At 47.2% G+C, this 72,089-nt stretch overlaps 3 pseudogenes; 1 reads left to right on the forward strand and 2 right to left on the reverse strand.

Moving 5' to 3' along the window:
* Positions 1 to 22,520: 22,520 nt before the first annotated feature.
* Positions 22,521 to 28,209, reverse strand: LOC107529168 (cytochrome b5 pseudogene; annotated as a pseudogene).
* Positions 28,210 to 38,011: 9,802 nt separating this feature from the next.
* Positions 38,012 to 42,278, forward strand: LOC148091754 (annexin A2 pseudogene; annotated as a pseudogene).
* Positions 42,279 to 49,155: 6,877 nt separating this feature from the next.
* LOC107544211 (methylmalonic aciduria and homocystinuria type D homolog, mitochondrial pseudogene) lies at positions 49,156 to 54,708 on the reverse strand (annotated as a pseudogene).
* Between the last annotated feature and the right edge of the window lie 17,381 nt (positions 54,709 to 72,089).

Raw genomic sequence — 72,089 nt, forward strand, 5'->3', positions numbered from 1 at the left:
CTGGTAAAAAATATGAGCAGAGGACTGGGCTGCTCTGAATTTCCCTTTCAAGGCTTATCATGCTTTATATCCAGCCCTTAGGCATGCCTCAAACAAAATACTTTGTGGGGTAAAATAAAAGTGCTGAGAAAGATGTGGAAGAAATATCATAATGTCGTCATCCCATGGTCAAAACAAATGAAATATATATAAGCATTTGCACCAAGCTCACCAGATGGAGTTCTCCAGTTAGAGAGATAAAGCAGCAACCAGGGTTTTGGTGATGATTTTTTTTCTTTCTCTGGGCCATGCTGGTCCAAACTGGATGGTTGATTTCTAGGTTTGGGTCTCTGCTGCTGTCTGGGGGGTCCCTTCCCATCATCTTGGGGGTTACCTTGTCCATTGTTGTACCCCTGGCTTCCTGCATCCCATTTCTTTTCTGGTTGACACTCGCATTTTAATTGAGCATATTCCAGCTGGCCCTGGAGGAAGGCTGCGTGGCACCTTGTGTGTATGGAAATGTTTTGTCCTTGCTCTGGCCAGCGTGGTTCAGTGGTTGAGTGTGGTCCCATGCACCAAGAGGTGTAGGTTCAATTTCCGGCACATGTTTGGGTTACAGGCTTGATACCCAGCAGGGGGCATACAAGAGACAGCCAATGGATGTTTCTCTCTCTCTCTCTCTCTCTCTCTCTCTCTCTCTCTCTCTCTCTCTCTCTCTCTCTCTCTCCCCCTCTTCCTCTCTATCTAAAATCATTAAAAACATAATAAAAAAAAATATTCTGTCCTTATATGTGCTTGATAGTTTGGCTGGATATAGAAGTCTGGGGTGTCATATTCATACGGTTTTGGAGGCATGGCACCATTGTCTTACAGCTACTGATAAATGTGGTGCTGCTCTGACTCATATCTTGTGTGAGTGGCCTGTCTTTTCTTCCCAAAAGCTTGTGGAATCTGCTCTTCGCCCCTGGTTTGTGGAATTTTCAGTGCAGTGCTCTGATGTGGGACTACTTTCATTCATTGTGCTAGGTACTTTTTCAATCTGGAAACTCATGTTCTTCTGTGAGAGACATTTTTTAAAAATTAGGAATAAAATTCTATGTTTTTGAAGATGCTGTTGTTTTGAGAGTAAACTGATATTTTATTTTTATATCTTATTCCTTTGTTATCTGTATAATATTGTTGCTGTCTCATGACTATTTTTCAGATTATTAAAATAATGCCTATTTGTTATAAAAATTGAAGTATACGGGAGCCCTCCGTGTTATAGTTTTTTGTGTGTGTGTTTTTTGTTAATCCTCACTTGAACATATTTTTTCCATTGCTTTTCAGAGAGAGTGGAAGGGAGGGAGGTGGGGAGAGAGAGAGAGATGAGAGAGACACATTGATTGGTTGCCTCCCCCAAGCACCCTGACCAGGGCCAGGGATTGAACCTGCAACCCAGGTACGTGCCCTAGACTGGGAATCGAACCTGAGACCTTTTGGTGTGTGGGCCGACTCCCTAACCACTGAGCAACACTGGCCAGGGCTCCATTACAGTTTTGGTTTTCTTTTGATTACAGCTTTTTCCTGTTCTCACCCTTACCTTGAGCAGAGTCTCCCTGGCGCTCAGCGTAAGTCCCTGGATGCGTGATGAAACACAGATGAAGTGCACACTCCACCTGTGTGGTGTCGTGCAGGAGTCAGAATACAGGGCAGGTGCCACAATGAGAACATCTTGTAAACTGGCTCGTTTGTCTTACTTGTCACTGGCACCAGGCTCTGAATGCCAGCCCCTGCTGATGTCTGGAGCTCTGATGAACTGCTGTCCTGTGAACAGCTCTGACTGGAATGGCGACAGGCCTGCAGAGAACACAGGCACTCGGCCTACTTGACACTCACATACTGGAAAATGAAACACACTCTCTATTCCACCCTGTACATCCCAACACAAGCTGGTCATGAGGCGGTTCTTGCTAAGGACTGATCACCTCCTAATACACAATCATCTAAAGCTTTTGCTAGGGATGTGTCACCAGCGGAGGTGGCCCTTGCAAAACAGTAAGAAGTTGAATATACATATGTATTTTTTTCCCTTGAGAATTAATATTTGTCTTTAGCATGTGTGTCCATTGAGTATGTTGTAACTGAACTCAGTTGGGAGATTCTGAAGGGCTCATCCTCTAGCAAGTTCTGTGACGTGCGTGCCCAGGATGGCGGTCCTGACCCACACCTCCGTCCCTGGTCGGGGAGAGCAGGTGGGTCTGAGGAGGAGGAACTCCTACAGGTGGAAGTGGCGTTTTCGGGGAAAAAGCCTGTGCGTGGAGGTGGAAGAAGGAAGTGCTTCTGTGGATATGCACAGACCCAGGGTGGTGTGTTTAATTTCTCAAGTACTTTTTGTTAAACTATGGGGGAAGTCACATTTGGCCCACTGTTTAAACCTCTTCTGTGTTGCACTTCCTCTTAGCCTCTCGTCAGTCACACCCTCTAGGTTTATTAGCCTGTGATAGCAAAGGGGGGACGTGTCCCAGAGGAGCCTGAGGGACACTGGGGCAGCCTCTGACAGGGCTGAGCCTGCTCTGGGTGACCAAGGAGCTCATCCCCAGGCCTGGGCTGGACACCAGGCGCCCTCTAGAGGACGGATCCACAGAAGGGGATCTTGGGTGCATTCTGCAGTCAGGCGAATGGGCCTGGTAAGTCCTTGGTAAAAACAAAGTTGTCACTCAGGGAGGGACTGCTGAAAATTGCAGCAGCCACCGTGTTTGGGCTCTATTAGAAAATCTGAGGTATTATGTAGGCATTATCTGTGTCCCACTGTAAACACGGGCTTTCTTGTGCCGGGACCATCCCAGTCTGGGGGGCTGCAGAACCAGTGATCACTTTCTCAGACCCGCAGCCCCTCGGTGTGGCCTGACATGCAGGTGGGGCTGAAATGCAGCCTGCTCTGCTTGCCAATATGAACGGAACAGGGGCTTGTTCACACTGACCAGCTCCGGGGGCACTTGGCAGGCCTGACAAGCTCAGTGACTGAAAGTACCCACAGTGTGCTTGACTCACAAATGCCTAACCAGGCATGGCAGGTAGTCACTCTGCTGGCCTATAGCTTCCTTAGCAAAAATCAGCCTTTATCTTAATTGAGCACGGTCCACTGTCCTCAGCCTCTGACATACCTTTGAGATGTGAGTCATCAGGGCAGCGGAGTGGTGGTGGCCTGCCCTGCACCGGTCTGCGCCGTGTGGACAGCCAGCAGTGCTCAGGGCTGTGGTGCAACCAGAGGTAGGTCTGGTCTGGGTCCCTAGTCCCTGGCGCAGAGTTCCTACAACGCTAGTGTGTCCCCAGTGATGGCAGCGTCTTGTTATTTATGAGGAGCCCCTTTCCATTGTGAGAGCAAGATAATGAAGTGACTCTGGGTGGGGCTGGTCACTAGAAAGACCAAGCTGGGCCCTTCAGTCCCACCCACTGATGTCTGGGGAGAGGAGAGCGGCTGGAAGTTGGGTTATAAAAACTCTTGAACTAGATCAGAGGGCCTCAGGGTTGACAAGCACAGCCGCATTCAGGGTGGGTGGTGCACCCAACTCCACAGGGACAGAGGCTCCTGTGCCAGGAGCCCCTCTGGATGTGCCACATGTACCTTTTCATCCAGCTGTTTCTGAGTTGTAACCTTTAGAATAAAGTGGTAAATGGAAGTAAAGTGCTTTTCTGAGTTCTGTGAGCCATTCTAGCAAATTTTCAAACCTGAGGAGGGGATCCTGGTGTGGCAGGACAGTAAGAAGCTAGGAAAATCCCTGGGCGAGTGGAAGGGGAAACTGAGACAAGAAAATGAAAGAAGGCCAAACAGTTTGGCCACCTTGCAGCCTGCTTGTGAATTACAGACTTTATCTTCCCCAACCAAGGACACCTGAGAGCAAATGGTTTCTAGCCTCCTCCCTAACCAGAGAATGCGTAGCTCAAATCACCCTGACCCGGGAAATAGGGAACAGAGACCCAATTAATGCCATTCATGCCATTAAACCCAAGGACAGATGAAGTTGGGGAACAAATAGCAAAACCCCATTAATGCCAGACAGACCCAAGATAAAAGCGAAACAGTAAAACAGACCAAAGAATAGTCCCAAACTCCCCCATACACTCATTTGGATGCATCAGCACATTAAAAATGCACCTGGAAAGCTGATGAATATTCTGCTGAAACCCTCCCCTAAGATTCTGGCCTACAGAGAAAAAAAATGGATAAAAAGCCCTCAGGACAAAGACTCAGTGAGGGCTCACTATAGAGCAAGCCCATGCCCCTTCCCGGGCATGAACTGTTTATTTCTTCCTAATTTCTAAGGGTGCCCACGGGACTTGCAGCCAGGGGAGCAGTGGGCAGCGGCAGCTCGACCCAGGCTCAGCCCCTGATCCTGTCTCCAAGGCCCCTTTTCCTCTGACTTCCCAGGGAGCTAAAGCAGCCCCGCCTGGCTCACTTCTTTCCTGTAACATTTCTAGGGAGCCAAAGCAGAGCACTGCCTAGGCTCTCCCGTTGTTTCCTCTGCCCAGTTCCTTCCTTTGTTTCACTGTCCCCAGGGTTAATAAACACACCCTCAAAGCCTTCTGGACTCGTGCTCTGAAATCTTTCCTACAGGAACTCAAGGACCCACACAGCACAGGCGGCCTGAGGCAGACCTGCTCTGGCCTGGCACCTTTCCAGTAACACTGGGAACCCCTGAATTTATGGCTGGTTGAACAGAAGTATGGGTGGCCCTTGGAACTTGTAGCTGGTGTAGGAGTAGGGGATAGCCTCGTGGGACTAAGCCCTTAACTTGAGAGATCTGGCACAAGCTCCGGGGAGATGGTGTCAGAACTTATTCAAAGGGCTAGAACCCAGCTGGTGTCAGGTAATCAGAGGGCTGCCCCTGGAGAGGAAAGCAGAGGGGAGGGACCCCCGAGGGGAGTGAGGAGCGCAGTGTGGGGGGATAGCACCAGGAGTCCCTGCCAGGGGACAACTCTGAAGAACAAGCTGTAGCCTGCAGGGCAACCCCCTCTCTGAGGCCTGAGAGAGTTAGAAACGGTGCACTGACTGATAGTTGTCAGAGTTTAGAAAGGTAGTGGGGGGACAATCTGTATTATAAGCCACCTCTGGCAGGGACTGGGTAGCATCCAAATCAAACATATTAATATATTGTGCCATGAACCATATGAATATTCATGAGATGAATAAAGAATGTAAGAAAACTCAGGCCAGGCTTTGGTGCCTCCAACTCAGGCAAGCACGTGGTTTTGAGAGTGGTCTGGGTTTCAGAACTGCTGGTGAGGACTGTGGACGTCAGGCAGCTGAGGCAGGTAAAGGCTGTGTCTGGCCCAGGACAAGGCTGACCAGCAGGGTCCGCCTGGAGGGGCGGAGTTCAGGGCAAAGCTGGAGCCAGGGGTGGCGTGCCCAGCCCAAGAATCTTAGCCTGTGCACATTTGTGGATTTTGTAGACACGGTCACTAAGCAATTCTGCTTCACATCACTGCAATGTTTGTTTTGATTCCTTTTGTTTTATTCTCACATCTCACCACAAAACACACTTGCTTTGACCCCAAAGAGAAATCCAGAGTCACACAGCGCTCTCCAGGGAACGGGTGTCTCTGTTGTGTAATATTTCAGAGCATTTATTAGTGCAACTCCCTTGATTCATGGCTGTCACTGTTTTCAAGGGTTTTTATTTACCAGCTGAGAAATTCATACCGCATGCTGAGGAACAGAAGGTACAGGTTTGTATATTCGGAATGTCTTGTGCTAGAATGGTGTGCATCCACTTGGGTTAGGAAAAGCGAAAATGTTATACTCCTGTCCGAAACGTGTGAGCTGTGACAGTTTTATTTTATGAATGTGACATCTGAAAAAAATGATTTATCAGGGAAGACAGGGCTGAGTGACTTGTCACAGAAGTTATATTACTATAACTATTCGTGTTTGGGGAGTTTCGTTTACAGAGTGGTGTCCTATTAATCATGTAAGTATGTGAGAATACAAACTAAGAAATGTCAGTGAGCAGCAAAGGGCAAGTCAGAGGTTCTGAGCCAGCTTTGTAGCATCTTAGCTTGTAAACTACTAAGGTGAGGACCTCTGGCTACACCTCCTGCTGTGCCTGATGGCAATTAGTACTTTCAGTGACAAGACTCTCTCTTCAAACTAATTATGGAAACATGTTGTAACCATGAAGCCTGGAGGGTCTGCAAGAGGACAAGCATTTTTCAGAACTTGAATGAAGGCAGGAAGGAGCCGAGCACTTTAAGAAGACTCAGCGCTAGGCCATGCCAGCGCCTCTCTCTTGAGGATCCCTGTGAAGTGGGAATTTATTGGCCCAGGCTCCAGAAATAGAGGTGCAGTTCAGGTCCTCGAAATGCTTGTTGGTTTCTCTTCCTTAAAATCACATGTTTCTTTTTCCATCTGTACAGGGCCTTCTTCCTATAATGAGAGTTCAGGTTAGACCCTGGGCTGCGATCACCACAGGGAGATGCTCTGGCCTCCTCTATGACCATTCTCCTTCTCACATCTGTCTGGGAAGAGATTCAAAATTGGGCAGACGCTTCAGGAAACCTAAGACCTACGGCCACCTGGGTGGGGACTGCAGGTGATTGGTTCTCTGACCCACATGGCCTCCCTGGTCACCTCTGTCCATCATGGGAATGCACCACTGTGCTCAGGAGAAAGCGGGAACAGACCTGGGGTGGGGCTGATATGTTGCTGCTGCAGTGTAGATTTGGACTAAAGAGTGAAAATAGTTAACAGTCAGGACAGCATAGTAATGACACCAGAATGGACAGAGAGAGCAGTAAGGCTGCTGTGCTGATGGTCACTGGTAGCTGCCATGTCACAGGTGGCCATGCTTTAGAGGAGGGCCACCTGCTTAATAAATGGTGTGGGCCCCAAAGCCGTTTACCTGAGAGCACAAAGTTGCACCCTATTCATATCATGCCCACAGTTACAGGTGCAGAAAGAAAGAGGTAAACAGCAAAACGCATGACGATTAGGAAACTCGTGTCAACCCAGGGGTCAGCCAGACCTTTAATCCCGCACTAAAGACCAGAAATTACAGAGACATAGCTGCCTTCATATGATTTCAAATGATATACACCGGCTTTATACACACGCATGGGTACCAACAGATACCACAGAAGCCAAGAGACCAATGCTAAGCTGAAAAAATATTTGCAATTCATACAAAAGATAAATTATTAATGCTATAATATATAAACAGCACTTAGGAATAAGAAAAATGAGAGATATAGCTATTAAATAGAAAACAGATTATTGTCAAGGTTATGTTAAAATTAGCGTATGAGAATTTACAAAATGATGTAAAATTATAACCTCTATTGATGGTAGAAATGTGTAGAAAAGTATATTCGTTCATTGCTGGTGGGGCTGTGAATGGCTCTTTCACTTTGGAGAGTAATCTGACAGTGTATAAAAATAAGACCTGCATATTCCTGTAGCTAGACCACAGTTGAGCTTTCAGGTGATAAAATTAAAAACACCGAGATTAAAGATGGCGGTGGACTGAGTGGAAGCTACACTGACACTCTCCTGGGACCAAACTGAAATTACAAATAAAATATAGGAAAACCATCCTGAATAATCAACTGCAACTGAAGACAAGCTGGAGAGAACCCTCATAACCAAGGAGGAAAAGGGGAGACCTCATAGAGACTGGTAGGAAGTGCAGAGGTGTGAGAGGGCTGGGTAGGCTCCCACAGGCAGCAGCTGAAGGTCCAGAGGGATATCTCAGCTGTAGGGGGTTCCCACTGAGGACTCTGGGGTCTAAAACCCAAGCCGGGCTTCCCAGCCCAGAGCACCAGAACTGAGAAAGGTGCCCACATAACATCTGACTGTGAAAATCAGCAGGGTATCTGTCTGCCAGGGAGAGATGGCTGGAAATGCAGGCACCCGCTTAAAGGGACAAAGCACAAAGTTTCCTGTACAGCCACTCACCTTGGGCTCTAGCAGAGGGAGGGCAGAGTGGACTGGAGCTGTGTGAGGAGAATCTAGGGTTGTGGGCTCTGGAGATTGAGATCAGAAGGCACCCCTCTGGATTCCTGTACTGAGTCATTCCGTCATACTGCATAAGACATTTTCCTCAGGCAGACAGTTTGCTACATTTGCATGAACGGGAGGGGTAAGCAATTACCCTATCCTGTTGGAAAACCTCTTGCCCTACCCAGAAGAGTTTCTATAGCCTGAGGCTCATTAAGAGAATCAGATTAATTAGCCTGTAGCCAGAGGCAGACCTCAGGGTGCTTTGAGTCTTTGCCTGATCTGATTCTGGACCTGGGCCTTGGAAAAGCAGACTTTGCTGTGCATCTTGGTCCTGTCCAATCGCACCCAGCCCCAGCAGAGGAGACCTCAAGATAAAGGTTGTTGAAAACTCCAAACAGTATACTCAGGGCCAGTCACAAACAGCATCTTACATTGAATTGCACAGAACCCTCCAAAAAGACTGAGAGTCCTAGAAGATTTACCTAATACATAGAAACAAACCCAAATAGGCAGCCAAACTGGGGAGACAAAAAAACAAGCCTCAAATGAAAGAACAAGAGAAGTCTCCAGAAAAAGAGCTAAGTGAAGTGGAGATAAGCAATCTATCAGATATAGAGTTCAGAATACTGATTGTAAGGATGCTCAACAGCATGAAAACTGATATGGAAACTATGAAGGAAATTAGGAATGGTATAATAGAAATGAAGAATACATTGGAAGGAATAAACAGCAGATTAGAGGAAGCTGAGGATCAGATCAGTGAATATGAAGACAGAGTAGAAAAAATCACTCAATCAAAGAGCCAAAAAGAAAAAACAATTAAAAAATAGTTCAATCTAAGGGAGCTGTGGGAAAACATGAAACAAAACAATGTTTGCATCATAGGAGTGCCAGAAGGGGAAGAGAATAAGCAAGGATAGAGAATCTGTTTGAAGAAATAATCGCAGAAAACTTCCTTAACCTGGTGAAGGAAAAAGATACACAAGTTCAGGAGGCACAGAGCGTCCCAAGCAAGAACACAAAGAGGCCCACACCCAGACACATCATAATTAAAATGCCAAGAATTCAAGACAAAGAGAGAATCTTAAAGGCAGCTACAGAAAAGCAATCTGTTACCTACAAAGGAGCTCCCATAAGGCTGTCAGCTGACTTCTCATCAGAAAGTCTACAGGCCAGAAGGGAATGGCATGAAGTATTGAAGGTAATGAAAAGTAAGGATCTGAAATCAAGACTACTCTATCTAGCAAGGCTATCATTCGAAATAGATGTTGAAATAAAGAGCTCCCCAGACAAAACAAGGCTAAGGGAGTTTATCACCACCAAAAGAGCATTGCAAGAAATGTTAAAGGAACTGCTGTAATTAGAAGTACACACACACACACAGAGAAATATAGGCATAAAGAATTAAAATGGCAATACATAAGTATCTATCAATAATAACTTTAAATGTAAATGGATTAAATGCTCCAATCAAAAGACATAAGGCAGCTGAATGGAAAGACATAAGGTGGTTGAATGGATGACCCAAATATATGTTGTCTACAAGAGACCCACCTCAAAAAAAAAAAGACTCACACAGAATGAGACTGAAGGGTTGGAAAAAAATTTCCATGCAAATGGAAATGAAAAAAAGCTGAGGTAGCAATACTCATATCTCACAGAAAAGACTTCAAACCGTAGGCCCTAACGAGAGACAAGAAAGATCACTACATAACACTAAAGGGATTGATCCAACAAGAGGATATATGCACCCAATTTAGAAGCACCTACATTTATAAAAAAACTTCTAGAGGACTTTAAGGGAGAGATCGACAGCAATACAGTCACCCTAGGGGTCTTTAACACCCCACTGACTTCACTGGATAGGTCTCCCAATAAAAAAAATCAGCAAGGAAACAGTGATCCTAAATGACACACTGGATCAGATGGATTTAAATTAACTGACATTTACAGAACATTCCACCCCAAAGCTGTAGAATATACATTCTTCTCAAGTGCACATGGGACATTCTCAAAGATAGACCATATGTTAGGACATAAAACAAGTCTTTACAAGTTCAAGAAGATTGAAATCATATCAAGCATCTTCTTGGACCACAATGGCATGAAATTAGAAATCAACTACAAAACAAACACTAAAAACATTCAAACACATGGATGTTCATAGCAGGGCAATTTACAATAGCTAAGATCTGGAAGCAGCTCAACTACCCATCAGTAGCTGAGTGGATAAAAAAGCTGTGGAAAAGTTACACCATGGAATACTATGCAGCTGTAAAAAAGAAGGATCTCTTATCCTTTGGGACAGCATGCAGGGAACTGGAGAGTATTATGCTAAGTGAAATAGGCCAGTCAGAGAAAGACAAATACCACATGATCTCACTCATATGTGGAATGTAATAAACAAAATAAACTGATGAACAAAATAGATCCAGAGACACAGAAGCATGGAATGGACTGAGGGATCTCAGAAGGAAGTTGGGGGTGGGGGAGTGGGCAGTCACAGAACTTATATGTCTGTAATCGTAACCCATGGACACAGACATTGTTATGGGGAAGACCTGGGAGTGGGATGGATGCAGGGTGGAGGGGATCAATGGGGGAAAAAAGGGGATATCTGTAATACTTTCAACAATAAAGATAAATAAAAAAATTAAAAGCACCAACATATACAGAACCATAAGGATGTTCATGGCAGCATTGTTCTACAAACACCATGTGACAAAATTCCTGAAAAGGAAGTGACTGTTCATCAGTTGGGTGGAGCTCAACTAAGTTGTGGGATACACTGTCCATGAAATATAGAATAATCTTCACAAGGAAAGTTTGAGGCCTGCTTAATCTGGGGAGGAGGTATCTCTAAACTGTGAGTGAGAAAAGCAAGATACAAAAAAGGTGGTAAAATTTTAATCTTTTCAGCAAAATAAAAAATAGGAATACAGAATTGTTTTAATATATTAGCATGAGATTTATATGCATATGAAAAAGAAATGGGCTTACTTGGTGGGGAGTAGGGCCAAAATGAGTTCAAAGGACAGGCCCCCAAAATGGCCGGTAAAAGAAGAGTTGTCTGTGACAGAACAGCTATGATGGTATGACCCATTTTTGTCACGTGAAGAATGTGTGTACATACATGGGGATCTATTCTGAGGGCGGGACCAACAAGTTCATGGGGTTATTTCAGTTTGGTAGGATTTCAGGGTTTTTTTCTTATGCCTTTAAAAATTGTTTGAAAAATTCTTAATGAGCATATATTAGTTGTGCAATCAGAAAACATTTTTTAGAAGAAAAGATAAAAATGTGATACTTCACGAATAGTGCATAATGGGTCTGTGAGAAGCCTCCAGGCTGCAGGTCCCTCTGTCTGCCTGGTCTTTGCTGCTCTGAGGAGCACCCCTCAAATCTGCAGCCAGCGCTCTGAGACTAACTGCTCTCCTGCTGTGCCCCATCCCCCATTCATCCCCTCCACCCCCATCCACCCGGCCATGGCAGGAAGCCCCAGCGCAGACTAGGGGCCCCAGATGTGGAATCTACTAGTGGCGAGCTCTTAAAATAGTGCTCTTCTGGTAAATATCTACATGGTGGGAAACAAGCATCTTGAACTTTTGAGTTCGTTTCTCACTTATGGCTTCGGGTTTATCCCCAACTCCTGCCTGCAGGAGGGCTTGCTGTCTGGGGCAGTGCCCGATGGGCTGCTTGAGAAGCACCAAGTAGAATAAACTCACCTGACCAGGTAGGGTCCTCACTTAGCACCTGCCCAGCCTTGTCATTTAACACTGTATCCATATGGCGAATTCGGGTGGCTGTAGACACTGCACCATGCCCCTGTGGAGAGGTGGGTTTGTTTCTTGACATCTGGGGCCTTCGCGAGCTCTGGCAATGAAGAGTGAGAATCAGCACTGTGCCAGTGAGAGAGCTGGCAGGGCCCCTTGCACCACGTGTCCTCGGGGAGATGGGTGCGGCAGGAGGCCAGTGAGGGAAGCCGTTTCCACCACGGGACTCCACCGTCGGGCCTGTCCACACCCAAGGCAGGACGGACTGCTGAGCCCTGTCCCAGACCGGCCTCCAAATCTCACTGTAATAGACTGACGGGTTTTTAAGCCTCTGAGTTTCAGCAGTTTCCTGCACAGCAACAGGTGACCAGAGTCCCTCGTAAGGTGGTTTCCTGTGGCTCCCTGCCCTCCTCTGGCAGCTGTGGGCCCTGCCTGGCTGGGTGCACTGTACGACAGTGACAGTCGCCACCCAAGCTCCATGCTCTGTCCAGTACCCTCGTTCAAGGTGCCCAGCTGCTGAACCTGGGCAGGCTCCGTGGCAAGGGGAACTTGGTGGGAGTCCGCTGCAAAACTTCCTTGACCAATTTGGAAAGTGCTGGATGCTTTACCCTGTCCTCCGCCTTAGGATGCTGGCTGCGGGCCCTGAGACGTCCATCCACCCTGGGGGCTCTCACTGCTGGAGGGACCATAGAGCAAGGAGGACACCAGGAGCCTGGCTTCAGAGTCTTCCCTGCTCAGCGGGAGGTGAGCGGTGGAGAGACCCACCGTCTGACTGTGGCTACCTCGCAGGGCCTGGAGCCATGAGCATGATAATAAAGTGGCTCTTGTGGTTTGAGGCCCCCAAGTTTGGACGGTTTGTGTGTAGCAACCAATAAGGGAAACACCTGTGTTGTTATCCGTGTCTTGCCAAATTGTCTCACCTGGAACATCGCTAGTGTGCGGGCGTGAGTGGCGTGGGCCCCTGTTTCTCTAACTGCTCTCCCGGTTAGTTAGCAGTTAGTCTCTGGACTCAGAAGCACTGGCATGGCACCAGATGCCTTTTGTATCTGCTCAAAGGTTACACTGGGCAAGTGGAAAGGAAGGGAAGTGAGGGGGAAGAGAAGGGAAACCCTGGGAAGGTAGGGAGCTCGGGGAGTGCAGGAGGATCGCTAGCAGCAAGCACCCGGATTCGGAATCGGATGCTCCCGGGGAGCACCTGAGCCCCCGGCACGGAGACGGAGCAAGCAGGCCTGGGGGGCTCTTGTTTGGGATGGTGTTCAGATGTGACAGTGCCTGGGGTTCTAATGGTTGAGGGTCATCAAGGACCGGTCTCAAGGCCAGCAGCTGGGCCCCCCTCCAGTGTGGATCCACGTGGGACTCTATTTTTGTCTTCTTGACCCTGCCAACGCATCTGCCCCAACCCCAAAGGTGACAACATGTTCAGTGGGCTCCGGGAAGGCTGCAGGGGAGAGCCTTGTCCCTAATCCTTCTGTGGCTGTTGCCACCTGAACACACAGCAGTTCGAGAGAAACAGTGTGCCTTAGGTTTGGTGTGTTTGCTTTTACTTTTTAATGTTCTGTAGAAACCAAGAAAAGAAAGTCACTAGACACAGTGGCAAGTGGACAGAGTTGCTAGACTCTGGCAGAAGCTCCCACCTCCAATGTACTTGGTAAACCTAAAGATTAGAGAATTGTTCACTGGGAGACATGGGAATTTCTGTGAAGAAAGCAGACTACCCACGTCCTCCTATGGAGACTTCCGAGCCAGTTTCAGAAGTCGAAGTTTATTTTATTATTATTATTTTTTAAAATATATCTTTGTTGATTTCAGAGAGAGGAAAGGAGAGGGAGAGAGAGAGACAGAAACATCAATGATGAGAGAGTCATTGATCAAGCCCACAACCCGGGCATGTGCCCTGACCGGGAATCGAACCCTGGTGGCCTGGATCCCAGGTCAACGCTCAACCTCTGAGCCACGCCCGGCAGGCAGAAGTTTAAAGGAAACCAGGGGTGGCCACCTGAGCAGTCAGTTCCAGGCCCCAGGGCAGGACGTGGGTGAGGGGAGAGGCTCCCCCCCCCTCGCCCCCCGCCCTGGCTTCTCTAAAAGAGACCACGCCCACTCTTTCTGAGACACCACGGCCTACCATTGTCTCCAACGGGAAGAAACTCACATTTGCTCCAGGGCACGTTAGAATTCCTCCCTCAGCTGGCTTTCAGTTTTCTTATTTCAAATAAAGCTTTCAATTCTTTAAAGTAACAATAAAACCCTAGGTTTTGAACTTTTATTTTTATGACCAGATGGGAGTTATAGATCTCTCAGATGTACACCAGAGACCGAAGAGGGGAAATCTGGGTAATCTCTTAGGTAGATTTTATAAATCTGTTTTTCTCATGAATCAAAAAAGGAATAAGTTGGATTAGACCCAGTCACATGTTGTAATGTTAGCATTTTTACCTTAAGCTCTAAAATGTATGGGTGTTCTTAATAGGCAAAATTAATTTTTTGAGAAATTGAAGCTTCAGTATCAGAAAACTAATGGATTGGGTTTTTGTTTTGTTTTGTTTTTTAAAGAAAAGAACGTGGGTATGTGGCTTTGGGGAATGACTTTATCTTGATTTCCTTCTCTGAGAAGCGGACAGTAGTCACAGGTGAGCTGAGCAGCCTTCATTGATCCCCATAGCACTTGGTCCCAATCTCATGGCTGCCATATCGGCCAAACTCACCTTCATTGGTCTTGACCAGAATTTACTGCTCTAGTTTAAATACCATAAAATTACTTGGTCAAAAGTTCATTATGTAGGAGTGGAAACATTTCAAAATAACTCCTATTATTATTATTATTTTAAATATATCTATTGATTTCAGAGAGATGAAGGGAGAGGGAGAAAGATAATTGAAACATCAATGATGAGAGAGTCATTGATCGGCTGCCTCCTGCACGCCCCCTACTGGGGGTCAAGCCCACAACCCAGGCATGTGCCCTGACTGGGAATCGAACTGTGATCTCCTGGAGCCTAGGTCAATGCTCAACTGCTGAGCCACGCCCAGCTGTGCTCCAATTATTTTTAATAAGAGTTGGGGTTATGAAGAACTATAACATGATTCAGTGTTGTGTTTTTCCCCTCACATTCCTTGTACTGAAGTGACCTCATCCCCCACCCCCCCCACCCCCCACCCCCCTGCCCCCGGCCTCCTGGAAGCAGATCCTCATGAAATGAAGGTTTCCACATAGCTTGTCTGGTTTAGTAAAAAAAAACCCCAAAAACAAAAAAAAACCACCAAATTTGCCAGTTTCTCCAAAGTGACTGGCAGTACCAAAATGGAGTTCTGATTAAGTAAATGTTTCTCCAAAACCTTGTTAGAATCCAGGTTATTTTTGAAACAGTCATGTCAAATCCTGGGATATTTACTTTTTAAGAGATGCTTGAATGGCTGGGACACCAGGCTACAGAGCCAGGTCAGGAGCCCGAGGGGTGTGTCTCGGGCCTCTGATTTCCATCCCGGGGCCCCACCATGCGTGGGTGACCTCAGAGGCTCTGCCCCCCTTCCCACGGCCAGGGCTAGTGTGTTCTACACCAGTGCCTGGGATGGACTGGCCACCTCTCAGTGTTGAGTATCTTAATAAAGTTATATCTGGTTTTACCTAAGAAATTATGGAAATTCCTGTCACAGGGAAACAAGGTTATGAGCACCATCGTCAACTTCAGTCCCTCTTTTTATTTTCCAGAAGAGGAATCAGCCCAGGGGCTTCAGGGGTTTTCTGCCTGAGCCTCTTTTCCAAGATGTGCCTGTCTCCTGAAGCAGAGAGTGAAGACTCTTCCACCCGCCTCAGGGTAACTACTCCCTCCCCCCCTGGGTCAGAGGCTCCCGTTCTAGTGACAGCACCTCCTGGTGAGCTCCCGAAGGCGTCCTGAAAACCATTACTCTAAATTGTGTGCACCACTGCCCCGGGGCCTTTTGGCTAAGATCAGCTGCAGCAAGGTTCTGCCCGGCCGGTTGGGCTCGGTGGTTGGAGCGTCGGCCGTGGCCTGAAGGGTCCCGGGTTTGACTCCCGGCCAAGGGCACACACCTCGGTTGCAGCCTGATCCTCCGCATGCGGGGGGCAACCAGTCCATGTGTCTCTCTCACATCCATGTCTCTCTCGCTCTCCCTTCCACTCTCTCTGAAAAGCAGTGGAAAAAATATCCTCTGGTAAGGATTAGAAAAAAAGTAGTGTGTTTTTCCATCTGTTGAAATGTGATTTTCTCTAGTCTCGTGGGGTGGGGCAATGCATGCATTAAAGGGCAGGTGGTACTAAGGAGAAACAGCATCGTACTTACTTGGAGTTGCTGAAAAATCTTTTGTTGTAATATTTCATTTCCATGTAATAAAAGAATGTTGATTATTTTATAGTGAAAGAATGATTTTTATCTCAAATTTGCATGAGTCAATTGTGCTTTCACAATGACAAGTGACGTTATTCATTCGTCCAAACCCATAGAATGTGCACCAGCAAGAGTGACCCCAAGGCAAACTCTGGGCTCTGGGTGGTGATGTGTCAGTGCAGCTTCATCAGCCGCAACAACTGCACTGCCTGGAGGGGGTGTTGATAGTGAGGGAGCTGCGCATGGGGGGGGGGGGGGGCAGGAGGTGTGTGGGAAATCTCTATAATTTCTGCTCAGTTTTGCTGTAAAGTCTCTTTAAAAATATTATCAACCTGGTTCTTCACTTCAATTATTGTTAACATTTTAACATCACAATTCACAGAAACCCCTTTTCCAAGATAAAATGTATTCCTCTGGGTTTTTGTCATTCTTCCTCAGCTCTGGTCTTTTTATTCTAACACTATGCACATTTATTTGTTTACTGATCTTGAAAAGTTCCTAAGTGGGCACAGTTTTCCTAGGCTGCATAATTTAGGTCTTCAATAAACTCGACAAAAGAAAAAAGGGACGTTAGATGAAAATATGATCATCCATCAAACCAATACATTAGCACTGTCATCTGTTAGTGCTGCAGGATAACGCTTTCTGTTTTAAAACTTTCTGTTGAGAACAGTTGAAGAGACACCAGACTGCGCAAACAGCTTTTGAGGCACCCCAAGTCCCCTGAGACTCGGAGCGGACATCCTTTCCGTGTCTGTGCCTCAGGGCAATCCTGGGTCCTCCCTGGCTGAGATCCAGCCTGTCCCGAGTCCTACTGCCTCTCCTTCCGAGTGTCCTCAGACATGGAGCATCCTCCCATGTCCACTCCTACCCCCATCTCAGCCACCCCATCTCTCCCCAGACGCTAGGAGCTTCCCAACTGGGGTCCCCATAGCCTAGCCACAGTCCAAGGGGTCCTGTCAATGCCGGAATCAGAGTGTTCCATTCCTCAGGGGTCCCAATCTCCTATGCCCTTCGAGGGCCCACAGTCTGGCCACTGCCTCCCTGGCAGGGAACGCAAGCAGGACTTGGGCTAGAAATCCCTCAGACACTCTTCGACTCCCAGGCTGAGATAAAGTGCACAGTCACTCCCCGCCCCCTCTCTGTGCCCAGCCAGCCAAGCAAACTGAGGCGGGCTCGGGGGTGGAGAGCCGGGGCGCGGGTGGCTGGTTCCTCAGGTGGCCCCTGAGGAACTGGCGGCTCCACTCACTGCCTTGCTGTGCTGAACTGGACAGGCCTTGTTTTGCCTGCATGCTACCCATCCCTCCTGCACGGTCCGCATCCTGGTTCCCGTTTGGGGGATTCCTCTGCACCTCTGGATAAGCCTCGGTGGGACTGTAAATCACAATGCTCTGCTCTCCCACTTCAGAGGCCACTGGGCTCTTCTAGCCGAGCAATCACAGGTGGGCCTGTACCGTGGTGGTGGCCCCTCAGACCCTCCCCTAGGACTCTGCCTCCCCTGACTAGTGCAAAGACAGGGAGAGGGGTCCATCCTTCCAACAGGTGCCCTGGTTCCCAAGGTTTCTTTGCTTTTTGAATTAAATGTATTGGGGAAACATTGGGTAATACATTTACACAGGTTTCAAGTGTACTGCCCGGCCAGACTGGCTCAGTTGGTTGAGCTTCGCTGTGTGCACCTAAAGGTCGCCAGTTTGATTCCTGGTCAGGACACATACCTGGATTTCGGGTTTGATCCCTGGTCGGGGCGCGTACAAAAGCAACTGATAGATGTTTCTCTCTCACGTTGCTCCCCCCACCCTCCCTCCCTCCCTGTCCCTGTCCCTGTCCCTGTCCCTGTCCCTGTCCCTGTCCCTGTCCCTGTCCCTGTCCCCGTCCCTCTCCCCCCTCCCTCTCCCCCTCCCTCTCCCCCTCCCTCTCCCCCTCCCTCTTCCCCTCCCTCTCCCCCTCCCTCTCCCTCTCCCCCTCCCTCTCCCCTCTCCCTCTCCCCCTCCCTCTCCCTCTCCCCCTCCCTCTCCCCTCTCCCTCTCCCCCTCCCTCTCCCCTCTCCCTCTCCCCCTCCCTCTCCCCCCTCCCTCCCCCTCCCCCTCTCCCTCTCCCCCTCCCCCTTGCCCTCCCCCTCCCTCTCCCCTCTCCCTCTCCCCCTCCCTCTCCCCCCTCCCTCCCCCTCCCCCTCTCCCTCTCCCCCTCCCCCTTGCCCTCACCCTCCCTCTCTCTAAGCATGTCCTCAGGTAAGGATAAGAAAACACTCAAGTGTATAATTCTATAACACACCATCTGTACATTGCATCGGGAGCCCACCACCCAAAGTCAAACCTTCTTCTGTCACCACCATATATTTGACCCCTTTACCTCCCCACACAGTCAGGAAGCATCAGTTTAAAAAAATTAATTAAAATTTAACTTACCTATTGATCTTTTTTGGGGGGGGGGGTCTATGGTTCTGTTACAGATTTGTGTAAGCGCCACCACAGCCAGGGTAGAGAACAGCTGGATGCATCGTGTGAAAAGCAGGCTCCGGCCTGTTGCCCTTTGCCGTCAGCCCCCCTCCTCCCCAGCCCGCGGCGACCACTGCTGCTCCCCCATGCCAGGCGGGGCTGCCTCTTCCAGAAGGTCACAAAGAAGGCATCACGCGGGGTGTAACACCCTGAGATGGCTTCTTTCGCTTGGAAAAATGCTTGAGAGGTTCACTGGTGGTGTTGCGGGAATGGATGGCTCATTTTTATTTACTGCTGAGTAGTATTTTCTCTTGTGGATACAGAACAGTGTATCTGTCTAGCTGCAGAAGGACATTTGGGTTATTTCTAGTTCTTATTATAAATCAAGCCCTATGATCACCTGGGTAAAAGTTTTTGTGGAAACATATATTTTCACTTTTCTTGGGGAATTACTAACCGCTGGGATTGATGGGAACTGTAAATTGACCTTCCTAAGAAACTGCCACTGTCTTTCTGAATGGCTGTGCCACTTTGCCTTCTATCTGTCACTGTGGATTAGTTGGCATTTTCCCTCCCCTCTTCCCCAGGGGACAAGTGATTTCCTTTCTTTTTATTTGTGATCCTCTCTCCATTCCCCACCTTTGGCATCTTTCAAGCTTTTCCTTTTTCTTTAAACTTCTGGAGTTTTACTATGATGGATCTGATTAAGAATTTACTATCATTATTATTGTTATTTAAAATTAGGTTAAAAATTTTTTTAATCTAAGGACTTAGATTAAAAGGTCCTTCAGTTTTGAAAAATCTCAGCTTTCCTTTCTTCAGTGATCACCTGTCCAGCACTCAGTTTTATACTGGTTAATTTTGTTAACTTGACTGACCATGGGGCACCCAGATTAAGTATTCCTTCGGGAGGCATCTGTGAGGGTGTTGCCAGGTGACATGAGCATTTTAACCCGTGGACTCAACCCAGTAAACTGCTCTCCCAGTGAGGGTGAGCACCATCCAATCTGTCGAGGGCTTAAATAGAACAAAAGGCAGAGGGGGAAGGAGTGTACACTTTCTTCTTGCCTCACTGCCTGGGCCGGGATCTTTGTCTTCTGCCCTCACACTGGGGGTGAATCACCAGGTCTCTTGGGCCTCAGGCCTTCAGACCCTGAGTCACGTGACAGGCTTTCCTGCATCTCCAGCTTGCAGAGTGCAGATCCCGGGAGGTCTCAGTCCCATAACCCCACGAGCCAATTCCTTAGAACAAACCTCCTTTTATTTATATCCACATCTCTAACTCTACCTCTGTCTCTATCTCTCTCTATCCATATCCATACCCATATCCATCCATCCATCTATGTATCTATCTATATATCTATGTATCTATCATCTATTTATAGTCTATCTATCATCTATGTATGTATGTATGTATGTATGTATGTATGTATCTATCATCTATCTCTCATCTATCTACCTATCATCTATCACCTACCTATCATCTATGCATCTATCTATCTATCTATCTATCTATCTATCTATCTATCTATCTATCTATCATCTATCTATCTATCATCTATCTATCATCTATCTATCTATCTATCTATCTATCTATCTATCTATCTATCTATCATCTATCTATCTATCTATCTATCTATCTATCTATCTATCTATCTATCATCTATCTATCTATATCTATCATGTATCTATCTATCTAATCTATTCCCTCTCTGTCTGTCTCTCCCTCTCTCCCCCCTATTGCTTCTATTTCTCTGGAGAACCCTGATTAATACAAGTTTATTCTTTCCTTCAGACATTCCTTTAAATATACATCATATCCCTTAACTTTATTGCTTCCCTAACTCCCATCTCTTCATCTCTGCTCTATCCTGGGAGATTTTCTTAGCTTTCTAATTTACTAAATCCCTCACTTGATGGATACATCCTCTGTTTAGTCCATAAGACCTGACTCTGCTTATCCAAACCGCTGACTTTTCTCTTTCTCACGCAGGCTTTTGCCATAACGCTTTGCTTTCATTATGAGTGGCCTTGTTCCACAGATGCCTTTCCCTCCTTCATCAGTGTGAGGACTGAATATCTATCTCGGGTTTCTCTGGAATTCCTCTTTAAGATTTTGCCTCCTGATTGTGGTCAGTGTGAGTGACACACCTGTAACTGTGTGATCCACAGCGAGTGGACTGTGCAGCAGCCCTGGGCCTTCTTTTTCATAACATTGGACTTTCTTATGTGATTATTGTGTGTGAGCTTTTCTGTGGGAATTTAGCTTCTTATTTCCCTGACTTGTGTTTGTCTCCCTATGACACAATTTCACATTGACCCGCAGGTACATGGGTCCCAGACCACTGGTTAGCAACCTGGCACCAGGCTCCAGGGACGATGCTCAGTCAGCCACACTCACGTGCACGCTGGCGGTTTCCATTCAGGACCCTGGGCAGAGGCATTCCAGCTCCTTCTACTGGGCCAGCCATGAGTCTGTTTGGGGTCCTGACTAAGTACATGACTGTCCTAGTCTCAGCTGCTGCCCTGTGTGACATGAGCTCTGCCCTTTCTCCTGCTTCAGCCTCCAAAGAGGAATTAATTAAAGGTATAGAAAATATGGGGAGAGAAACACACCCACAGACTTCAACCTCAAGTTTGTTAAAGATACCTTCTTTTAAAAAATGTATATCCCATTTAAAAAATCATTTATACATGAGCCCTGGCCAGTCTGGCTCAGTGGGTAGAGCGTCGGCCCGAGGACTGAAGCGGCCCGGGGTCGATTCCGGCCAAGGGCATGTGCCTCATTTGTAGGCTGATCCCCAGGCCTGGTCGGCCTGTGCAGGAGGCAACCAATCAACGTGTCTCTCTCACGTTGATATTTCTCTCCCCCTCCCTCCCTCCCTTCCCCTCCCCTTCTACTCTCTCTGAAAAGCAATGGAAAAACATCCTCAAGTGAGGATTTAAAAACCAAAAACAAAACACATTTATACATGACTAAATTTTTTTTAAAAAGTGCTGCTCTCTCAACCATGCTAAGCTCCCAGCAAATAAAGCTTTGACAGGCTGTTGTGTTTTGAAAGCGAACAGGAAGTGTTGGTCCTGGGAGATGACAGCACAGTCACTGAACGTATCAGCTTCCGAATAAATGTCTAAATTGTTTGAGCACATTACTAACTTTCCCATGTATTCAGTCTAAGATTTTCACAACTTGAGAAAGAATAAAATCTTTAAAATTTTTCTTGTTTTAGTTTTAATTTATGAGAAAAAGATGAAACAGAAAGAACTAGAGCTAGGCTGAGCTGATCAAAGTTGGCAAAGCTCATGTGATAAAACTTCTACGGCATACAGATGGGTGTTAATAAAACCTGGGCCTCTCCGGTGAGAACAGCAGATCTGGGTCTGAAGGTCTGAGAATCTGGCTTTCACCAGCCGCTGCAACCAGTGAGTCTGCTTTGCGCCTGCCTCTGAAGGAGGGCTGTGTAGGGATGCGGGTACAGAAAGGCCTGCCGTGCACTCCCTGCTTCTATGTGCCCACTCTTTAACTAGCTCCTCTTATCGGAGGCCCACCTCAGTTTGGGTGTCTCCTACCTGGCTCAGGGCAAGGTGGCTGGGGTGTGGGGACATGCACAGGCCAGATACAAACAGGATTAGAACTCGCTTGTCACTTATTAGCTGTGGTGGTGAGCAATCATTTAATGGTTTTTTGTTTTTTTCTCCCTACAGGCACATGGGGTGGTGTATTTGAAAAGTCAGGTGTATTTTTGAAAGATCATACCTACAGAAGTAAATCACGTAGCTGTGGGACACTGAAATAACATTGACGGGGTCGGGGGGCTCACTGCAGAAGTTCAAGGGTAGACAGAACAGAACAGTTCTTTTTGGTTTGGTTGGTTTCTAATGCAGGAGGAGAGGGAAACGGGTGAATTAAAAGTACTTTCCAGGTGAGGGTTTCTGTCCGTTGAAGCAGCTAGTGTTGGCTTTTCTTCCTGAACCAGAGCAGTACGTTCTTCCATCGGCTTCTGCAAGGTGTCTAGTCCCCGGTCATGTAGAGGCGGTGCAGTGGTCACGGCCACCACGGAGAGGGCTGCGGTCACCCAGTTGGCCCCCAGCTAGAGTGTAAGTCAACTGCAGTAATGAGAGTTTCTGCAGGCTTGATTATCTTTGGTCTGTCATCTGGATGCAGCTCCCCGCTGATATATGTTTTGGGCAGTTCTCTAGCATCCATCGAGTGCCCGACGTCTTCAAAGTTCTCAATGGCATCCCCTCCGGCCTGTTCCCATAGGACTTCTCCAACCCCCCTCCCCAGGGTGCTCCTCTAGAAACTTGGTCATACACCTTGTGGTGCAGGATCAGCCAGGCACTCTTGCTGTGGTTGTGCTTCTGGATCTCCTCTAGGGTGTAGTACTTGACGGCCTTGTCTGACGGCTTGGGCGTTTCAGAATGGGGTGAGATTCAGGGCCTGCAGACAGCAGCCGAGCCAGGCTGAGCACAGTGTGTCTCTCATTTAATGGGTTTTAATCTCCCACTTTAGGGTAGACTCCTGCCCCAGGGCTGTGATGCTGCGGGAATTAAACGAGAGGAGGGTGTACCTGCTATAGGTCGCAGGGCCGAGCAGTAAATCTGAAAAGTGACCTTATCCAGCTCAGTCCTTTCCTTGTTTCCCCAAAACAAACAACACAGACCTGCCCACTGGCAGCCAGGGTCACCCAGGTGAGTAGAAGAAAGTTCAGAAATTAATGCCAGAGACAATACTCCAACACAGCTTTTTCAAATACTGAATTAATACTATTTTGTAAGAGTATCTGGCAACAGTGATAATTAAGTGCTAATCATTCCATTTATTACATAAAATATTCAGCACCTTAATTACTAAACAAGTCAAGGGTTATTCATTCTAAAAATAATGGATGCTCCAGCAGGAATTCCCTCTTCCCGGACGGGGACCCCGGGCACCCTGTGAACAGCATCATGACACAATACCTGTCACCTGGCAGGAAGGGAATTAACAGAGCATTCCTGGAAAGGTTTTAAGAAGCCAGAGTATAAATGGCTTGACTCTTTACTATGCTTATTAGAATGATAATCTCTTAAGATAACTCATGTGGACTTTGAAAGAAGAGAAGCAGCTTAGAGAAAAGTGAAGGCCATTAGAAAATCTACAATCATCTTTTCACTTTTGCTTCTTTCCTGCCACTGCAAGTCAAAAAGAAGGAGTTATGGACCTACAAGAAGCAGTTAAAATCAAGAGAGCCAACTCAAACATTCTCTGCAAAGCCTCCTAGAAGCATAAAGCAGCTACAAAGATCTTTCCACCACTTCTTGCCTAAAACCCTGGAACCAGTACCTACCTGTCCATTGTTAGATATCCTAGTGACGAGAGTCCTCTGAGAACACAGTTTCAGAGCCTCAGTTTCCGAGCAATCTCATAGTCAGCCCACACTCCTTTTAAAGGAATTCCTCTTGATTGTGTCATTGTCATTGTTGTTGAACCCCTCCTGATAACTCTCCATGCACTTCAGGCCAGTTGCCATCACTGTAGGTTCTTACTATTGGGCTATTCTCTCATCACAGGTTCTTAGTTTTAATATTACTACTGATATTGTTATTTGGACCATCCACAGAGAGAAATATATATAAGAAAACCTATATATGCACATATGCATACACACGCACATATACCTGTATATACATATATACGTAGAGAGACAGACAGGGAGAAATCAAATAACTATGTGAGATTCCTTGGGAGCCAAGTTTTTCAACATAAGAAAAGGAATACATGTTGTTAATCAGACTGAAGTAAAACCCCTAAACACTTAATATTTGTTTTGTAAAGGTGTGTATGAGCTTATAATATGATCTTACACACACTCACACACACACACACACACACACACACACACACACGCACACACACGAAGCCCAGAATCAAGGACAAGACAGTCACTGTGAACACAGGCACACACTCTCCACCCCAGTCCTTAGACTATGGCCTCAAATAAAAGTTTTTACTAAAAGGACCCGGGGCTCCTGGAGAATGACTGTTCTGAGGCAGGTACAGTGCAAGATGACCCTGAGACATCATAATGTGACCCAAACTAGGGACATTGCCAAAGACCAAGGAGCTGTGTCCAGGAGCCAACCTTGAGTTGCCCCCACAGGTGAAGACAGAACAATTGATATACCCCTGACAATAGATGAAATATATTGAAATAAAGCAGAATAAAGTTCTAACTGTTTATAGTGATAACAGAAAAGAAAAAAGTCTTACTGGTTTCCTTGTAGGTCCCCAATTACATTGAAATCTTATAAAGAGAAAGCGTCATGTGTTTGTTTTACCTTTCCTCTGCAAACTGTACTTCGGGGTTCACCAAGTAGTTATAAAAGAATTCTACCTAATAAATGAAGAACAAAATGTCAAACTAGAAAACCACCATTTTGCAACCACTGTTGAAAAACCAGATCCAGGCAGCAGAAGAATGCTAGGAGCACGCCGCCGACGGGGCGGCTGGCCGCGCCTGACTCGACCGCAGCGGATCCGCGCACACCCACCACAGCGGCCGTAACAGGACATCGGCGGGGCAGGAGGAACCAGCGGCACTCAGTACGGACTATTCAAGCTAGAAAGTTCAAACCGAGTCCAAACAAGTCTCCCTTCAAACACCAGCTCGCAGAAGCTCTGTGAGCAAAGGAATGTGCCAGTTACACGTGTCAAAATCAAACAAAAGGGAAACCACAGCTGAAAATTCCCTGGGCAGACAAAGCCCGTTTAGCCATGCCAGGAAAGTTTAATTTAGCTTGTTTTGCAAGATCAATGAGGCTAACTTGACCTGGGTCACTTCTTGCTTATGCCTCTGAAAATCATAAGTGAAACTTAAATTGTTCCCCCCGTTTGTTCTCTATGTCTATGAGTCTGTTTCTGTTTTGTTTTTTGTGTTCATTTGCTTTGTTTTGTAGATTCCACATGTAAGTGAAACCATAGGGTATTTGTGCTTCTCTGACTTATTTCTAAAACAAAGTGGAAAAAGACTTATAGACAAAGAGAACAGACATGGTTGCCAGGGGAAGGAGGTGAGGGAAAGGTGAAAAAGGTGAAAGAAATAAGAGGGACATATTTCCAGTTATAAAATAAGTAAGTCACGGGGCTGTGAAGTACAACATAAGGAATATAGTCAATAGTGTCATAATAACCTGTACAGTGACCAATGGTTACTAAACTTACTGTGGTAAGCATTTTGTTAGGTATATAAATGTTGAATCACTGTGTTGTACACCTGAAACTAATATATTATATATCAACTATATTTAATAAAAATAATAAAAAATTGCTCCCCCCCCCAAATTGATATGAGGTCATCACGAATTCCTTGTCAGTTAAGAAAATTCTAATTCTGAGGCCGATCACTATGAAGGGTAAACAGTCCCTGTCTCCACTATATAAGCTGCTTTGCAGCTACCTCTCTGAGCACTCATTCTGGTTGGAGCGCTCCATCTGCAAAACTCTTTTTGGTGTGTGCACAGTAAACTTTTACTAATTACTACTTCAGCGACTCATTGGCTTTACGTATATATATGTAAACTTTTCTAAATTTTTGACAACAGTGAGGACGCAATTCAACATCTAGGCCATAGATGAACCTGCAGACGCAGGGCATGGACACAGGAAGAATGGCAACTGTACCCGCTGAAGGAGCGGAAGGGGCTTCTCAGCCAAAGGCACCAGGGGCACCTTGTCTGGAGCCTATTTGAACAAAATGACTGTAAGAAAACATTTTTTGAGAAATTGAAAAACAAACTGAGTGTTAGATGATATCAAGGATTTATTGTTAATTTGGGGAAGCACAATAATGTATTTTGGTTAGGTTTTATTACAGTGCTTATCTTTTAGAGAGACATATGGCATGTTTAAGAATGGAATTTTGGGATTTGTTTTCAAATGCTCCAAGAAAACCGTGAGTGGCAGGGGCTATGGGGCTGGAGAACAGAGAAAACAGGAGGGCGCAGTGTTGATAATGCCTGAAACCAGTGACAGGCACATGGGGATTCCTTACAGGCTCCCTGTTAGTTTTGCGTATGTGTGAATATCTCTACAAGTGAACGTTTGAAGAAAGCACACACAGTTGGATTTGACTCTCTTAGCCAATCAATCAATCAATTACTAATAAATTAAATTAACATGAAAGAAAGAAGAAGAAAGGGAGAGCTCGCGTGCTGGTGTAGACGGGCCGGTGCAGGGAGTCTCCAGGCCTCCCGGAGGGTGGCTGCCTTCTCCAGCGGGTCTGAGTCTGGGGCGCAGCCAGGCCCACCGGCTGACACATTATAGCCTCTCTGGGGACCCTCGTCCAACCCTTGCATCAGTCATCTGGGCCTGGCTCCTTGCCCGCACCGTGCTGGGTGTGTTTGTCACTGCCGAGGGCCAGCTGGACAGATGCCGTCTTTGAGGGATTTCTCACGTTGCGAGTTTCTTACTGGCGCAGGACTCCCTCTGCCCCTGTAAGAAGCAAAGGCAAAGACTTCCAGTGAATCCCAGGGCTCCATGTGCAAACAGTCACCTGTTCTAGGAGGAGGAACTGTGCTGGGAGATTGCCCGCTTGTTGGCTGGGTTCCCCTGGGTTTATTCTGAGCATGTGCACTAAAACTTCAGGGCCAGCCCTTGGGCTCTCATGGGTTCCCCTAAGGAGCACCAACCTGGAATCACTTCCATTCCAGAACAATCTACCCACACGATGACTGGAAAGGCTGATGAAGACTGGATGTTCCCTTGCCTATTCTCACTTCCTCTTCTTTCCTGGAGACTAGATATTCAGAGGGAGATAGGAGATGGGGCTGGGACTACACAGACATGGACACTGGATAACCTTGGCTGTCCAAGGCCTTCTTCCTATATCCCTCAGAAGTGTCTGAGGAAGCACAGGAGTTTTGAGATTTTTATTCCCAGCAGTGGCTCGAGTATCACTCCTATTCCAAAATCAGTTTGAAAAATGTGGCCATTGAAGGCACAGATTAAACCGAAAAGACTCCTTACTAGTTTGTTGTTATTATTATTATTATTATTTAGGAGAACTTTTAAGATCTACAGACTTAGGAAATACTTTCAAATACTATACAACATAGTACAGATGGTCCCCAACTTGTGATGGTTCAAATTAGGATTTTTTTACTGCAATGGTGCAAAAGTGATATGCATTCAGTAGAAACCGTACTTTGAATTTCGGTCTTTGCCCAGGCTAGCAACATATGGCACGATACTTTTTTGTGACACTGGGCAGCAGCAGCAAGATGATTTTGTCCAACTATCAGCTAATGTTAAGTGTTCCGAGCAAGTTTAAGGTAGCTGGGCTAAGCTATGAGGTTGGGTGGGTTAGGTGTATTAAATGCATTTTCATCTTATGATGCATCCCCATTTTATAACTGGAAATGTGTACCTTTTGACCAATTTCACCCATTTCTCCTCCCCCCCTGCCATTTCTCTGCTTCTGTGAACTTGGTTTTTGTTTTGTTCGTAGAAATAGGGAAATGTCAGGGTGAGAGTTGTTGCTGTTTTAGATTCCAAATATAAGTGAGATCATATGGCATTTGTCTTTCTCTGTCTGAATCATTTTACTTAGTCCTCAAGGTCTATCAGGCTGTTAAAAATGGCAAGATTTCCTTCTTTTTTGTGCTGAATAATGTTCCATTGGAGATTATATATATCACATCTTCTTTACCCGCTCCTCCATCGAGGTCACTTAGGTTCCTTCCACATCTTGGCTCTTGTAAATAATGCTGCAGTGAACATGAGGTACACATATCTTTGTTAGTGTTTTCATTTTCCTTTGAATAAATACCCAGAAGTGGAAATTCTGGGTTATAAGGATGTTCTATTTTTAATTTTTTGCAGAATCTCCATACTGTTTTCCATGGTGGCGGAAACAATACTTACTGTGTGCCAGGTGCTGCTTTGAGGACTTGACCCTCGGAAGCAGATGTAGTTACTTTGGTGCCCATTCTACAGGGGAAGGAACCGAGTACCTGAGTCCCCACAGGCACTGAGGGCACAGCTGGGACTCAAAGTTCAGGCAACCCCTTAACCACTTGTTGTTTTAATTTCTGTGTCTGACATTTTTTAGCTGGGCATTAATTCTATTGGTGTTCCCATTAGTAATTAGCAAAACACTCACACTGAACCTGTGGATCACTGGAACTGTGCTGTGGTACAGAACTATTTCTTCTTGTGTAATAACTGAAATAATTAATCTAACAGCTTGAGGCCTGTAATGACTTTGGAAATCACCCAACTTGACACTTTCCCCTTTTACTTTATAAGTGTTTCTATTTCTCATGGAAATATCTTTTGGTTTATCTGTTCCCTCAGGTCTGTAGAGTTCATTTGTGAAAACATCTGTGCCCTTTTCTTGACATGGAGGTAGCCCTTTGTAAGCATTCCCTCATTTTTTTTCCCCCTCATTTTTTAATACTTGAATTATTTATATTTTTAAAAGTTTTCATTTATATTTTTTCCTAGGAAATAATCTATTTTATTTTCTGGTGTTCAAATATTCTTTTACATATTTTAGCTGATTTTAGATTTATAAGTCTCATCTATTTTATTTTGTCTATACTTATTAATTTATTTCTCCTAGTTTCCTTAGTTTTTATTTATTTATTTAAAAGTGTCTTTCTTGATTTTAGAGAGAGAGGAAGGGAGAGAGATAGAGAGATGGAAACATCAATGAAAGAGAAACATCGATGGGCTGCCTCCTGAACACACACTACTGGGCACCAAGCCCGAAACCCGGGCATGTGCCCTGACCAGGAATCAAGCAAGAGAGCTCTTGGTTTATGGGTCGACACTCAACCACTGAGCCACACCAGCCCAGCTCCTTAGTTTTTAAAATATTGTTCTTTTCCCAACTTCTTGATTGAATGCTTAAATTATTTATTTTCATTATTTTTGCTTATTAAAATTAATACTTGACTCTATGAAACTTTTTGAGCAGCCCTTTAGCTCTAACATTAATTACTCTATCAACTAAATAGTTTATCATAATTTCTTCTTTGACCCAAACATAACTTAAGAGATTTTAGAAAAATATACAGGGAGCAGGGCTTTCTCCTAATCATACTAATTAATTTTAATTTTACTGATCTGAGATCAGAAAAAGCCAAATGTAGCCTTTGTCTTTTGACTGAGGCCATCTTTGTGGTTCAGTGCAAAATTGTTCAAAGAAAGATGCCAAAGATGCATACTAAGGAGTAAAAAAAAGAGAGGGTGAAAACTTTGTATTTACTTTAAAAATTAAAAGCTCTTAATAGTACAATTATCTCCTTTATTATTGGTTATATATTGTGGGTAAAATTTTCTAAATTGATGGACTATGCAGCTGAAATTTTCTGATTGACTAGCCAAACACACGCCTGTCTTCTAATCACTTTTAAAAGCTGCATTCTTTGTTACAGTGAATAGGTTTTACATGAATCACTTAAATCTACCTTATTTTTTAATGTCCTTTTGGCCCTTTTAGACTTAATTGCTATTAAATTCCCTATTTGATTTACCACGGACTCAGATGAGTGAACCAAAGCCTCTTAATTCCAACATATTTCTGTCAATGTCTCCTGGTAGTTCTCAAAGCATTTCAGTAACACCTTCTGACGCTGGGCTATTTGGTACATTAGGCTTTAACTCTTGTCATTTATAAATGCCCTTCTTTCATCACACTGAATGCTTTGTCCCAAGTGCAACCTTCTCTGATAATATCACTGTAACCTCTGCCTTTTCTTTGTTTTCATTTGCCTGGTATGCCTTTGCCCATCTGCTTTTTTGTTGTTTTTTTGTTTATTGAAGATATTTTTTCCGTTGATTTTCAGAGAGAGTGGACTAGAGAGACAGAGAGAGAGAAACATTGATGTGAAAGAGACACTCGATTGGTTGCCTCCTACACACACCAACAGGGTGCCAGGGATCGAGCCTGCAACCGAGGTACTTGCCCTTCGGATGGAATCGAACCCTGGACCCTCCAGTCCTTGGGCTGACACTCTAACCACTGAACAAAACCGGCTAGGGTGTCCTTGCCCATCTTTTATACTCAATATTTAGGTTACTTTATTTATTTAAATTTTTTCCCCCATCACCATTTATCCCCTATATACCCTCTCCTACCTCCACCTACCACCCTCACCCTCTGTCCATGAGTTCTTTCCCTTTTTCTTTTTTTGCTTATTCCCTCCACCCCACACCTGAGTGTTCTCTATCTATGCTTCGGTCTCTATTTTGTTTATTAGTTCAGTTTGTACATTAAATTCCATATATGAGTGAAATCATATGGTACTTGTCTTTCTCTGACTGGCTTATTTCACTCAGCACAATGTTCTCTAGGTCCATCCATGCTGTCCCAAAGGGTAAAACTTTCTTCTTTTTGTGGACGAGTAATATTCCATGGTGTAAATATACTATAGTTGCTTTATCCACTCATTTACCAATGGACACTTGGGCTGTTTCCAGATCTTAGTTATTGCAAATAATGCTGCAATGAGCATAGGGGTGCATATATTCTTTTGAACTGCATTTCGGGCTTCTTTGGATAAATTCCCAGAAATGGAATTGCTGGGTCATAAGGCAGTTCCATTTTTAATTTTTTGAGGAGACTCTATACTGCTTTCCACAGTGGCCACACCAGTTTGCATTTCCACCAACAGTGCATGAGTGTTCCACTGGGTTGTCTTTTCATTTTGTTGATGGTTTACTTTGCTGTGCAAAACCTTTTTAGTTTGATGTAGTTCCATTTGTTAATTTTTTCTTTTGTTTCCCTTGCCCGAAGAGGTATATAAAAAAATATGTATTACTAAGAGAAATGTCCAAGATTTTACTGCCTATGTTTTCTTCTAGGATTTTTATGGTTTCAAGTCTAATGTTTAAGTCATTTATCCATTTTGAGTTTATTCTTATGTGTGGTGTAAGAAGGTGGTTTAGTTTCATTTTTTTTGCACCTATCTGTCCAATTTTCCTAACATCATTTATTGAAGAGACTATCTTTAGCCCATTGTATGTTTTTGCCTCCTTTGTCAAATATTAGTTGACTATAAAGACATGGGCTTATTCCTGGGCTCTCTATTCTGTTCCATTGATCTACATGTCTGTTTTTATGCCAGTACCATACTTCTCTGATTACTATGGCCTTGGAGTTTACTTTGATATCAGGTAGCATAATTCCTCCAACTTTGTTTTTCTTTCTCAAGATGGCTGTTGCTATTCAGGTCTTCTGTGATTCCATATAAATTTTTGGAATATTTGTTCCAGTTCTGTGAAAGATTCCATTGGTATCTTGATGAGAGTTGCATTTAATCTGTAGATTGCTTTAGGTAGATGGGCATTTTAATGATGTTAATTCTTCCTGTCCATGAACATGGTATATGCTGCCACTTATTTATATCTTCTTCAATTTCTTTCTTCAGAGTCTTACAATTTTCCGATCACAGGTCTTTAACATCATGGTTAAATTTTTTCCTAGGTATTTTATTCTTTTTGAAGCAATGGTGAATGGGATTGTTTATTTAGTTTTCCTTTCCGATAGCTCATTATTGGTGTCTAAAAATGCAACTGATTTCTGGATATTTATTTGGAATCCTGCTATTTTATTGACTTTAATTATCAGTTCTAGTAGTTTCATGTTGTCCCAAAGCTCCCTTAAACTGTCCTCCTGGTTTTTAATTGTTTTTTCTTTTTGAATCTCTGATTGAGTGATTTTTTTTTCTCCCCTGTCTTCTGGTTTGCTGATCTGATCCTCAGCTTCCTCTAATGTGCTGTTTATTCCTTCCAATATTTTTCTTATTTCCACTATGTCATTCTTAATTTCCTTCATAGTTTCCATTTTTTTTCTCATGCTGTTGAGCATCCTTATGATCAGTATTCTGAACTCTATCTATAGATTGCTTATCCTCATTTCATTTAGCTCTTCTTCTGGAGAATTCTTTTGTTCTTTTAATTGTGGCTTGTTTTTTAATCCCCATTTTGGCTGCCTGTTTGGATTTCTTTCTATGTATTAGTTAGATCTACTGGGACTCCCAGTCTTTTGGATGGTCTCTGGTGAGGCCAATGTAAGACGCTGTTTGTAACTGGCCTTGAGTACCCTGTTTGAAATTTTCCATACTCCACAGCTTGTAGTTTCCTCCACTGGGGCTGGGTGTGTATGGATAGGACCAAGATGTATACCAATGTCTGCTTTTCCAAGCCCTGGGTCCAGAAGAAAATCAGGCTAAGACTCAAAGCACCCAGAGGCTGAATGTTATACAGTCTCTTAATGAGCCTCAGGCTGTAGAAACTCCACAGGGTGGGGGTGAGAGGTTTTCCAGCAGGGTATGGAAATTGCTTCCCCTCCAGGCAAAAGCTGCATGGAAGGTAAATGTCTGCCTAAGAAAGATGTCCTCTGCAGTATGGGGGAATGACTCAGCACAGAAATCCAGATGGGTGCTCTCTTGAGTTCTGCTCTCACAAGCCAGCAATCCTGGACTCTCCACACACAGCTCCAATCCACTCTGCCCTCCCTTTGCCAGAACCCAAGGTGAGTGGCTGCACATGAAACTTTATGCTTTGTCCCTTTAAGAGGGTGCCTGCATTTCCAGCCATCCCTCTCTGGCAGACAGAAACCCTGCTGCTTTTCACAGCCAGATGTTATGTGGGCACCTTTCCAAGTTCTGGTGGTCTGGGCTGGGAAGCCCAGCTTGAGGTTTAGGCCCCAGAGTTCTCAGTGGGAACCCCCCCCCCACAGCTGAGATATCCCTCCAGACCTTCAGCTGCTGCCTGTGGAAGCCCAACCAGGCCTCTGGCACCTCTGCACTTCCTACCAGTCCCTATGTGGTCTCCACTTTTCCTCCTTGGTTATGACGGTGCTCTCTGACTCTTCAGTTGCAGTTGATTATTCAGGGTGGTTTTTCTAATTTTAGTTGTAATTCCACTTTGCTCCTGGGAGAGCGTCAGTGTAGCTTCCACTCAATCTACTCCCATCTTGGAACCTCCTGTGGTGGTATCTTATTTTGGTTTTGATTTGCATTTCCCTAATTATTAATGGTGTTGAGCATCTTTGCATGTTCCTATTGATTGTTTTCATGTCTTTTTCAGAAAAATGTCTACTCAAGTCCTTAATTATTAATCAGATTGTCTTTTTGTTGTTGTTGAATTGCAGTTCTTTATATATTAACTCCTTATCAGACTATGATTTGCAAATATTTTCTCCCATTCCATAGATTGCCTTGTTCTGGGGGGACCCGCAACAGACGACCACCAGAGTTTGTGTTTGAATTTTGGAGCCTTTATTAGCTGGCCAGCAGCTACAGTTGCAGCGTCTCACCCATGTAAGAGCCGAACTGCAGCCCTGACCCTCAGTTCTTCTCTCACTTTATGCTCAGTAACCACAAAGGCACTGCAGTAAAGGGGTTTCCAATAATTTGTCAGGCTGTCAGCTTTTGGTACAGGAAACAAGGGGGGACCTTTAGCAACACAAAAGGGATGATTTAAACACAATGTCTTACAATGAGTAATGGGGTTATGCTTGGCTGGAGCGTGACTGGTTTGTTCTTTCTATGGGAACCCAGAGGGGGCGGTAATTATTGGGCTAGCTTGTCGGGCCTTGTCCTGTACAATGGGGATCTTGTTCTACCTTTACTGTTAGTTCCTTAGGTATATTCTGGCCATGGTGGCCAGAACAGCCTTTTCCCTTTGTTGATTGTGTTCTTTCATACACATAAGTTTTTAGTTTTAATGCAGTAAATTTATAACTTTTTTCTTTGGTTGCCTGTGTTTTTGTGTCATATCAAAGAAATCATTGCTAAGTTTAATGGCACGAAGCTTTCTCCCTCTTTTTAAAGATTTTAATAGGTTTAGCCCTTAGGTTTAAGTCTTTGATCCATTTTGTGTTAATTTTTTAGATAGTGTAGGGTAAAGGTCCAACTTCATTGCTTTGCATGTGGATATCTAATTTTCCTAACATCCATCTGAGGTTTTTTGAATGAATAAGTTTGTATCGTTAACACTTAACAATATGAAAACATTGTTGGTCTCAGCTCTGTCATTTTATAGAAAAATTTTTTGTGTGGTCTTCTTTTAAAAAAATCGTGTTTCCTGTAGGGCATGTATTTCCTGTAAAATTGTGGGGTCATGCTTTCTTTCCTGAGTTCTTCATAAGCACAGCCATACTCTCTTCTAGTGTTCAACACTGATGTACTAGTTGCACTAATGCTCACACCTATAACAATGGACCCACAAAGATATTAGGCCGCACATGTAATAAACAGTTATTTCTCCTCACAAAATACTATGAAGGGATATTTCTGGTTGACAGTGAAGTGCTCTTTCATGTGGTAATTCAGTGACTCAGGCTTCTTGCATAATGTGGATCCACCAGTCCTTAGGGCCTAGGTTTTGCTCACATCCAGCTGGCAAAGGGGAACATATGGAGGGGCAAAGCTGCTTCTTTGAAACCTCGGCCCCAAACAGCACATATCACTCCCAATAACTTACTGTCGGCCAGATCAAGACTATGATACCCAAATATCTGCATGATGTGTCAGCAAATGTAGAAATGCTGTGTGCCCTGGAGGAATAGAATGTGGGATTTTCTTCAACCTCTGGCAGGTTCTTCCATGGTGGGTCAGAAGTCTGAGTCAAGTCTTACTACTTTGCTCCTTTGAAGACACTTGATCTTTTGTAGGAGAAACATTATTGCTTCTTTATTTTTGAAGTCTAATTACTTTCCCAGGGATGGCTCTATGATGAATTTTCTATATCATTTTCCTCCATATAATGATATTTCTTATATCTGTAGATTTGATTCTTTTATTTTGGGGGGAAAATGGAATTATAATTTTGAATGCGTACATGCAACTTTTGCTTTTCTCTCTTCTTGGGCATGTACACTCAATTTCCTGAAACAGATATCCTTGAGATTTGTTGTTGTCACAGTGTCACATTCCTGTAGATTCCAAACGTATTGGTAGCTTTCATTTGAGTTAAGTCTGTGTTTTCCATCTTACAGGTTGCAACTCATGAATGGGTCATGAAATCCATCTAGTGGGTTGTGATCTGCCCAATTCATTTTCTATTGCTGCAAAACAAATTACCACACGTGTAGCAGCTTAAAGCCATACACCTTTGTTATCTCACAGCTTCTGTGGGTCCCAAGTCTGAGCACAACCTGGCTGGGTCCTCTGCTTGGGGTTTCACAGGCTGCTATCCAGGTCCTGCCAGGGCCCCAGTCTCATCTGACAGCCCAACAGGGAAAGCGTGCACCTCCAGGCTCATGCAGATGGTTAATAGAGGTGGCTTCCTTGTGGCTTTGTGACCAAGGATCCTGCTATGTGCTGGCTGTTGGTGAAAGGCTGCCCTAGGGTCCTAGAGGCCCCCCACAGTCCCTGCCCCATGGGCTCCCTTAACATGGCCATTTACTTTATCAATCCAGCAAGGAGGCAATCTCACTCTAGTCTGAGAGACAGAAGTCACACAGAATGTAATGGAATCACGAGAGTAGCATACTCTTGTCAGAAACGACTTCTGCCACTGAAGAGGCTGAGTGGAAAAGATTTACAGAGGTATGAACACCAGGAAGTGGAAATCGTGGGCTGTCATCTTAGGGTCCTATCATCACAGCTGCATGTAAAAAATAAAGTAAAATAGAATTACAAACAAAACTATCAGCATACATCATATATAATAAGAGCATAATTTGTAAGTGAAATTTTTGTCAGGAATACAAACATCTGCATGTGTGTGTAATAAAAAGTGTATTTCTTAACAATGGCCCAGGTTGAAGCCACTGAGCCGGGAGACCTTGCAAACACTGAATTAAGACTGTAATTAAGTGCACATAAGCCCAGTATGCAGGGTTCACTGTGCTCCCATGGCAACCAGAAAGGAACCGCTCTCCCACCTGGGCCTCACTTCTGTTGTTTCTCACAGCAGCTGTCACAGGGTTTGGTGGTTAAAGAAGCTACCTCCAGCCTGGCCGGGCGTGGCTCAGTGGTTAACCCTCGACCTAGGATCCAGGCGATCAGGGTTCGATTCCCGGTCAGGGCACATGCCCGGGTTGCGGGCTGCAGCCGATCAGTGACTCTCTCATCATTGATGTTTCTATCTCTCTCTCTCCTTCTCCTTTCTTCTCTCTGAAATCAATGAAGATATATTTTAAAAAAGAAAAAAAGAAGAAGCTACCTCTATAACTACTTTCCCTAAGGTTTCCTCATGAGATTCTTCTGTGGCGCAGGGGCACCGTCTTGTTGGACCCAGCATCTGCTCCTGGAGCTGCATGTGAGGCCCGGTCGCCTCATGGCCTCCTGGCCTCTGGACTCCCCCTGCCTTCAGTCACCCTCCTTCCAGTATAAAGAGGCCTGGCATTAGAGGTGTTATTTTAGCTGGAATCTCCATTTTTGTTCTTAATTTCCTTGCTATTTTCTTTTGGTTTAAGAGAAAAAAGGTGGCCTGAGAAGTCTCTACTTTGCCACCTTGCTTATTACCTGAGGTAGCTCCCAGGGTCCCCCACCGCCCTGAAAGCTGCCAGTCGTACCCAGCAGGCATCAGCCTGGGCATGGCGCCCCTCTGCCCTGCCCCCGGCCCCTTCAGGATGGGGCAGTGCAGCTGTGCCAGGGCTCTCAGGCCCCTTGCCCTCCTGCAGCCTGGCTACAGGGAATGCCAGTCATCTCTGCCCTGCACTGAGCCCCTGGGTTTGGGGTGCGCCCCCCTCGCGGGCCTGGGCGGGCTTCGCCTCCATTTGCATTGGTTCCTGGGGCCCCGTCCTGGGAAGGGGCTGCAGTGTCACCCCCAGGGTCTCCTGCGCTTCCCCACGGCTCCTTCTTCCGGGGGCTGGGCGGTTTTTCTTTTCTCTCTTCCCTCCTGTTAGGCGTCTGCTTACGTGTGAGAATTACGGGCTCTCTGTGAATATAATAGTTTTGCCTTTTCTCTACTTTCCTCCCAGCAGAGAGGGTGACCTTGGCACCCCGGGTGGCCCGCATCCTGCCCCTGCCGCAGGCTTCCCCCTCAGCCTCCCGGGGCCTTCGCCCCGCCCCCCCCGCCCCGCCCTCTTTACCGGGAGGTGCGGGCGCAGCGCGGGGCCGGGCCCGTCCAGGCCACGCCCGCCGTCCTTCCCGCGCCCCCCCTGTCCCGGGAGGTGCGGGCGCTGCGCGGGTCCGAGCCCCGCAGGCCACGCCCGCCTCCCTGCCCTCACTCCTCCGGGCGCCGCCTTCGGCCCCCTTCCTGACGGTCGGCCCGTGCGGGCTGCTCTGGCCGCGGCCTCGGCGTGAGCGCGGGAGGCCCGGCCGCTTTCCCTGCCAGTTCCAAGTATTACTTTTAGATGATGCTTCCGGGGTTCCCTCTGTTCCCGGCCCGCGGAGGGCCGCTGTGCCTCGGCCGCGTGACAACATTTGCTGCCCCCCCAGGACCCCCAGGGCATCTGGAGCGGAGGCAGCAGAGGGCGGGCTCTTCTCCCCGGGCTCTCCCGTCCTCGGGCCGGTTCCCTCCGAGGAGGAGGAGGAGCCCCGGCTGCGCTGACCGTGCGCATGGCCGCGGCGCGGAGAGGCTGCAGCGGGCCAGCCCGGCCCCGCGACGCCCCCCTGCGGCCAGCCCTGTCCCGGCGAGGCGCCCCCAGCGGCCAGCCCGGCCCGCGAGGCGCCCCCCTGCGGCCGGCCCGGCCCCGCGACGCGACGCGACGCGCCCCCCTGCGGCCAGCCCTGTCCCGGCGAGGCGCCCCCCTGCGGCCAGCCCGGCCCCGCAACGCGCCCCCTTGCGGCCAGCCCGGCCCCGCGAGGCGCCCCCCTGCGGCCAGCCCTGTTCCGGCGAGGCGCCCCCCTGCCGCCAGCCCGGCCCCGCGACGCCCCCCTGCGGCCAGCCTGTCCCGGCGAGGCGCCCCCCTGCGGCCAGCCCGGCCCCGCGAGGCGCCCCCAGCGGCCAGCCCGGCCCCGAGAGGCGCCCCCGGCGGACAGGCGGTCCCGGCGCCCAAGCACCGCCGGGCGGCACCTCTGGCTCTGCCGCGCAGAACCCGCCAGGTGCACCTGCTGCTCCGGGTGACCCGGTGTTCGCTTCAAAAGCCACCAGGCGGTGGGGACAGCGCCACCTCGCTTCGGTCTCAGCGAGCAAGGGCCCTGAGGCTCACGAGCCCGCCCGCCCTGGGAGCAGCGCGCGGGGCCCCGTGGGACGCCCCGCGCGTGGGGAGGTGTGCAGAGCTGCCGCAGGCCCGGCGACCGCCTGTCTCCAGCATGGTGCTGAGCTCCCGCTCAGTGTGTGCCAAATTAGGAAACATTACTACCATTCTCAGCGTGAAGCTGGGGTTCAGCAGGTCTGCTCCCCGGCAAATCCTTCTCCTGTGAGCTCTAGTGTCAGGGGCGCGAGGTGACGCCAGAGACTCGCAGCAACACGAACCGGGACTCCAACCATTTTTACTAGTGCCAGCCCTTCTGTGCCAACACTGTTTGGACTACAATGAATAACTCACTGCGCAACTGGCAGATAACTATGGAGATGACGGGGACCGCAGGGAGGTGACAACACACAAAAATTGAAAGAACAAATCGCGCAAGTTCACGTACAGCAATTGATTACAGGGCCCGAGCGTCTGCTGGAGTCCTTAGCCCTGGAGGCTTGTACAATAGAAATTCCCCCCCGGCTCCTCCTGGTTCCATATTTCAAGCAGAAGAAATACCTTTTCTACAATTTTCTGGTTACCTATTAATGTTATCATAATGCTTTTATTTTTGAATAATTCATTGCTGTATTTCTACACTTAAAGATGGTGTGGTGGGTGTCGATGGCTTGTTCTCAGGTTTTCTTCCTCCCCCTGTTACTTTCTCTGTTCTGGCTTGGACCCAAATTCACCACCCTCCACTCCCTATCCCGGGCCCTTTTGTATTTTTCTAGCGTCTCTTCAGTTCCCTTGGGATGAGGCAGGAGATACGAGAAGGGCCAAGGCATCTTAGGCACAGCTTTCTTCATACACCACACACAGGCCCAGAACTTGGAAGAGATGCTGACATTTGTACCCCTGTCCAACGATTCCTGGGCAAGTGGGGCGGAGCCGTCATCTGAGAATAGGTCTCAAATCCTAAGCATTTATCCCTTTAGTTTTAATCTCCTTGATGCGACACTGTTCTCCTCAGAGGGAGACTTCCAAGCTAAAAGCACAAGGTCAAAGCCAAAGGGAGTGTGGGAGGGGCGAGCTATTGCCTGCTGCATCTGCACCACCGGGACTCCTGCTCAGGGACCAGTCAGGTGCGGGAGGAGCTCATTTCACCCTGACCCACGCAACCATGGACCCGTTTCCCTTTAGCCACACAGATTCAAAACCTGTTTTCTAAGGCACCGCCTTCCTGAGATATTATAACAAAGCACAACTGATAAATTTACATTCCTTTGGATCTCAAGGAAGGGCCTGAGCTAACCTTCCTGTCAGCCCACAGCTCCTGAGGAGGCGTGGGGTCTGTCTCCCTGGTTAAGGGCAATTGCCGACCCGTCCATTTCCCGCTGACCAACGAACGCTGCGCTCGCGCTCCCTCCTCGAGGACGGCGGGCTCTGCGGCTGCTTTCCCCACCGTGCAGATGGGACAGCTGTGCTGGGTGCATGGCCCAAGCAGCCCCAGGCCCCTGCTCTCTCAGCGCTCACGGAACAAGCTGTGGCCCTGCCTTTAAGGGGTAAGGTGGGAAATTTAAAATCTCAGTCCTGAGTGAGAATTCTAAGTCCAAGACTGATCTACCAATATATTTTAAATTATGTTTTCCTGCTATAGCTAAGTATCAAAGATTGATATCACTGGAATTGGACGGAAGCTTCCAAAGCATCCATGCCCTCACCATTGTTTGCATTGAGGAAAATAATGTCTGGAGAGACTTTCATGAGACTGCCTCCCCCAAATTATCTTACCTATTTTTATGCAGTTGTCCATGAAAAGGGGCCACATGCTAACCTGACACGCCGAGGGGAGGCCTGCGTAGCGCACTTCCAAACCCAGAGGCCTTAAGTAACCACAAAGGATGGTCTGAAATGAAACCTTTTTAAACTAAGAGCAGTTCATGGTGGGTAGCCATGTCTTAGGCTGGATCTTCCCTGACAAATGTCAATCTTCCCCTTAACCGAGCCTGTCTATTGTCTTTTGGCATCTACCATATCCTTGGAATGTCAAAGTAATTTCCCTTTTTCCGGACCCCTCAAAACACAGGCACTGCTCTGCAGAGACCGCAAGTCCCCTCATCGTTAATGAGTTGTTAACTGTTAACTATCCTGCACCCACCTAAGTAAAAGAAGTGTGTGTCCATCATTTTAGTTTTTATCCAATTCCTGAGGTTTCCCCGCTCTGCTTTCTCCCGCCTCCCTAATCTGTCACCAATGGATTTCATGTAGCCCACTTGGGTCTCCTCTTTTGACCGTAATGCATAAAACAAGGCGCAAAACTGCCACTCTCAGGAGCATTAACTCAAATCATTGAGATTCTGCTTCCCCGCATGTGTCGAGAGTTTGGCTCAAAAACTCACAAAACTTCTTCACAGGTTTGAATGTTTCTTCCGTTTACACAGTCCAAGTTCAAACCTGCAAGAATTAGTTTTTCTGGGGCCTCCAAAAACTAAATTCAGGGGAACGTTTCCAGCAGGGCATTTGACTGGATGCCTGTGATCCGTGTGAAAGCCCAGATACACCCCGGCCTGGTAGGGCTTTGCCTCTGAATGGTTTCTCCACTGTAGTGCATCGCACGTCCTGCTCCACAGACACCAGTGACCACGAGACTTGATCTGCACAAGCTCAGCTTGGAAGGGGATCACTCTACACCGCCAAATGCATATGGGTCAGTCAAAGCCCACACCAACCTTGATGCCCACCAGGATGCTCTGAGCAGTGAAACCGCCATTAACCAACAGTGTGGATGAGGCCACCATCCTCAACATTTTGACCAACCACAGCAACAAGCAGAGGCAAGATATTGCCTTCTCCTTCCAGAGAAGGACCAAAAAGGAACTTGCTTCAGCACTGACGTCAGCCTCGTCTGGCCACCTGGAGATGGGGCCTGGGGGCCTGTTGAAACACCCGCTCAGTATGATGTTCCAAGCCGAAGGCCTCCATGAAAGAGCTGGGGACGGACGAGGGCTCTCCCATTGAGATCCTCGCTCAAGGACCAACAGGAGCTGCAGGAAACTGACAGTCTACAGGGAAATGTAGGAGACATGATTTCCAGTGCCCCCTGTGACTTCCGCAAGCTGGTTGCCCTCGCAAAAGGCAGAAGAGCAGAGATGGCTCTGTCATGGCTCATGACCCGACTCACCAAGATGCCCCCAGTATCTGTGATGCTGGAGTGAAGGGGAAAGGGACTGGCATTCCCAAGTGGCTCAGCATCATGACCGAGCAGAGCTTGCGTCACCTCCAGAAAGTATTTGACAGGTACAAGAGGTATAGCCCCTCTGACATGTTGAAGAGCATCGAGGACGAGGTCCCTGGAGCCCTGGAAAATGCTCTCCTGAACCTGCCCCAGTGTATCCAGTCAGGGATGTACTGGGGGTGTACTCTGCGGACCAACCGTACTCACGGAGGGCAGGGGACTCCCGATAAGGACCGGGTCAGGATCATGGTCCCCGGCAGTGAAGCAGACGTGTTGAAAGCTGGGTGTGAATTGAAGAGAAAGCACGGCAAGTCCCTGTACTGCTACCTCCAGAAAGACACTCAGGGGGCCCCAGGAAGCGCTGCTGTTCCGGGGGGGGGGGGGTGACAGAGCCGTGACGGCTCCAGCATCCGGGAGTGGCGGTGCTCCACTTCCAGCTAACAATCCTGGAAACGCAGTTTGCAGCTGACAGCCGCCTTGGGCCAGTCCTGTGAATGGCATTAGCGCTGCTCCTGCCCCATCCTTACTTCAGGTGCCTCGGCATCGCTGGGCTTTCCCGTGCAGTCTCTCCTTCCGGCCAAAGAAATGAGCATTCCAAGGAGCTGGGAGTGAAATCTGTGATGTGAAACACTTTGCCTCTAGTGTACTGTGTCGTAAACAGATGAACAAACTGAATTTTTACTAAAGAAAAGAAAACCAGCACATTAATGAAAGGACTCCACGTGGAAGCGGAGGCGAGGCTAAGGAAACCGAAAAGGGATGTTGAGACGCTTGCTTTCCAAGCAAAGGGCCTGAGGCTCTGCGAGAGTGGCGAGCCCGGTGATCGGCGCAGTCAGTGGCTGCACCGAGGCTCGAGCCAGGGAGGTCTTACTGGATACTCCAAATGAAGGAAATTATTTTGCCTCCCCAAATGAGTTTTTCTCTGGAACAAAGTGTCAAGTTCAACACGCCTGATGTTAAAAACGCCTTCAAAGTAGGCACAAGAGTCTCTCTCTTCACAAACCAGACCAAAGAGGTGGTCAAAGTTCTCTTTGCGTTCTCAAGGGGACTATGGCCTGAAACACAACCTGCCCAGTTTCTGTGAACACTGAAAGACACACGGTGCTCTCTCCCCTTCTCCCTCTTTTGCAGATAAAACCATTGCCTGGACTTTTCTGGAAATAAGTTAAACAGAAGCCGGAATGACAGGTAGTGTACATGCTAACGTGTGCTGTGGGAGAGAGGACCCACAGTGGCTGGGGGAGTGGGACAGGATGGGAGAAGACGTGACCTTAGGTCGGAGCTCAGGCCCCTGCAGAGTCGCTGTAGAAAACCAGCATCCCCGGGCTTACCTGCCAGCTGAGAACTCAATGCAGACACAGTTCATCATTCACCCGCTCGCACTGCTGACCAGGTGATGAGCCACGAGAGCGCTGGGGCGGCCAGGCGCCTCTGAAAATGGTCTTCTGGTTTTGCGTAATAGGGACAGCATTTGTCTTTAAAATCCCTTACACTTGTCGTGATTCCCTCCCATGTACTCCCTGACTCCCCCATTCCATTTCAGACATGGGCACGTCCCCATCCTGCACATGCGGACGCCTCTTCCTGCTGCGGGAGGAAAGCGACAAGTGTGCCCTCTGCAGCTCCACGGCAGCCGGTCAGCATGTCATCTAGTTGGGTTACCTGTCTGGATGTCACAGGCACCTGAGTGTGTGCGTCTCCTGTGCTGACTTCGCCAGTGCCCCTGTGGAGCAGGGAAGTCAGCGTGAGTGTGCGCCCGCACTGCGGTTTATTACTACTCTGACGGGCCATGCAAAGTGCTTTCCTTAAAAAATGAGTTTGAATGTGTACACTTTTATGACCATGACCTTAAGGCCCAGTCCTTACCCTCACTGCCCAGTCCATACCTTCTAGATGATGATATTCAGACACTCTATTCATAAAGTTCACACGTGACATTTTATATGGAAAGTTTCAACCTATCTTAGATGGAATGAGAGAGTGTAGCATGTGGAAAATATGACATTATATGTGACTAAAAAACACTATCAGAGATATTTAAAATATTTAACTTTCATCAATAAATGGACCAAAATTAAATGGTCTCTCAGTATAAAACAAATAGATTTCACATTAAAACAGCTTCCATGCTGAAGATTTAAAAAACAAATTTTGAAGTACCACTTACTGGTGATGAAATTAAATTAAATATCTGCCTTCCCTGCCTCAGATTATTCATGAGGCACAATATCCAGACCTTGGTCTACTTTGTGTTATAAGAGTTTATACTGAGTCGGGTGCAGGATGTAACACAGCAGAGGAAAGCAGTCTGAGGTAAAAAAGGGTGGAAGACATGTACCGGCAAGGAAGGGAGGGGGGGAGGGAGGAAGGGGGGAGGAAGGAAGGGGGGAGGGAGGAAGGGGGGAGGGAGGAAGGGGGGAGGGAGGAAGGGGGGAGGGAGGAAGGAAGCAAGAAGGCGAGTAGGAGGAGGAGAAGGAGGAGAAGGAGGGAAGGAGGGAGGGGGGAAGGAAGGAAGGAAGGAAGGAAGGAAGGAAGGAAGGAAGGAAGGAAGGAAGGAAGGAAGGAAGGAAGGGAGGGAGGGAGGGAGGGAGGGAGGGAGGAGAGAAGGAGGAGGAGGAGGAGGAAAAGGAGGGAAGGGGGAAGGGGGAAGGGGGAAGGGGGAAGGGAAGAACGAGCGTGAGGCCAATATCACGTGTCAACTTGACCGGGCCATGCGGTGCCCACATATTTGGCCAGACATTACTCTGGGTGGTTCTGCAGGGATGGTTTTGGATGAGACCGACATTGAAATCAACAGACTAAAGGGGCCCCATTGTGGGTGGGCCTCATCCGATCCGCTGAAGACCTGAGGGGAACAAAAAGCCTGACCTCCCCCAAGTAAGAAGGGTTCTCGAGCAGCCGGCTTCAGACCCCTCCTGCACCATCGTCTCTCCTGGGCCTGCCGCCTGCCGCCTCGCTGCAGACTGTGGACTTGCCAGCCCACAGCCAGGGGAGCCGATTCCTTATGATGCATCTTTCTCTCCAAACACACGCCCTGTTGTCTGCTTCCCCCAGAAGCCTGACTAATGCCCCTCCCCCATTACTCCCATTTGGAGAAAGCACACGAGCTGGTGCTGAGACCCTATGAAACGCTGTTGTGACAAAAGAGAAGCGCCTCGTCCCACACACACACTCTTTATTTATGTCCAAAAGAGACCAGACTTAAAAAGTTTTAAAAACTGAAGTAAGATAGAAACACCTTCATCATTAAGGAGGACTCTGAGGGCCTTAGTTGCCAACATGCCTGTGCCACCCACTCTCCATCTCCACATTCCCAGGGGCCTCGCAGACTTCCCAGAAGACGTCTTCAGGACAGCCTCCTCCCAACGTGGCGGACCCTTCCTTACAGAGGACCGAGGCCAGAGGCTGGGGATCCATGAGCCACCCCGCCTTGGAGTGAGTGTGGGAAATCGGGCAGCTCAGCTTCCCTGGTCCCGGCACTAACCTTTCCACTCCGGGGCTTCCTGTAGTTCAGGGGTGGAGACAGAGAGCAATGGTGGTAAGTCTTACAGCAAGTGTCACTAGCTTTTAACAAAACGAGCAGTCCCTACAGACTCCTCAATTTTGTCCAACATTTAGCACTTTTTTCTTAAGTATACTGTATTTTTAGAGTGGTTTTAGGTGCACACAGTCTGTCTTTATAGCACCATCTGCTGCTGCCTCTGGCCACTGCATTCTCTTCCTGTGGGGGGAGCGGTGGGGAGGAGGGAGAGGGGTGGGGCAGAAAAAGGAGTTCTCTTGGTAACTTAAATAGTAAGTGAGCATGACGGTCTTTAAACAGCAGGCACCTTTTAGGGCACAGCAGAAATAACAAAACTAAATAGGAAAATCGTTTATTTTCTGAACGCTGTATTCCCATTTAATAATTTAAAATAAATAGTCTCTGGGAATGATACCCAAGAAAAGTCGAGCAGAATAAAGTGCTAGAGACTGACGGGGTGCTCTTTTTCTGCCAGAGAGTGAGGAAGGGCCTCTCTCCCTCAGTTCATTTCTGAGGGTGGTGCAGCCCTCGGTCAGGGAGTGAGTGTGGCCTGGGTGGCAGAAGCCCAGGATGGGGGGCAGGTCAGCTCCAGGAGCACCTCGTCAACCACAGGGAGGCCCCGGCTTTACCCTGAGCGGGGCGGCAATCCTGGGGCTTCCCCACCATCACCTCAGTGCATCGCCTGTACTTCACCATTTTCCTGGGCTGGTGAGTATCCTGGGACATTCGCCCAGTGGGGCACCACATGGGATGACAGGATAGAGCACAGGGTCCGCAGGCCTGGGACCCCTGATGTCACCGTGCTGAGCAAAGGCCCTCACTCTCCTCCACGCCTGCCCCTCCTCTGTTTCAGGGAAATGCTTCTTTCTCTCTTCCCGCTTCCCTCAAGGCCTCCCCCAGCCCAACTTCTGAAACTCTAATTCTCCCTAATCCTGAAAGATCTTTCTATGGCCTATTAAATCCAGTCCCTTTTTCCTGGATGATGGCACAGGTTTACAAATTAGGAGAGTCTGAATGCCACATTCAGCTACACCTTGGAGACTGAAATGAGAGGCATGGTCCGTGTCCCAGGGGCACCTTAGGTCCGAGAGCCACATCGGTTGGGGCATTTGGGGACACGTCTGAGCCCCAGCGTCACTGGTTTTGAAAATCCTGGAGACATTTTCCAAAGGGATGGGGGGCTCACAAATGCCGACATCCACAAACATTCAAACACTCACTAAACTGCTGCTACAAGTGATGCTGACCACACCAGGTTACATCTGCCTGGATGACAACTGCTCCATCTGCAGAGAGAGAGGAAAGAGTTCAGCCACAAAACCTCGATGTGGAAACCACCTAAGTGTCCACTGACCGACGGTGGGTAAAACCATGAGGTACAGACATACAATGGAGCATCACACAGCCTTCAAAGAGAAGGGAACCCTGCCCCTGCTGCAGCACGCGGGCACCCAGAGGGCATTATGCTCTGAAAATCAGCCAGTCGCAGCATGACCAGCACCTCATGTCCCACTTACGTGAGGGCCCTAGAGTAGCCACATTCATAGCAGCAGAAAGTGGAATGGTGAATGCCAGGGGCTGGGAGAGGGGGTCGCAGAGCTGTTCAATGGATATAAAGAGCTGGCTCTGCAGCAGAAAGTGCTAGAGACTGTGCCTGTGGCAGTGACAGGCACTTGGCATTTGTGAAGACGGTAGTTCTCATGTTAAGTGTGCCTATCACAATAAAATAAAAATTTAAAAATAGATACAATGGATTGTATAAATAATAAAAATAGTAAAGAAAGCAAGAGTTCGGCCATGACAGTCCTCCCAAGACAGGAGGACCAGCTGAAAGGCCCTGCAAGGCACCATGAGGAACGTCTGAGCTTGAGAATGCCTCCTAACTTCTCGGTTGGTTGGAGAAGAATTTTTCATGCTGGGTCAGAACCCCTTTCTCCTCCTTCCAGGAGTTGATGACCACCCTCTGCTCTCAGGCATGGGCCCACGTGGCACGGACCCTGCTTCTAGCCCAGGGCAGGCCGGGGCTGTGCTGAAGCCCCATGCGCAACCACCGCCCTGGCCACAGGAGAGGTCCAGGAGGGCGTGTGCCAGCCTCGCAGGACGGGCAGAGTCCCTGCTCCCACTCTGGCAGGAGCCCTGAGGATGCTCCCCTCTCCCTGAAACCTGAGGGGAGCTGCCTTCTCACAGCAAGGGCAGGGAGGGGCCGGCTCCCTGCAGGAAGGCTCTCAGAGGCCAGGAGCCAAACTCCAGGGTGCTGCCCAACTCGAGGGCGCCACCTACCGCTGCATCAGCCCCTTCTCAGCAGCTTGAGCCAATGGACTCCCCATGGGATTGAGGTTTCTGTCACTAAAAATCACATTTTAATTCAGACAGACAGAACATGAGGGTATGTGTCATATTTGCTGATAAATTACTAAATGCAATTTTTTAAATCGGTCATTTATATGAGATGAAACAGTAATAGCTCTCTTGTTCAGTCTGTATCTTTTCCATCAAGTATCTTTTGACCAGACTGTCACGACAAATTAAATATTGTCCCTTGGTGTGTCCCAGTTACTCAGGGTACAACGTATACGCTACTTGTGAGGGATGCTCCTTCCAAAGTATCGCAATCCGTGTAAAGTACCCTGGATCCTTGGCGGGGGGAAAGGAGAAGAAATTAACAAAAGCCTTTGAGCCTGTGGATGGAGGCATTTTCTTTTCCTTCTTTTGTCTCAGAAAGAGCTACGTTAACTGACACTGATTTATTACAACCCAGGAGTTAAGAATCATGTTTTTAGTATGTTTGAGATTCATAAAGATGAGTATTATTCTTAGTCTTCTTTTCCTGTATGTACATTATTTCAAAGTAGTACTAAGAGTGGTACCAAGAAAAAGAAAATTATGAAAAGTTAAACCTAGAATTTTCAATTGCACTCATCTTAAAAAACACTTGAAAAGATTAATATTACACTTTCTTGGAAATCTTAGAAACCACATTTTTAAAATACTGCAATGAGCCCTGGCCAGTGTGGCTCAGTGGTAAGGGCATGGGCCTGCCCACCAAAGGGTCATGGGTTCGACTTTGGGTCAAGGTACGTATCTGAGTTGCAGGTTCGATCCCTGGCCCCAGCCGGGGCTCGTGTGGGAGGCATCCAATCGATGTGTCTGTCTCATATCAATGTTTCTCGCTCTCTACCCCCTGCCTCCTCCTTCCCACTCTCTCTGAAAATCAATGAAAAAAATATCCTTGGGTGAGGATTAACCAAAAAATACTGCGGTGAATAAAATATATCATCGTAAGCAGATGTACAATTTAATCCTGGAGAAAATAATTAAAACTAAGGTTTCTCCAATAAAGGGGAGAAATAACAATAGGAGATCATAGCATAGTTACATGCTAATTACCACCTTCTGGATGTGCTTAACATGTATTCATTGACAATATGAACCTCTGAGATTTAAAAATCACAAACCCGTCAATGTTGCAAATTCATAAATGTAGAGGTAAATACCTAGAAATAAGTAAATTTTAAGAACTGAAGCCTTTCAGTGTTTAGAAGGTCAACCCAAATGTTAAGTAGAAATTGTACGGCAAATAAATTGACAATACTACTAGTTTCCACTAAATTTCTCCATAATATGGCTGTCTGGAGTTGCATTTGTACAGATACTTCCTACAATCACATGGGTACCCCAGAGACTAAGACGAATCACTCTACAGCAGCCAACAGTTTCAAAGAGTGTTGTTTTGCCCTGGCCGGTTCTGGCTCCGTGGTTAGAGCATCGGCTCATGGACTGAAGGGTCTCGGGTTCAATACTGGTCAAGGGCATGTACCTCGGTGGCAGGCTCTATCCCCAGCCCCAGTTGGGGCCCATGCAGGGGGCAACCAATCAATGTCTCTCTCTCTCCCCCTTCCACTCTCTCTGAAGAGCAATGGGAAAAATATCCTCCGGCGAGAATTAAAAAACAACAACAAGAAACAAAAGGGGTGTTGCCTGTATATGGTTCAAAAACATGCCAAAGCAGATGATGGGTCAGTAAAGTCAGCCCAACAGCCTTCGGCTCGAAGAGCGTAGCATATTTCCCTAGCACCACTGATGAGCATCTCTGAGAGCATTTCTCTTTCACTTTCTCCCTTCTCCCTCCAAAGAGTCATACCATTCTGTTTCCAGGGTTGCAGTCAGAATCGATGGTTTGTTGGTGGCCATATCTGGAAACAGTGATTGAAAATCTCTGCAGCAATTCTGGACATGTTTGGACTGCACACTCTACTCTGGCACTTTCAAAGAACATTTCTGCACTGTTACTTTCTTGTTCAACAGGGGCACCGTCGCCCTGAAATTCATTCACATGCTGTGCCATCACAGACTCATGTCTTTCCCTTGATAAAGGTTCTGCTAGAACATCAGCTAAAGTTTTCTGAACCTGGCTTTTCTTCTGTGACATGGTCCCATTGAGGTGACAGTCAAAACCTATGTTCCCAGGAAGTTGGAATCTCTGGTCCTGAGGTCCAAAGGGTCCCAAAATTTCATCCGGCCATACTAGTCAAGAGAATATATTGGGAGGTGTAGTGGCCACATGGGACTCATCAGAACCCGAAGATCTTGCAGTTGAAAAGGCTTTGGGACCAACAACCCTTTTAACTAAAGAGTAAACTCCTGGGAGATGGGAAACCAGTCTGGCTCTGTCACAGAGCACATTGGCATTTCTAGTGGAAAGAGCAGATGCAAAATATCTTTCCTTCTGTAAAGTCAGTCTGGTCACCACCACTGCCTCCAGTTGTTCCAGACCCTGACTCTTCCCACCATCAAGGGGAGACATTTTCAATGACGTTTCCACTCGTCTGAAGTGAAACATAAATGGAAATTGAAAGTTAAACTTGCATTTTTCTATATTCCTGTTTCTGAATGCTTCACCGGAAAACACATTTTTTGCTAATTGTGGCGGGAAAATAAAGAGTAGAGTGGCCTCGTGTTGCTCCTGCAAGCTCTTGGCCTGTCAGTAGGTCAATTTTTGCTAGAAGAAAGTCACCTCTGTGTCTCCTGTTACCTCAGGGCTTTTGTTGCCCATGCCGTGAAAAATCTTTGTGGTCCCTAAGAAAGGAAACAGAGTTCTAGTTAAAATTTGCAATGAAACATAAGAATTAACAATCCACGGTTTTGAAGCCTTACAATACGTTCTCATTCTCAACCTTTGTGCACCATCTTAAAATCCAGTTTCTTTCTGGGTCCTGTAAGAACAAGGTTGCCACTGTGAAATTTTACACCACATTTTAAGGGTCCCACATATGCTCCCAAGTACAATGGCCCAAGTCCCCCCTAAGTTCTTCTTCCATTAAGTACGTCTCTGAGCCTGCAGTCCAACGTCCCCATCAGGGCACACACATGGGCACCAGGGAAGATGGGCAGTGCATACACGTTAGTCATAGAAAGGAAACCAGTTTCTCAGAGGACCACTTGAAATCTTAAAACTTATTTGTTGGCCCTAACCAGTTTTGCTCAGTGGTCAGAGCATCGGTGCTCAGACTGAAGGGCCCCGGGTTCAATTCCGGCCAAGGGCAGGTACCTCAGTTGCAGGCTCGGCCCCCGTTAGAGGCGTGTGCAGGAGGGAACCAATTGATGTCTCTGTCACATCGATGTCTCTCTCTCCCCCCCTCCCACTCTCTCTGAAAAGCGATAGAAAAATATCCTTGGTGAGGATTAAAAAGCAAACAAAACTTATCTGTTGAACTCACTGGTTGTCTCTTTACATCAGTGCTAGAATTTCATTAAGGCTAGAACGTCACCTCTTCTGCAGGGATTCCGTTTGTCACGTGGTGACAAGAACAGCATGGCTTATGTTTCTTGCGTGGATTCTCACAGGAGCCCAGTCCAACTGTAAGCTCAGTAATTATTTTGGCCTTTATCGTTGGCATCTTTGCAGTCTCCTTTTGCTTGGTCCTATTTTATTTGTTTTTTATATTATTATATTATATTATATTATATTTTATTTTATTTTATTTTATCTCATTATTTTATCTCATTATTTTATCTCATTATTTTATCACTATTATTTGGAATCCTCACCCGAGGATATTTCTCCATTGCTTTTCAGAAAGAGCAGAAGGGACAGAGAGGGCGAAACACGGATGTGAGAGAAACACATCGACTGGTTGCCTCCTGCACACACCCCGACTGGGGCCCGGGATGGAGCCTGCACCGGAGGAACGTGCCCTTGACTGGGAATCGAACCCAGGACCCTTCAGTCCATGGGCCAACGCTCTAACCACTGAGACAAACTGGATAGGGCAGATGTTATATTTTTTAAGTTGACTATTCTGTTCAGCATATGTTTTGATATAAACCATCTATGCGCTTTTAAAAGGCTATATGAAAAAAAGTTTTAATTCTTTTCCAAGGAAAATGACCAAACCAGCTGGGTGGATAAAGTATACGCCTTTGAGACTTTGCCTGAAGAATGTGTCCTCCACTGCATAAAATCTCTCTCGTTTACTGATCACTACAAACATGTAGAGTGCAGAGCACTCGTCGCACATGAGTACGGAGGAAACCTGAAAGAGCGTCCTTCTTGTCCACTCCCACCGGGAGCCCGCTGGAAGCCGTCCTGGTTTCTCGGGGTGCATGCGTGTGACCCTATGACACTCCTCCACACGGGCGTTTCCCAAACTACCAACTGAAAGCCCAAATGTCCACCAACAGGAGAACGGTTAAGCCAAGCTGCTGTCTTCACACAAGGAAATACTACTCGCATCAAAAATGATCAAACGTCATATAGCACAAAGAAGTCAGACACAAAGGGCCGTGGGCTGTGGCTCCGCTGACACCAAGTTCTAGGGCAGGAAACCACCCACGCAGCAGTTGTGGAGATCAGGTTAGTGGGGGCCTAGCGGGGCAGGCGACGGAGATGGACCGCAAGGGCCACAAGGAAACCTGTGGTGACGGTGCTGCTCTCTGTCAGGACTGGGACAGTGGTTTCACAACTGTGTGCCTTTGTGAAAACACACCGAAGAGGGAACCCTTAAAAGCGATACATCTTACTTATGTAAACTGTACCTTATAATGTTTGTTCACTTGTTAAAAAATGAGTGTGCTATGACATGTTCAAAGGTGTTCCTTTAAGGCCGGGGTGGGGAGTCTTTATTCTGCAAAGGGCCATTTAGATATTTATAACATCATCAGCGGGCCATACAAAATTATCAACTTAAAAATTAGCTATGAAAAAAGCTCCTACATTTACTGAATTTTGAGTCCCGCCTGCGGTTGCCTTGGCTGGGCCAGACCAAATGATTTTGCAGGTGGCTATATAGGACCCACGGGCCAGACATACCCACTCCAGCTCTAAGGGGTGAGATCCCAGTAAACTGACTTTGGGAGACAAGAGCATAAAAACAGCTCAACTGGTATACCAGTACAGGACCTCTCATGACGTATGGCCACATGAACTAAAGTCAAGATGCTCCCAAGGATCCTTAATAGAGCAGGAAGTGTCCCACTAGGTCAACACCTGCTTGGGGTGACTTGAAGTACAACTCTGTCTGGTGGCTCCTACACTGCTGGTGCAACCAGGCCCTGTGCACAGAGATCTTCCCTCCTCGTGCCACAGAAAACACAACACACAACACACGGCGACTGGTGAGAACTACACTGAAAAATAAATCTAAAGCCAAAAATCTGGTATTGTTAGGTATTTGAGCTAGTCATCAAAAACTTTCAGTCTCTTAATGGCAGGCACCTCCAAATCCTTAACTGCTCATCTTCCATGCTTGCTTCTCTCTCTAGATTTCCATTCTTACAATCAGGCGATGAGATCAAACATTCCTTGAACTGTCACCATGGTATTTCTCAGTCTGAGAAAACCAGCTTTCCTCTTCACTTTGGAAAGAAAGCTGGGGAAATGCCATTGTGCAGAGACAGGAGACTCTATCTTATTAGTGTCATTTTAATATGAACATTTTCTTTTTTTTTTTTTAAATCCTCATCTGAGGATATTTTTTCCACTGCTTTTCACAGAGAGGGGAAAGGGGGGAGAGAGGAGGGGGGGAGAGAAAGAGGGAGGGAGGGAGGGAGGGAGGGAGGGAGGGAGGGTCGATGTGATACATCAACTGCCTGCCTCCCCCATGCACCCTAACCAGGGCCAGGGATCCAGCCTGCAACTGAGGTATGTGTCCTTGACAGGATTGAACCCAGGACCCTTCAGTCTGAGGGCCGTCGCTCTAACCACTGAGCCAAACCAGCTAAGGGTATATGAACATTTTCTGTTTGGGGAAGTCAAATACATTTCCATGAGGTACCTTCTTGGAATTGGGTATATTACAATGCAAATGACCTCTGGGTATTGCTGGGGAGACAATCTGAAGCTGCCTGCAAGTAAAGCGGAAGGTGAGGCCTGAGGCTGGGGGGAACAGACAAGGCTGCACAGGGCAACTGCTCTTCCAGGCACAGTGGGTGGTGGCCAGAGCCCAGGCCTGCCTACTCTTGCATCCCCTTGAAAAGAAGGCAAAATAGGAATGGAGCTCCTAGAAATCCACTCCCCTCCCAGAGAGCACTAATTTTCATAATATTCCCAGCTTTTTTACAAAACAAGTAGCTGCTGTATGGACATCTGAAAAAACAAGGCCAAGAGCACGTGTTTTGGAGTTTGTAGATGGAAAGGTGATGTAGAGGTTATACAAATGTGTCTCTGAGAGGTTAACAATGGGCTCCAGTGATTTCAGTGAGAAAAGCAGTTAATGCATTCAAATAAGAATCTGCAAAATAAATTGTTTAAACATTTTTTCCCATCAAAAACAAGCCAAATTAAGGAAGAAATTACTATGAAAGGAAACCTCTTTCCAAAGGATCTATTTTAAAGAGCCTGCAAAACCAGGGGAAACTAGGCAGTAATCTTTTGAACTGCATCTTGAAATTGTCTGCCTGTTACATCTGTTGGTACTTTTCTGATTCCATTAACTGACATTCAAATATCCCAATAAAAAGTGTGTAATTTATATACTTTCCATTATAGGGATATGAGGCACACAGTCCTTGGATGCCTGTCTCTGACAACCATCTGGATCATATTATACATGGAGTTATTGTCAACTTTGAAAACAGTTTCTATTCTGTTGTGGCCTCATTAAAATATCTATTAAAACACTCCAATATAATACACATACCTAGTTTTTGAAACTCCCAGGTCCAGCAATAAAGATGCCCTTTGAATAATTTCCATGTCAGTTTATTGTGCACAGAGATGGAATCACAGGCTTGAGTTGAAAATCATTAGCAGTAGCGCCTGAGGTGTTATAAAGAGAGAAAGTAAGGACTTTATTTTATATGCCTTGGCTATTTAAACTTACGTGCTCATTTATGGCTGGTCGGGCGTGGCTCAGCGGCTGAGCCTCGACCTAGGATCCAGGCAATTGGTGTTTGATTCCCAGTCGGGGCACATGCCCAGTTGCGGCCTTGATCAATGACCCTCTCATCATTGATGTTTCTGTCTCTCTCTCTCCCCCTCTCCTTTCCTCTCTCTGAAATCAATAAAGATATATATAAAAAAACCACAGAAAACAAAACAAAAAAAAACCCTTACATGCTCGTTTAAAACAGATTTTCCCAGTGGGACTCACAGATTCATCTGCTCCGAGGTTGCCTGGCATTGTGACGCTAAGTTTTCTGCCCAGTCTGGGCTCTCGCAGTGGATGACCCAGCCAATGAGGCACGCTCCCAGAGCCAGGCTCACACATTAGCATCAGTGGCAGGTGCCAAATTACAGTGAATGCCCTTTATAAAGGGAGGCTCTCAACGTGCACAGGGCACCCTCACGCATCAGTCTTCAGAGCACCATGGCATGAAAAGAGTTAGTCTTGTTGGAGGATACTCACTCTGTACTCCAGCAGTAATTTATATCAACAGCAAAGAGCTGAAAGCACTTATATGACAACTAGGTGTGAATAAACCCTTTCCCTGACAGGCGAGCTATGTGCTTCCCACCCCAGGAAGCAGAGCTTCTGTGGTGGTGATGAGTGTCGACCCATCTAGACAGAATCACAAGCTTGATAAATAAGCGTCTTTACCAGGGAAAGGATGTAAGACAGCCATGGCCTATTTCAGCTCTTTCTGCCATCATTCTAATAGGTTATACTTAGAGTTACTAGAAGTTTTCTAGTCCACAGAAATGCTGAGAAACTCATTATAGATTCTGCTGGGTGCAGGGAGACGAGACTCTACCGTCCTTAATTAGGCTTAGTTCTTCATCTGATTTCCACCACACTGGCAGCCAGCAGGTGGCTCACTGGTCCCTCCGTGCAACACAAGTGGAAGGCAGAGTTAGGACAAAAGCACCTTGTGTGACACTGAGAAAAGTTACTGGGTCATATGAGCGCAGGAGACAGTCACTTCACCACCACAACAAACAGGATGGTGGCAGATACAGAGACACCTGGTGGGATCATCTCAATGCACTTGTGAAGGCCCCCATTTGTAAGGGTTCCCATTGGTGAGGTCCTCCTCAGCGTGCAGAGCAGGAGCAAGAAAGGTGATGACGATTTCCCAGGAAGGGCACATATGAACAGGTCATCCACACACTTCCTCATTTGTTCCTATCCCAGGTGGGACCACGTAACAAGCAAGCACATGGACATGTGAGGAAAGGGTAGGGTAGATGGTAGTTGCAGAAGGCCACTGCCAAGCAAGCCAGCAAAGAAGCTGCCTAGCCTGGCCCGTGTTCACCTGTGAGTCTCTCTGGACCACAGATCCTCTGAGGGGAGCCATGGGACCTTCCCTTCTTGACATTTTCATGGGCATTTTACGAACTACTTCAAAGCTCTCACTGAAACCCAGCTTGGAGTCAGTGAACTGAGATCACCTAAGGATAACATAGCCTGGAATGAGTCTGTTCAGCAGGATGGCGAGAATCTTCACCCATGTCGTCAGACGACAAGCAGCACGCAGTCAGTCCTTCCCAAGCAGAGGTCCTTCTTTCTGTCCCACTTCAGCAAAAGTGACAATGGGAAAATGCATGTTTGAAGGCTGTGGGCCCTCATTTCTGTTTCCTTTGGCCCATAGTGTGCTTTTGAAAAAATACAGAAATAGTTACCAATGTGTAAAATTTTAGAGATTTCCCATTAAAAATGTCTAGATTATGGCTTCTCCAAAAAAAAAAAAAAACAAGAAGAAAAAAACCCCCAAATCCAGCAGCTCCAAGTCTTCATTCAGCATGGCAGGAACTCCCTGGGCTAAGAAAAGACCACCTTACTGGATGGTCATAAGTTCCCCCCCTTCACTCAGGACCTTCCATGTCCATTCACTCACTCACTCACAGCACCTGGTTTCAGGCTGCCATCGGGGTGCTCTCTCTCTGCTCCAGAGAAATGACAACGTCCTTGTCTGTAGAGCAAGGTAGGAGTCTCAGGGTGAACCCAGAGCACTGCCCTACACAAGGACTCTGCTCTCATTCCTCCATGATTCTCCCAGGTCCATGGACAGACCCTTTGGCTCGTTAGTATTTTTAATTTGCAATGTCAATGTTAAAGGAACTTCCCCAGAAGAAAGCCCAGTGTAGGTGCCAACACTGGACGGCCAAGGACACAGTGCACCAAGAGAGGCAGTGGGGGGCCCTGGGACACAAGACACGATGAGTTTCGATCCACGCTGTCTCAGGTAGCAGATGTCAGCTTCTAGGAAGTTTTTCTGTACGTCAATGTGCATCAACAGCAAAGAGGTTAATTACGGATACCACTTAGCTAAGCATTAGGATAAAGTAAGAAATGTATAGCTTCTGTGAAATATTCTTTTATTTTTTTTAATATATCTTTATTAATTTCAGAGAGAGGAAAGGAGAGGGAGAGAGAGAGAGAAACATCAATGATGAGAGAGTCATTGATCGAGGCCACAACCCGGGCATATGCCCTGACCGGGAATCGAACTCCGATTGCCTGGATCCCAGGTCGACACTCAGCCGCTGAGCCACGCCCGGCTGGGCTAAATATTCTTTAATTGAGCAACTGACTTTAATATTTTGAGAATTTTGGATTCAAGGTATTCCTTACGTACGAAGTAATATGAACGGTGACTGTTAAAAGAGGCATTAAATGCATCGATTGTATCGTGATTTTACAGGTTTTATTCATCACACTGAAGGTTTTGAAAGACCAGTATGTGTTCTTTGCTGTTGACATAAAGAGAAAAGACAACTGTTAATAGCAAGTCACCTTTTAAACTGAATCTGTTTTGTTTTTAATTAAAATATTTTTCTTCATGACACCAAAAACAAAGACCAAAAAAAAAAAGAAAGCAAAAATAAACAAGTGACACTACAAAGCTTCCGCACAGCAAAGGAGACCATCGACAAAATGCAAAGACAATCAATATAAAATGGGAAAAAACATTTGCAAATCATACACCTAATAAGAGGCTAATATCCAAAACATAAAGAACTCACACAACTCAAGAGAAAAACAACACCACAAAACTAATTCATCAAAAAATGGGCAGAGGAACTGAACAGACATTTTCCTGAAGAAGACATGCAGATGGCCAGCAGGTACATGAAAAGGTGCTCAACATCATCAGGCCAACGCAAATCAAAACCACTAGAGATGTCACCTCACAGCCCTTAGAATGACTCCTGTCAAAAAGACAAGAGATTACAAGATGGGAGGAGAAGGGAACCCTCGTGCAGTGTTGGTAGGAATGAGATATTTCTATCTTTAACTTTTTAAGGAACCTACATACTGCTTTCCATAGAGGTTAAGAAAGTAGAACTTAGAAGTTCTCTCTCTCTGTCTCTCTCTCATGAGCAAACACACTCACACACTCACGGATAAATATCTGAGGTGATTTATGTCTTAACTAACTCAATGAGGAAGTCCTGTCACAATGTATACGTATGTCCAATCATCATGTTGTACACTTTAAATATCTTAAAATGTTATTGGCCAATTATACCTCACTAAAGCTAAAATTAAACACTTGTTTTCTTCTAAACAACCCTCTAAGAAAGAGCAAATCACAAAACACTAAGGAAACAAACAAGTGCCACACATGCTCTCATGGAAGATTTTGGCAAAACAACCTGCAGAAGTTCCAAATCACCAACGCTTTCTTCATGCTCTTGGTCTCTTCCAGAGACGATTTTGAAATTTAATTTCAAATGTCAAAAGTATCTTGCCTGGAGAAAAAAAAATCCACTCAAGTTTCTCCCAAAGAGCAAGATTATAAAACTGTTCAAATCATAGTTTCTCATCCCAAACTCGGCGAGACCACAAATAAATCTGCCTGCTACTTGCAGCCACAGGAGGTGAGTCTGGCCAAGGAGAGCATAGGGAGGGCACTCTTGAGTTTGGAGATTTGTCTCCAAATCTTCCTGCACAGTCACAGCCTACCTCCAGCCCTGTCCGGGCTCCCATCCTCTCCCTGCCCTGTTCCTAGTGTCTCATTGAGCCTGTTCTGCTTTTTCTGGGCTTTGCAGGCAGCAAGCCTCCTCCCCTGCGATCCGGGCTCCTACAGCCGACATCTGAACAGCCTCCATTGCCAGGGCAGCTCCTTAGTGGCTGCATGGACAGCTTCTGGGTCTCGTCAGAACCATCACTGTGTCGCTACAGGGCCCTAGGACCCCACACAACAGTGTGGATGAGAAGCGTTCATGACCCTTTTCCCATCAACTTTTGGGAAGTAGAACAGGCAGAGGCTTCTGATGGCTTGGGCAGATGGTCCACTCAGTAAAGAGCAGGGTATTCCGACCTTCCAGATGGCAGAGTAGGGAAATGCTCTGCTCCCCTCCTCCCAGCACTACATCAAAATTACCAATACATAATAGAACCACCACTCTTGGAACCACCTGAAGACTAGCTGAACAGACCTCCTATAACTAAGGATATAAAGAAGAAGCCACATCAAGACTGGTAGGAGAGGTGGAGATGCAAAATATGCTGTGCTGGTCCCATACCTGCGTGGGGCAGTTAGGAATCAGCAGGGATCTCTCTGCTGAGGAGGTCCCCCATGTGGAGTGAGGGGTCTCAGCCCCACACCAGGTTCCCCACCTTAGGGTTCCAGTGATTGGAAAGAGAAGTCCTCATAACTTCTGGCTGTGGAGACCAGTGAGGACTGTGGCTGAGTGAGACAGAGGCTGCTAGAGTCTCAAGTGTTCTTCTTAAAGGGCCCATGCACAGACGTACTTGCTCATGGATTCACTTATTCTGAGCTCCAGCGTTGAGGCAGCTGCTCGAAAAACGCCACAGACATACGAGAAGGAAATGAATTGTCGGGCTTCAGGGCAAGGGCTGGAGGGGCTGCTCTTTCCAGGACAAAAGTGCTGTCAGGCAACATTGTTCCTTTGTGGATCCTTCCTCCTCCCCCCAGCCTACAGGTGCAGGTGGGCTCAAAGTCTGAGTCTCCATCAACCTGGCTGAGACCACTGACCCCACCGCGCTAAAGTTACGGTACGCCCAAATCACTTCCAGGGGCATATCCATACAAATGGCCTGTCCTGGTTTATAATGCAGACTTTCATAAAATCTCTCACAGTTTCAGAAAACCCAAACGAGCAGTGTCTGGCCTAGGGGTGTCCCATACCACTTGCTAAGTGGCCCCAAGAGTGGCCTACAGGCACATGGCCTCGATTCGTGTCTTAGCATCTCCCACATGTCTCCAACCCTAGCACAAGTGCCAATCATCTGAAGATCACTTGTAGCTCCTGCCAGGTGGCTGTAGGCTGGGCAAAAGACCTTGGCATACCCAATAGCCTCTCACAAAGGCCCCAGAAGCACCACACCAGAGCACCCCCCAAACATCTCCAGAAATGACACAACTAAAGGTGGGATTCGGCAGGCATCAGAGCCCTGCTAAAGTGAATCCTGCTCCGGGGGGTCAGCCTCTGCACAACCTTTTGTCTCCTGTACTCACAGTCACAGCCTGAGGGTCAATCCTTCACACTGATGTGCCAACTACAACAGGAGGGCACACATGGTCCACACGAGGGACAACCCCTGTAGCGCCCAGCACAGGTGACCCGGGAGACTATGCCACTGGGCCCTACAGGACACTTACTACATAAGACTACTCTACTAAGATTGGGAAACAGAGCAGATCTACTAATACACAGACATACACACAGGGAGGCAGTCAAAATGAGAAGACAAAGAAACATATCCCAAACGAAAGAACAGAACAAGACTCCAGAAAAAAGAAAACAAAAGAAACTCAGCCAACTGAGGCAAGTACTCTACTAGACACGTAGTTCAAAACACTGGTCATGACGATGCTCGATAAACTTAGGAGAACAGTACATTAACTCAGTGAGAACATTAACAAAGAGATAGGAAACACGAAAATGGAGACAGAAAATATCAAAAAGAATCAGTCAGCAGTGAAGCATACAATAACTGAAATGAAGAATCCATTAGAGTCAATCAACATTAGATTAGATGAAGCAGACGACCAAATCAATTTGGATGACAAAGTAGCAGAAAACACCCAAACAGAACAGCAAAGAGAAAAATGACTTCAAAACAATGAGGATAGTTTATAAGACCTTTGGGACAACATCAAGTGTAAAAACATTCACATCACGGAGATACCAGAAGGAGAAGCGAGAGACCAAGGGACTGAAAACCTATGTGCACAAATGATGAAGAAAAACTTCCCTAGCCTGGTGAAGGAAACAGATATACAAGTCCAGGAAAGGCATAGAGTCCCAAACAACATGAACTCAAGAGAGGCCCACAGCAAGACACATCATAATTAAAATGCCAAAGGTTAAGGTGGAAGAGAGAATCTGAAAAGCAACAAGAGAAAAGCAGTAGGTTATATATAACAGAGCTCCTGGTAAGATGGTCAGCTGACTTCCTGACAGAAACTTTGCAGGCCAGACTGGATTGGCACCAAATATTTAAAATGATGAAAAGCAAGAACCTACAATCAAGACTACTCTAGGGGAGATTAAAGATGGTGGCGGACTGAGTGGGAGCTACACGGACACTCTCCCGGGACCAAAGTGGAATTACAACTAAAATATAGAAAAACCATCCTGAGTAATTAACTGCAAGTGAAGACTAGCTGGAGAGCACCCTCATAACCAAGGATGTAAAGCGGAGACTGCATAGAGACTGGTAGGAAGTAAGGAAGTGCAAGAGGGCTGGCTGGATTCCCACAGGCAGCAGCTGAAGGTACAGAGGGATATCAGCTGTGCAGGGTTCCCACTAATAACTCTGGGGCCTAAACCCCAAGCTGGACTTCCCAGGCAAGAGCACCAGAACTGAGAAAGGTGCCCACATAACATCTGGTTGTGAAAAGCAGCAGGGTTTCTGTCTGTGAGAGAGATGGCTGGAAAAGTAGGCACCCTCTTAAAGAACCAATGCACAAATGTTCCTGTGCAGCCACCCACCTTGGGCTCCAGCAAAGGGCAGCAGAGTGCACTGGAGCTGTGTGAGGATAATCTAGGGTTGTGCGCTCTGGAGATAGAGCTCAGAGCTCACCCCTCTGGATTCCTGTGCCGCGTCATTCCTCTAGACTGCAGAGGACGTCTTTCACAGGCAGACATTGGCTGCCTTTGCCTGGGGGATCCGGGGGAAAGACACTGCCACACTTGGCTGGAAAACATCTCTCCATAACTGGAAGAGTTTTTACAGCCTGAGGTTCATTGAGAGAACCAGATAAATCAGCCTGCAGGCAGAGGCAGACCTCAGAGTGCTTTGAGTCTTTGCCTGATCCGCTTCTGGACCCGGGCCTTGGAAAAGCAGACTATGGTGTGCATCTTGGTCCTGTCCAAATGCACCCAACCCCAGCAGAGGAGACCTCAAACCAAGGGTTGTTGATAGCTCCAAACAGGGTACTCAGGGCCAGCCACAAACTAAGTCTAACACTGGCATGAACCAGAGACCCTCCAAAAAGATTGAGAGTCTTAGCAGGTCTACTTGATACATAGAAAAGAAACCCAAACAGGCAGCCAAAATCGGAAGACAAAAAGACAGGCCACAAATGAAAGAACAAGAGAAGTGTCCAGAAAAAAGAGCTAAATGAAATGGAGATACGCAATCTATCAGATATAGAGTTCAGAATACTGATGGTGAGGCTGCTCACCAGCCTGAAAAAAGATATGGAAACTATAATAATACATGGGAAGGAATAAACAGCAGATTAGAGGAAGGTGAGGATCCGATCAATAAACTTGAAGACAGGGTAGAAAAAAATCACTCAATCAGAGATCCAAAAGGAAAAAAACAATTAAAAAACAGGAGGACATTCTAAGGGACCTGTGGGAAAACATGAAACATAACAATATTTGCTTTATAAGAGTGCCAGAGGGGAAGAGAATACGCAAGGGACAGAGAATTTGTTTGAAGAAATAATGGAAGAAAAATTCCCTAGCCTGGGGAACGAATAAGTCATACAAATTCAAAAGGTCACAGAGTCCCAAGATAGAAGAACCCAAAGAGGCCCACACCCACACACATCATAAGTAGAGTGCCAAGAATTCAAGACAAAACGAGAATCTTACAGGCAGCTACAAAAAAGCAATCTGTTACCTACAAAGGAGATCCCATAAAGCTGTCAGCTGACTTTTAATTAGAAACTCTACAGGGCAGACGGAACGGCATGAAGTATTCAAGGTAATCAAAAGCAAGCATCTGAAACTAAGAATCCTCTATCCAGCAAGGCTATCATTCATGATAGATGGTGAAATAAAGAGCTTCCCAGACAAAAAAAAAGGCTAAAGGAGTTTATCACCACCAAACCAGCATTGCAGGAAATGTTAAAGGAACTGCTGTAATTAGAAGTAGAAACAAACAGAGAGAGAGAGAGAAACATAGGCATGAAGAATTAAAATGGCAATACATAAGCATCTATCAATAATAACCTTAAGTGTAAATGGATTAAATGCTCCAATCAAAAGACATAAGGTGACTGAATGGATAAGAAAACATGACCCAAATATATGCTGTCTACGACAGACCAACCTCAAAAAAAAAAAAAAAAAAAAAGACACAGGATGAGAGTGAAGGGGTGGAAAAAAATTTTCCATGCAAATGTAAATGAAAAAACGAGCTGGAGAAGCAATACTCATACCTCATAAAATAGACTTCAAACTGTAGGCCATAATGAGAAACACGAAAGGCCACTGCATAACACTAAAGGGATCGATCCAACAAGAGGACATAACCTTAATAAACAAATATGCACCCAATTTAGGAGCACCTAAATTTATAAAAAAAAAACCCCACAATTTCTAGAGGACCTTAAGGGAGAGATCAACAGCAATACAACACCATCATACTACGGGACATTAATACCCCACTGACTTCACTGGATAGGTCTTCCAATAAAAAAATCAGCAAGGAAACAGTGACCCTAAATGACACACTAGATCAGATGGATTTAAATTAAATGACATTTACAGAACATTCCACCCCAAAGCTGTAGAATATACATTCTTCTCAAGTGCACATGGGACATTCTCATAGACAGACTATATATTAGAACATAAAACAAGTCTCCACAAGTTCAAGAAGATTGAAATCATATCAAGCATCTTCTTGGACCACAATGGCATGAAATTAGAAATCAACTACAATGCAAACACTAAAAAACATTCAAACACATGCATGTTCATAGTAGGGCAATTTACAATAGCTAAGATCTGAAAGAGGCCAAGTGCCCATCAGTAGATGAGTGGATAAAAAAGCTGTGGAACATTTACACTATGGAATACTATGCAGCTGTAAAAAGGAAGGATATCTTATCCTTTGGGACAGCATGGAGGGAACTGGAGAGTATTATGCTAAGCAAAAGAGGCCAGTCAGAGAAGACAAGTACCATATGATCTCACTCATATGTGGAATGTAATAAACAAAATAAACTGATGAACAAAATACATCCAGAAACATAGAAGCATGGAACAGACTGAGGGGTCTCAGAGGGAAGGTGGGGGTAGGGGAATGGGTGGGGAGAGATTTATCAAAGAGCTTACATGTTTATAAGCATAACCCATGGACAAAGACATTGTTATGGGGAAGACCTGTGAATGGGGTGGATGCTGAGTGCAGGGGATCAATAGAGGAAAAAGGGGGACATTTGTAATACTTTCAACAATGAAGATTAATTAAAAATTTTAAAAAAGAGATTACTCTATCCAGCAAGGCTGTCATTTAGAATTCAAGAAGAGATACAGAGCTTTCAAGACATGAACAGGCTCAAGGAGTTCATCACCGCCAAACCAGTATTACAAGACATCTTAAAGGGACTTCTTTAATAATAATAATACTAATAATAATATATGAAAAAAACAGGTAAAAATTTGAAAATGCAAATAACTACATACCTATCAACAATGACTTTAAATGTAAATGGATTAAATGCTCCAATCAAAAGACAGGATGGATGAATGGGTAAGAAAACAAGACCTGTACATATGCTGCCTAGAGGAGACCCCCTTCAGACCAGAAGACACACACAGAAAGTAAAGGGATGCAAAAAGGTATTTCATGCTAATGGAAATCAATATAAACCTGAGACAGCAGTATTTATATCAGATTAAATTGGCTATTTTTAAAGAGGCTATAACAAGAGACAATGAAGGACCCAGCAATTCCACTTCTGGGTATTTATTCAAAAAACCCAAAACACTAATTCGAAAACGCATACGCATCCCTATGTTCACGGCAGCATTACATAAAATAGCCAAGGTACAGAAGCAACTTAATTGTCCGGCGAGGAATGGATAAAAAAGATGTGCTACTGTATGCAATGGACTATTACTCAGCTGAAAGAATGAAGTTTTGCCATTTGTGACAACACGGGTGGATCTGGAGGGTATTATGCTAAGTGAAATAAGTCAGAGAAAGACAAATACCATATGATTTCACTTACACGTGGAATCTAAAGAACAAAATAAGTGAACAAACAAAACAGAAATAAACTCATAGGTACAGACAACATTTTGATGGTTGCCAGATGGGAGGGAGGTTGGGAGAATGGGTGAAAAAGGGGAAGGGAGAAAGATACACAAGTTGCCAATTATAAAACAGCTACAGGGATATAAAGGACAGCATAATACTTACTATAACACTGTAAGAACTATGCCTGGTGTCAGGTGGGCGCCAGACTTATCAGGGTAATCACTTTGTAAGTTCTATAAATGTCTAATCCCCATCTTATACACCTGACAGTAATATAATATTGAATGGCATATATAATTTAAATTTTTTTAAAAATTACTTTAAGACAAAAGAGCAGAGGATTTCTTCTGTCCGTGGAGAGGTGGGGGAATGACATACACTCCAAAAAAATATCAGCCCAGGACAACTAGCTCTGTCCAACCTCAGCCATTCCAGCAATTTCCATTCACTCCACCTGGTGAGGGGTTTTCAGTGCTGATTCAAGATACTGAGATACTCCTGTCCCTCCCCACTAAAACTCAGAGCCTGTGACTTCTCATCTCAAAACCAAACCAAACCTATCAAATTAACAAACCCAAAACACATACCTTGTATACACTTTATACTACATTTTTATTTAAAATATAAAACATTTTAAAATATAAAAGCAGACCCAGCTCCATTCCACCAACACCACACAATACGATCAGTGCAACACACTGTCATTTTATTGCGAATAGGCCGTGAAGGGGGCAGTGAGAGCCACTAGGACTCCACTTGTAGTGAGACAAGCGGTTATTTGGGCACTCAAGCAAGGGAGGTGGGCACATTCTGTTGTCAGGAGGATTCACCATGAGAGAGAAAGGCCAGAAGGAGACTTGCCATAAGGAAGGCAGGCCCAGAAATTCTGGGGTGGAATTAAGGGAGCCAGGAGGCAGCTGTGGGGTCAGCTGGTGGCTACGTTGATCACGTGGTTCCCTCTGGTGGGTTTGCAGCTATACATGGAATAGAGAAAAAAGGGTTAGGCCATACTACCAGCAAAACAGGAAGCGGAAATGAGCCTAATCTCACTGCCAGAAGCATCCCCAGCCTTAGGAAAAGAAAGGAGAGCACGTCTAAAGGGTTTGGGAATGTCAGAGACATGTATCTCCTCAGAGTAACACCCCCAGTCTCTCCGGGTCACAGCCCCCAGCCCTCCACAGGCCCAAAGCCTCCCCACCTCCATCCCTGTCACCTCACTGACCCCGGAAGTCCTTCCTATACCTAAGGATTGAGGTTTCCATGGAGATAGGTGGGTTGAGAACTACTGATAGACCTAGTTGAGATACCACCCTGGGGCAGAAGGACCCAGGGACACAAGGCTCTGCAGACGTTCACCACCTCAACGCCATGTGAAGGGAGTCCTTGCCAACCAGTCGTACCCCAGAAGGGACACAATACCTGTAGCTGCCCAGCTGATTCTCAGGGACTTTGCCTTGGGGAACACTTGGCCACCTGACTTCCTGTCCAGGAAGCCCCAAGACTTCCTGACTGCTGCCTGTCACACCAGTAACACACCTGTGAAGGTTCTGCTCTACAGGGCTATCTGTCTACCAGGCCCACCCATCTCGGGTCCCCGATGCCAGGACCGTACAAATGCTAAAGAAGTGTCCATCTGCCTAAGGAAAAGACACCCCTGCACTCATCTGCATGAAGAGGGGCCAGAAATCACCAACATTTGCGGCAATTCTTTGGCCCTAAAAATGTGAACCGACCTGATTAAGAGCAATGCAATGATTTACAATGACCAGGGTCCATGCACACATACAAGGGCCCACAGCCCCAGATGCCTCGCTCACAATTCACACAGAGCCTCCCATACAGATGCCCGCTGATGCCTGGGAATTCTTTCACTAGTGGTGTGCCGGTGAATGCTCAGTAACCCTGCCAGGGGGCCGCAGGGAACACTCTGTGTGGTGTGTACCTGGTACAAATATCCCCAGCATGACTCATTTCAAGCTACTCACCTGAAGTCACTGAACACCTAGCCCAGGAGAGAGGTGTGCCATCGACTATCCCAGGCTAGGATGAGCCACTTCCAGTGCACCCATCCCTTTTCATATGGTATGTGCACACCATACGCTTACACACCGAGTAGGACCCTCAACTCCCACCCCAGGCAGAGAACCTAAAAGGAATATATATATGAACATACACAAACATTTCCACCCTCACCTTCACTGAATATACACACAGACCACCTCTTACTACCTACTCCCAAACACCTCTAGAAACACCCTAGTATTCTCCAAAGAAATATGCTTTAAATATGCCTAACAACCCTATGAACAAACTGACAATCCACGCACCTGGTGATGGATATACACACAAACCAGTATGCATGCGCAACACACAGAAATATCTCCAGCAAACCACCTATGAAACAACTTCCGAATACCAGATTACCCCTAGCTAACGACTCAGCTCTCACATCCACAAACACTGACAACCATATCACACACACCACCGCCTACGAACAGATACAAGCCTCCCACTCTCCTACATAAGCAAAGAAACCCGTCTCTCCATTATAGACACATGTGAGAAGGAAATCATCTTTTCTGTCAAAGGGATTAGGACAGGCCAAACTGAATAGATGCCCCCCTTACACCCCCCATTTCACCGTGGCAGCCCCCACTTGTACTCAGAGTATGTGCAGGCAATTGTCCAACCCAAGGGCCCGCTCCCCACGCGCGGTTTCCCAGTCAGGCTGTGGGCTTAGGCTGGGAGGCCTCCCCCTGACCACAGGGCTGGCGCAGGGCGCTCGGGGCGGGCTCAGAGCCCAGGCGCGCCCCGGGCGGTGCGCTCGCCGCCTGGCCCGGGAGCGCCGGCCCTTCTGCAGGAGCGAAGTGGCCTCGCCCACTACTTTCCATTCCTTGTGTCTTTATTTGCCGCACGGTCGAAACCTATTCCCAACACACAAAATGCTCAATTCCCGAAATAGGTGAGCCTTAGAGGCCCCTACGGAAAACTACAAACACGTAGCTCCAGCAAATATTCCTCCAAACAGCGATGGCCCTCAAATACACACGGAACTCAACACGCACACAACTCTCCACAGGCCCCAAACACACGCACAAATACCCAGCACACGACAAATATGCAAATATCACCCTATACCCATGTCCCAATACACGTGCAATGCCTCACGACCTGCACATGCACGACCCCACGCTCCCCACTCTCACCCACAACTCACTCCTCCGTCTCGCAGAACACAGTCCCACAGCCACTCACACACGCGCCCCCACATCAAGTCCCACAAACACGACCTGACACCAGCACCCAGCACCCACCTGTCCTGCACAACAGGCACCGACGTGCCCTCGGGAGAGTGAAACAGGCCCAGACAGCTGCTCAAAACCACAAAGGCAAATAGAGTCTGAACGCAGGGACACGGGACGGCCCGCAGGTGCCCGGCTCGCAGGCCCCGTCAGCCCCGCGGCGCCCCGCAGGCCCCGCCCCGCCCCCCGCACAGCCAGGTGCCCGCAGGGCCAGTTCCCGGGGTCACCTGAACACAGGCCCGGCACAAACAGCCCACAGGGCGAACAACAGCGAAGGGGGGACGCCTGAGGGGTGAAGAGCCCGCGCGCCCCTCACCTCCATGGTCACCTAACGGACTCCGCAGGCCGCCATGCCAGGCCCGGCGCCGGGAGCCCCGCGGGGCCAGGACAGCCGTTGGGACCCTAGGTGCGCGCAAGCGCATGCGCACCAACCACAGCCAACCGCCGCAACGGACGCTGGGAGCCGTTGCAGGACGGAGCCCCGCCCCCAGGGGGCGTGCCCCTGCGTCCTGGCGCGAGGCGCCCTGGGAAGGCCCAGGCGCCCCTGCAGGAGAGGAGAGAGGTGCAGGGCGGGGGCGCCTGGGAAGCTTCGAGGGCAGGTCCTGGCCCTCGGGAGCCTCCCTGACTCTCCGTCGTGCAAACCAGCGAGCGTGCAGCGAGCTCCTGCGATTTCAAAATTGCAAACGCGCAACCCGCGCACTCAGCTGCCGCCCTCCCGGGTCTGGGAGGGGCGCGCCCAGAGCCCATGCCCTGCGCCGGGCGAGCGCCCCAGGCCCTCCGCGCTGCCTGTCCCCGGTGTCTAAGGAGGGGGCCTTCCTCCCGGCGAGTCTGGGGGTTCCACCGCACAGTTCTGGCCAAGAACTTTAGACCCGGGAAACACTCGAGAGAGACTGCGCCTCACTCCGTTCCTGGAGGTTTTCCAGACGCACTCGCTGTGCGGGAGTGTTTGCCTGGGTGCATTTATTTAGGACGGGCGGCTTTTCAGTAAATGCTGATTCACAGGTGTTTCCATCGCAGAGCTGTGCTTATGACACTTGACAGCCTGGCCAGTTTCCAGTGACATAGCCCGTAGCACGGGAACAATTTCTCCCTCCCCCCCCCCTCCTTTTTCATATTATATTGCAGAATTGCAGATGGCAACGGAACATGTATATGTAGTAGCAGAATCAGCTCCCTGACCTGAGTTTGTCATACGTTCCAAGGAAACAGAAATCATCTGACCCTCTTCCTGGTCATTTGCAAAAGGAGAAAGCGGTGGGAGAAAGACTCATCACTGCATTTTCCATTTTGCAGTTTGTGAACTATGCAAAGTCATTATTTCTATAAAACGTTACATTAAAATCATTCAAAAGGTAAAAATATTAAACACTGAACAGCATAATACTGAGAAGCAGAAAGCAGTGATTCTGGTCTTGCCGTGCAGGCTACTGGCGCTGCCCTGATGGACCGGAGCAAAGGGCATCGTTGGTGAGGCTGGGCCGGCTGCAGCCTGCAGAGCCCCAGCGCTGGAGGGCACCTGGGGCACAGACCTGATTCCTTAAGAAGGACGTGCACACAGCACCCAACATGCTGGGTCTGCGGAGTGGGTCCTAATTTCTGCGGACTGGGTCCCCTGCGGCCATCAGTTCCCATTATTTCCTCAGGAGTATGTTCTGAATTTTGTCCAGAAAGTGGAGCCTGTGCTGAGGTGAGCAGAGAGCCACGTAGGAAGCAGGTGGAGGGGCCCAAATCTAGGTGAATGGATCAAGAACTGAAATAAAGTCACATTGAGTAAAGCCTTTGTGCCGTGAATGTAAAAACACCAGTATAGCCCAGCTGGCGTGGCTCAGCGCTTGAGCATCGACCTAGGATCCAGGAGATGGAGGTTCGATTCCCGGTCAGGGCACATGCCCCGGATGTGGGCTCGATCCCCAGTGGGGGGGTACAGGAGGCAGCCGATCAATGTCTCTCTCATCATTGATGCTTCTATCTCTCTCTCCCTCTCCCGTCCTCTCTCTGAAATCAATTAAAGTATATTTTGAAAAAAATAAAATTAAATAAATGAAACTAAAACCACCACTGTGTAAATTGCCTAAAGAGACACAGCAATCCTATAGCCACATAAAATCTGAAAGGAACTGCTGCTGGTTCTTGCCTACCTGCCAGACCCTCCATGGAATGTCTCCCCTCCCTCCCCCCCCCCAGGCCCACCTGCCCCTGCCCCTCCCCCGCTGTAGAATGTCTGGGGTCCTACATTCTGCTGTTTAAATCCAAACCCTTCCCTCCACTGGATGCTGAGCATCTGTTGGAGCAGGTCACTCTCTGGGTCCTGTGCTAGCATTTTCTCTTTGTGGAGGCTCCTAGGCAGCGGTGGCCAGCGCCTGAGCCTGTGGGGATGGCTTCAGTAGGAGGTAAGCCTATAGATTGAGGGGGGCAGTGATTTAAAAACTGAAACTGTCCCTCAAAACTTGGAATTAAAAGGTGACACTTCCGCTGGGGGAACACGGTTGGAACTGAAGTAGGGCAAGGAGACACCACTGGGCTTCCAAGGACCTGTCACCCAGGGAGGCTGGGAGCCAGTGGAAACCTGTGACAGCCCTGGACAGGAGGGCTCCTCAGAGGTGGATAGGGGTGACTCCGGGGAAATTCCTGGGTGTGGAGAAGGGGCGGCAGCAGGCACATGGATTCTTTCTAGAGGGGAGACAAGCCACTTGGACATGTGTGTGTGGAGGGAGTGGTGGGTTACATCGTGGTGGTGGCACAGGGAGGGTCACGGGAAAGCCTAGTCCTCTGTGCTGTTCTTCAGGCTCCTGGAGCTTGCCCCACCATCTCTCTCTAAGGGATGCGAGCTGAGTGTGCTAGAGCCAATGGGGGCAGTGAGAAGAGGGGTCTTAGCCAGAAAGCTGTCCAGTGGGGCGGTCCGTGGCCAAGTCTACAATGAAATGACCTCCCCGAGGGCTGGGCTGGAAGGCCCTCCACCGGCTGCAGCCCAGGGCTCCTCCACTGCCTCCAGCCCAGAGCTCACTTCTCAGCCCAGGGAGCTGCTGCTTGTCTCGGATTCCGCAGGGGCAGGGCAGCGGGCAACTTCCACCAACATGGGGCTCGGTGCCCCCGAGTTGTCCCCAATTGTTCCCGCTCTGTGGCAGCTCAGTTCTTCAGACCCACTTCCCCTTGTCGTGTATCTCAGGGCGCACCCCCTGCCGGGCCTTTTACCTTTGAGACGAGGGCTCTGCCCATAGTCCAGGTCCTGCTTCAGGGACACAAAACGGATGTGGAGCGTGGTTGGTTTCCCTTGGAAGGTCGGTGAAGGCGGTTCCCTTTTGAAAGGGGGCGAGGGGAGTAGCACAGAGGCAGGAAGGTGCTCCCCTGTGTCCTTAGTGAATGTCCAAGGACGCCTGTCCTGAGCAATTAGGGGCATGTGGTGTGTAGCTTGTTCCCCTGGACATGGGTCTGCTTGAGTGCCTCTGAGCGGGGATGTGTCCAGACACCTACAATCCTCAAAGGCCCTTTGGGAGCCTAGAACTTACCTTGGACAAGGTCGCTACCGCTAGTGTAGGGTTGTTTCCCATAGGGTGGATTTCTGCCCAGTGCCATGTCTTGGGCGACAGTCTCTGAGGCTGGCA

This window comes from Miniopterus natalensis, chromosome 12 (genome assembly GCF_054644295.1).
Source record: "Miniopterus natalensis isolate mMinNat1 chromosome 12, mMinNat1.hap1, whole genome shotgun sequence".
Taxonomy (NCBI): Eukaryota; Metazoa; Chordata; class Mammalia; order Chiroptera; family Miniopteridae; genus Miniopterus; species Miniopterus natalensis.